Below are 72,089 nucleotides of genomic sequence, written 5' to 3'. Positions count from 1 at the left end.
ATTGTTTTGGAGCTATTTTGCTCCAAGAAGGGCATGCCATAGGCTATGAAAGTCGAAGGCTTGACCTTGTTTGAACAAGCCCTAGGCATATATGAAAAGGAACTCCTCGCAGTTCTACATGCCTTAGACTCATGGAAGCACTATTTATTGGGGACTCCTTTCATTCTGCGAACGGATCACCAAAGTCTTAAGTACTTCATGACGCAGAACAAGCTCCCCGACAAACAAATGAGGTGGAAAAATTTCCTTTCGCAATTTCATTTCAATATTGCTCACATTGCTGGCAAGCATAATCAAGTAGCCGATGCACTCTCAAGATGGCCGAGAGTGAATGCGGTTTCCATAGCAACTCACAATGATCTATCTTCTATGATAGATGAGTATGCTATTGATCCCAATTTTAGATATGTGATTTCAGCCCTTGCATTAGGGAAGAAAGAGGAACCATTTACCTTACAAGATGATTATCTTCTCTATGGAAATAGACTATGTGTTACTAGCTCACTACGTGAGAAAGTAATGTATGAATCTCATGCTCCTCCTTATGCGGGGTATTAGAGGGATTCGGTCTACCTTAAAGGGGATTGAAACATATTACTATTGGCCTACTATGAAAGCAAACATACAAGAGTATGTTTCTAAATGTGTGGCATGCCAAAAGACAAAGTTTGATAGAGGGAAGCAACCTGGATTGCTTCAACCTTTGCCAATCCCAAATTCACCATGGGAGAGCATATCCATGGATTTTATCATTGGATTGCCTAAGTCTATCCATGGGAATACGAGAATATGGAGGATAGTAGACAGGTTCAGTGAACAAGCTCATTTTATACCTGTCAAAAAGACTATCAAAGCCCATCAAATGGCAACCCTCTTCATTTCACAAATCTTCAAGTATCATGGCTTGCCAATGTCCATAGTGTCGGATAGAGATCCTAGAATGACCAATAATTTTTGGAAGGGTCTCTCTGAGAATTTAGGAACAAGGCTAAACTTCTCTTCTGCCTATCACCTGCAAACAGATGGCCAAAGTGAAATAGCTAACCTAACAATTCTCGATCTACTAAAAGCCTATGTAACGGAAGTAGATCAAAGATCCCAATGGGAGAAGTACTTACCCTTAGTGGAGTATGCCTACAATAATATTGTACATACTTCCACAGGAAAGGCACCTTTTGAGGTAATTGAGGGAAGATCAAAAAGTCCCTTGCTACTTAATGTACACGGGAAGATCTTCGCTGCAGATGAGTATAGCGGAGACCTACAAGAATCTTTCCAAAAGATTAAGGATTCTATCTCTATCTCACAGCAAAGGCAAAAGGCTACTGCTGACAAGCACCGAAGAGCCCAAGCCTTTAAAGAAAATGATTGGGTCTTATTAAAATTTCCCAGGGCTCGACTAAGGCACACGATGGGCAAGAATCCTATGGGACACCAAAAGTACTAGGCTAAGTTAGCAAAAAGGTACTATGGTCCCTTCCAGATTCTTAGGCTATTCAATGAGATGGCCTATCAACTCAAGTTGCCCAGTCATTGGCTCATACACAATGCTTTTCATGTGAGCCTATTAAAGTCTTACAAAGGAGAGCCACCTCAAGAACCTACTATTGAAGACCCACCGGAGATCGAGGACCAAGAAGAGGTGCTGCAGCCCGAGTCCATTCTCCGACATGAAGACAAGGTACTAAGAGGCGGTAAGACTATCCGCCGATATCTTATTAAGTTTAAGAATTATCCTTTTGAAGATGCTAGATGGATGCAAGGCATACAAGTAAAGGATAACCTAAACCTTGTCAATGCTTACAATGATTCCCTAGAGTAAGCAAATGTACAAATGTTAAAAATGAACAAAGTTTTTGTCTTATAAGACTCTCATTTTCTTTATTGTGAACAAAAATGAAGTAGTATGCAAACTTAGATCAAGTTTGCGGAGACGACGTCTCCCAAACACCAAGTAGAGCTTGTCACTCTACTATGGAAGATTGATAGGACTAATGTGCAGACATGCTTGCGGCAGCTTAGGCTCTCAAGCTCCAAATGGACTAGTCATCCATTCTGAAATGATGTCGCAGGGTAACATAGGGATCCTCTATCCGCTAGGAAAAAGGACTAATGTGTTGGGGTATAGGCGTTTGTGCCTTGCCCGGCCGCCCAGAGTCTGGGCGCCCACTGACTTGTATACCTTATACATAGCATAAGTGTATAGGGGGCTGCCACTCTTTGAGTCTCCCCACCCACATCGTGTGTGTGTCTCCTTCTCTCTCTCACTCTCCGTCTGTGGTGCTCCCCGATCCCCTTCAATTGGTATCAGAGCTATGGTGACCGCGAAGAGCACGACGGCTTTGACAGCTTCGAGACGATAGCTTGCTCGCTCTCGACGGTGGAGTTCGATCGTGGAGTTTCACGGAGAGAGATTTTAGCTTGAGGAGCATTGTCTTTGGAGCAATAGGAGCTTGGTGTGGTCAAGCTTGGTCGACAAGTTTACAGGCAGGTTTGAGGGCTTATTTGGGCGCTGAATTTTCAGCCATTGTTTCCTCTTTGCAGGTGTCCATGTATGGCTCAGTTTGTAGACTGATCTGGGACACGTTTGTGACTTGTTTATGCGACTGTTTAAGAGCTGAATTTTGGGGCTGTTTTGGGGCTGATTTGCAGCCATATTTGCAGACTTTTGTTGATGCGATTCGAGCCAGTTTAGGGCTGATTTGGTTGACATTTGCTACTCATTGTTGGTTGCTCTTTTGCGAGCATTATGGCTGATTTTTCATTTGACTTCCAGCGTTATGGTCTGACACAGTTTGATGGTACAGATTTTGTTGCTTGAAAGGAACATATGCTTGTTGCATTGACAGATTTGGGGCAGGATAAACCCTTGCGTGGTTTATCGGCGAAGCCCAAGTCTATGCGTGATGATGATTGGCAGGATCTTGATGAGTTAGCAATGTCTACGATTCGTTTGCATTTGGTTGAGTCTATTGACTGGCAGGTCTCGAGGGAGACTACAACTCATGCTTTATGGCAGAGTTTACATGCTATGTACGTGACATCCATGTCTACAGGGAAGTCTAGTCCCACTTCTATGTCCATGGGAGAGATTGATCCCACACGCAAGTCTCGACGGCATAGAGACTTGACATGTTGGCATTGTGGACATAGAGGGCACATTAGGCGTCGATGTTTCAGGTGTTTGAGACAACGGAGGCGACATATGCGTGATGCAGATTTGGGCATGACAGATGCTAGTGAGATCAGTACGGTGGTTACCGAGTATGATTGTGACGGCGATGTCACATTTACATCTAGCTTGTCTTCAGACGATCTTATGTCTACGGATTGCATATCGGATTGCACATTGTCTTCACATTGGTTACTAGATTCAGATGCTACTTTCCATGTCACGTCGCATCGTGAGTGGTTTAGCACGTTTTCTAGTGGGAGACTTGGTTGTGTGCACATGGTTGATGGTTGCACGTAGTACTGGTGCGAGATGGTCGAGTCTCAATCTTGTTACAACCATGCAGAGAGCGAGAGACCCAGACAGTCTCTTTTGCTTGTGGGTTGCAGGATGCTTTGCATGGAGTGCAGAGTAGTGAGCTCGTTGTCCACACAGTTGGGGCACGACTTGAGCAGTCACACAGAGAGGTGACAGAGTCAGACATGCATGCTTTGCTAGTGACTGAGCAAAGCAGAGAGTCAGTTGTGCGAGATACTTCTATGCAGGATAGACAGGTAGAGCGGTCTTGCTCTAGTGAGCCACGACAGGAGGATGTTGTGCAAGAGTCTATGTATACGGAGTTAGAGCATGAGAGCTCTAGTGAGTCACAACAGATTGAGTGGTCATGTTTGCAGTGGATGATTGCAGAGGAGGCTGAGATGTCAGCGATTATGTAGTCATTCCTTTCTATGCTCGACAGTGAGCATGGGGATATAGTTGTGCAGGATATGTCTTCCAGCAGACACCTAGAGCAGCTGGTTTGCTCTGAGGTTGCACGACAGGTTGATGCGTCTTTTGCGGACAGTCAGGAGATGCATGTGGCTGACACGCCTTGTCAGTCAGAGATGCCTATTGCCAGGGATATATATGTTGATGCATGCTTCGTAGAGCTAGCAGGGCCCGCTAGCATTGCATCGGCATTCGGTGGTCTCATGTATGAGATGTTGATCTTGAGACCGGATATCGCAGCTGCAGTGGGAGCATTTGCAGTTGGGGTTGTCAATCGTTTGTTGACTAATGATGGCATAGTGCACGAGGGAGATATGCAGGTATTGTGTACATACTTGCAGTACGTGTGCGGTATGTCTGGTGGTGTATGGACTTACACGGGAGCAGGACAGCCGAATGCACACGATCACAGCCAGCCAGTGGGCATCGGTTGAGAGCGGTTTTCTCTCACCTTTTGTAGTCTTTAGACTAGGTTCCCTTGCTTAAAGGCACAGTCGCCTTTAAGTGGGAGGTTGTTGGGGTATAGGCGTCTGTGCCTTGCCCGGTCGCCCAGAGTCTGGGCGCCCACTGACTTGTATACCTTATACATAGCATAAGTGTATAGGGGGCTGCCACTCTTTGAGTCTCCCCACCCACATCGTGTGTGTGTCTCCTTCTCTCTCTCACTCTCCGTCTGTGATGCTCCCCGATCCCCTTCATAATGAATATGCTTTATCTTCTCTACCCCATTGTCAAGGACGACTATGATTTCAAGGAAGAGGTAATGTCATAATAATCAATATCTAATTCTCCTAAATGATTTTCTCATGTTAAACTGATCATTTAATATGGGAAAGTGCTAGGGGAGAAAAAGCTAGAATATTGGTTAAGCTAGCAGACTGGCCACAGTAGGGATCCAAAGGAGGGAAAATAGGGATCCAAAAGGGGGGCCATCTCCAAAAGAGCAATGTGCACCAATGGGCTTAAAAGACCCTAAGGTTCAGCCCATTAAGGCTTCCAAAATGCTAAGGTTTCAAAATTCAAAGGTTGTGTCAAAAGGCCAAACACTAGGGAAATTGGATGCTTTGTGTGTGTCCCAAAAAGTCTTCAACCATCCCTACATAGGAGGGGGCGAGCCCTAGAAGTAGGAGATGAGAGAGAAACTCTCTCACACACACACAAGCTCCCTTTACACAAAGGGAATGAGGGACACATGTCAGCTCCCTAGCCCAGATGCCCACAAGGTGTACTCAAATCCTATTGGATGGCCTTGGAGGTGGACCAATGAGAATTAGGCTAGAGTAAGTCTAGTTTAATTAATTTAAAAACACTTAATAAAAGAACCAATAAGAATTAAGCTCTCTAGAAGACTATTGGACAGTCTCCCAAGGGGTCCAATGAGCATTCAACAGCCCAATGGCTTGCCTGATTCCTATTGGCCAGGAGACAAAGGGGTCCAATGAGAGTTTAATTGCATTAATAAATTAGCTAAAGCTCTCACAAAAGGGGAAAGGGGGACACATGTCAAAAGGCTATCGCTTATGCTGCTTAATTTCCATTGTCTAGGCCTGGGGATATCCAATAGGGCTGTAGCATGAGCAATTAGCAAGGGGGGTCGACCAATAGAGAGAGGGGGCTGATTTTTGGAGGGCATTATCACACACACACTCACACAATCTCATGTGTGAAGCAAAGAAGACTCTCTCTCCTTCTCAAGCTTTGATGGAAAGCTTACCACCTACTCCAAGCTTGTGAGAAGGGAGGCCTACACCAACAACTCTTGGCTTTGTGATGCAAATCCAACCGAGAGCCAAGCTTCAATGCATGCTCATCTCCTCTACCATGCTAATTACTAAGCTAAGCTATGCTAATATGAGTGATTATGTGAGGAGATGTACATCTTTCTCGTAAGAATACTCCTTCTTCCTCTATCTACTCTCATACCCCACTAGCTCTCACCATCTTCAAAGGTGTGTGAGGTCTTGGGTCTCAGACCGTGAGGGAATTGATGTTGTGTTTGATAAGTGTTTTGCTTAGTGCATGAAGTTTCCATCTTCATTGCACTAGCTAGTATTGAAGGAACACAAAGGATTGTATTGTAAAATGTCTCTCTTGATGGGAGAAACCATAATACAAAGCCTTTTGGAGCGGGGACCATGGCTCCATGAAAATCCAGTCCTCAATTGTTATCAATTGCTTAATTTCTCTCTCTTTTGAAGTATTGTGCATGCTATCTAACTAGGTGTTATACTTTTTGTTGCTCTCTCCACCCAAGCACTCTTGTTATTCTCATTAGGAAGCTATAATGAAATGCTCACTATGTTCATGCTATTTTTCGCTACACAGAAGTTACTAGACCATTAAATGTTACAAAAGTAATTATATGTGATATGAATGCACGTCTATGTTTAAGCAAAATGCAACTTTTAAAAAAGCACCATCTGTATTTTAATTTTGAGTTTGTACATAAAATATAAATCTTAAAATTTTTGCCAGAGTCTCCTTTGTACGGAGACCTATTTCTAAAAAAAAATCAGTATACCCTTTTCTTGGGCTCCCACATGGGGTTTTCATCACATAAGTTCTTTTTCCAAAAAAACTGTCCACCTCATCTTGGGCTCCCACGTGGGATTTAAGGATTATCTTACACATTAAAATCAAACACATTTTCAATAGAGTCAAAGTAATCTAACTTCAAAGTGGTTATATGACTTGCATATCATAGTACATAGGAAACCTGCAATCACATAGTCTAATCACATGATTACCAAAAGGCCGTGTCCACATCGATGGGTGATCATGTACAAAACAAACACAAAATCGAAACATAAAAGTAGCCTACCAAATCAACTTAAGAACCCTCAAAACCAAACTACACTCCAAGTGCTAGTATGTCATGCTTCTCATACTACACAATCAACAAAATGGCATGTCCATGTCATATGGCTGCCGTGTCAAAATGAAATGTCTGAAGAGAGTTTCCTAAACCAAATGCGCACCCAATCAACATTTCACTAGTCCACATGCCATGTCGGACAAACATCTTTCATAGGGCACATCGTCTTTTTACTCCTATCTAGGTACTGAGCACAATTCTAAGTCAATATTTTCAAAGCGTAGTCATCCCTCATCTTTGCCACTTGCATCCAGCTTAAGTATGAACCTGTAAGATTCAAAATAGTTACGCTTAGAATTAGCAAATAAATATAGCTCTTTATTGTACAAACCAATCCCATGAACTTTTGTCTTGCACATGCTTGAACCTAATTTACAAATGAAGTCAATTTACCTTGCACATACTCATTGAAGACCTTGCAGTCCTTAGCATCAAGCTGGTATTTCTTAGTCTCCAAATCATACATCAAGTTTGCAAGTGAAATTATAGACTCCAAGGATACACATTGATTGTCCACAAGATCGTATGTATAGCTCCTTGCACCCTTAGCTTTTTGATACCATACAAGATGTATCTCTACATTTGCAGGTCAGTCAAGAAGATCAATAGGACCCCTGGTCTCTTTCATAGCAGCTCCCACTTTTCTTCTCATACACACAAATCTTCTAAGATACCATGTACCTTTATCTGCACCTTCGCTAGTGCTACAGATCTTTCCTTTGCTCTTGCACCTTGTGCCATCTTTGGAAGACAAACCCTCAAATAAAACAACACTATCTGAGCCTACTACAAGAGAAGTTCCTGTTTGAAACCTGATCTTTTTATCCATTGAAGAATAAATCCCACTTTTCACCCTTGTTAGTCTGTCCTTAGACAGAGTTGGATTTTTATTTAGCTGACTCACAAGAGTACTCTTACACATTTTCTTGCCATCTATCTCTACAAAAGAACAAAACTGGCTCTGAACTTTCTCCTCTTCATCAACTATCTCATCGAACACATGGCGTAACTTACATTCTGCGACTATCAAGTCATCTTTGTCACATGTGCTCAACTCATTTGCACCTTCCTCTATCTCAAGAGAAAGGTCATCAACAACTCCATAATCCAAAATTTGGTCATCTGCATTGGCAACCATTATATCTTCAAGATATCTCTCTTGCCATGTGTCATGGCACCAAGAGATATCGTGAATGCCTAGTATTTTGCACACATCCTTCGCTTCACAAAAGCCCTCTCTTAAAGCTCGTACTATGTCCCCATCACAAGATACGGACATGTAGTCACCAAGATTGGCAAATGGAACGCCAGGTACATGATTCATTACAGTCCATATGCTTTTTTGTTTAGAGTGTGCTGCTGGAAAAACAAGCATGGATCTTGATTGAATCTCGGCGATCCTGTTTAGCACACTAGCACTGCTTAACAAATCAACTCCATCATAACTCCTCTCATTTCTAACCATACCACCAACTTTGCTAAAAAGAAATTTTCACAAGTGTCCGACCCCGTAGACAAAGGAACTTCTAGATGTGTATACTTTTCTTTGAATATCTTGATTAGAAGAACTATAAAGTGGCAAGAGAGCCGAATACCAAGGAATGTTTCTTTGCTTATGAAATTCTCCTTGAGAGTGTATATCGCTTGTTTCATGATCCAAGTGTGCCACATCGTGAGAAACCAACGTTAGATATTTCTTACAAAATGAATAACTATTGTCTTATTTTAATGGCAAACATAAAGAATGACACCTTGTCTAAACACTGAGTACCTGAAAAATAAGGAAACCTTGCCGAAAGCTTTCACTCTCTCAAATAATGAGAGAGTTGGAGACAAAAATATCAATATATGAAGCTACTATTGAAAGATACATTTCTGTTCCAAGTGTTCTTTCTTGTTGAAATTGACTTCCAATGTGCAAATCCTTCAGATGCACTTGCACCTTACGTCCTGCCAATCTTTGGGCTGATCTCCAGTTTTGCCTGTCCTTTCTCTCCACATCACCCTCTTGCAATCCATGCTCATCAACCTTAAAATGTTGATATACAAGAGCAACATGATTCAATGTAGCGATATCCTTGCCAAGGACAAGTCTTCTAGAAGCATTATCTATAGGGTTAACCCACTTTTTCCCATTATGAATGAAGTCCGAGTCATGAAATCCCAAGATATTTCCATCATAATCTATGCTCGCTGTTAGTGGCCACCCCTTCCAAGGAATAGAGAATCGAATACCCACTTGAGAAGTGTAGTCATCTCTCATGAGTTTCCTTCTTTGAGCATCCCCATCAGAAGCATGACCAATCAAAGGACCTACAATGTTTTTATGATGCCGATTCCAAAGCAATGCTACCGCATCCCATTACGCTTTGATAAAATTCAAATTAAATCGATTACTTGTCAGATGGACCACCAGGACAAGCTTTGGTAGACAATGAATAAGTGGATTTGCAATAAGAACCCATGCATAGTGAGGAATAATATTAGCGTGGAACGCCTCAACAACGTTGTTGTACGCGGCTTCACCAAAACCAACGACCACCACAAAATCTGGTACACAATTGTGTTCTTGTTTCCTTCCACAAAAGCCAACAAGTTCATCATCCCTTGCATTCCACCTGACCATCCTCTTTATAATAGTCTCATCTTTGGCAATAATAACAGGAACACTGCCCATCGGGATGTTGTTTCTACCCATTTGATGCTTGTAAACCTCAGCCACATGTTGAAAAATATCCTCCCTGACCGTTGTTTTATAACTTATGGACTTCCTTGTTGCCCTCATAGTGGCTGAAATATGAGGTCCCCCAAGGTTCAAAGAGAGAAAGTTGTGCATTCTTGTACCTCCCCACAATTTAACAGCTTCAAAGAGTGTCAGAGTATCTCTTGCCTCGGGGATCTCTTCCAATGTTTTACGAGATATCCATGAGAAATATCCACAATGCTTGCTTTTCCTCAAACAATTTTTGTGACGAAAAATTCCAGATATGTCGAGGACGCATTGATCTTTATATAACTTTGCTATGGTGTTTGGTTCACAAAACCAATTTGCCCCCCCTCTACTATCATCTAAAAATGGTTTTAGGTCAATTTTGTTTCCTCCAAATGTGAATGATTTTTTCCAAAATCCCCAACATAGTGTTGAATATATCTTTTCTTCTATTTGGAACAAAAGGAAAACAAAGAACAACAAAAGTCTTTTTTATCAAAAACTGCTTTAGAAGTGGTACAAGAAAAAGAGAGAGAGGTACTTAGAATGGCATACCTTCACCTTCATTTCTTTTTGGTGCACTCAATGACTTCCCGAAACATACTAGCAAGGACAACACACATTCATCAAGCTTGTCAACAAAGATCTACGATACTAATAAAAATGTTAATAATGCAATTTACATGAGATTGGTTTGAAAAATCCAGTGAACTCCTTCTGATGGTCATCAGGTACCGGCAACGTACTTGGACGACCAACCTTCTTTGTCCCTTCATGCGAGCTTGGAGCACTAGCTTGAATATGCACCTTTGACTTTGTGTGCTCTATCATGCATTGTTTGATACACCCTGTCTTTGGAAATAGGGGGATCCATTTTCCATCAACATTGCACTTTAAAGACTTTAGAGGTAGACTTATAGTCATCAATTGTCTCAAGCACCAATTCAAATTTTGATTTCCTCTCTTCTGCAAATGCATTGACCTCCTCCATTGCCTCAACCACCTTTTCTTTGTTTCTAGTAATAATCTGATCCTCTAGGCTTGCAGTGTGGGAGTCTGACCTTTTTGCTTCATGGATCCCCATGGATCGCATGCGACTTATGGTCTTTAAGTGTGAATTCATAAAATTGTCTATGGTATCTGGACCTCCCTGTCCATATGCGATCTCGCATTCTTTGCACCAGTTTTGAAACAGAGCCCTCCCATCTTTATCCTTTGACATTAGAGTAACCTATCAGAGTGCCCTTTGAATCGCAACTTCTCTTTGGAGTCTTCACATCTCATTCCCACTTCTTGACTTGGGAGTGTGTAGCAAGAATGCTCTTCATACGAGCTTCTCCTTCTCTCTCTTCCACAGAAGCATCGACCGAGGAACTAAAGGGACATGTCTCACTTGTTGCTGCCTAACACGTTGAGGATCCTTATTGGATGCACCGCCTAGAATCTACCCTAGGGCACTTTGTAGGGGATGCAACACAAATTTTGTACTCTATTGTCACCTCATCATTGGTCCCTTTCATATCTCCTCTTGTTTTTCACTTATTGGTAACATGCATGAGCCTCCCAAAAATCTATAGTCATTTGAAGCTAAACCACTAGAGTCAATCTCTTTTCTAATCTCCCTATATGTAGCTCCCTCTCTCCCCATAACAAAACCAAGTGTGTTTGTTTGCCCTATCCCTTCATTGAGGTTAATCACAATCTCTTTGATGTCCATACCTGAGTCTTCTTATCTGTAAAGACAAGCCGCATTCATAAACAAGAATACTTGCAAACAACTACATAATTTGTAACTACATATGCACTCACAATGTCCGTCTCTGCTACTTCAAAAAAACTTGAAAAGAAAGAAATCTTTGAGTCTTTGAAAGAAAACCTACGGCTTAAGACTTAATGTAGATTCGTTATTGAGTTGATACAACACTACCACTCAAAATTTTGAGTATAACCCAAAAAAAAGGATTGAAGGATATAAAACTCTTTGAGACTCGAGCATATAAAACACTTTAAGCATATAAAACAAAGGGTTTACAAGCTCCAATAGAGGGCGTTTTCCAAATTTCTATAGAATCTTAGCTAGATTTCGAGCTTGCCTTGAAAAAGAATCGACAAAGATTTAGTGTAATTACCGACACAAGAAATACATCTTTGATGACCAACCAAAAGAAAGTTACACTTTTGATGGCTAACATCTTGCTACAAGGCAAAAGAGTTTAACTCAATAAAAAGTTGGCATCATCTCTACCAATGGCCGCAGACATTTATTCCCATCCAAGTGCATGTGGGTTAAGTCTACATACAATTCTTCAAATGATTTTCTATTCTTTTCTTATAGAAGATACCTAGCTTTTACAATCTCTTGAATATGGTATGCTTCACTTGTTGAACAAGATGTTAGCCAATCGGTATTGTATTCCATAGACAACTCTCTACAAAACTTGACCATTTGATCAATAAGCCATGCTAATGCATAGACATCAACCTCTCTGGTATACACATGGTCATTATGTGTGTCCTTCAATAGCTCTGGAGCAATCCAAGGTTTAGGCTTATGGACTTTGCTTTGACAACAATTGAGTGACTATTGTCTCTCCGATGCACGCCTCATCGCTAATCCCCACTCAATGATGCCAACTCGAGGATCTGAATCCCTGTAAAATCCAGCATAACATTGAAAGGATACAGGTTACAATGAACAACGCCCAATTGATGGGTATAGGCCATTGTGTGTGCTAAGGCAACTATGATATTTGGTAGATTGTTCGCAAAGGCCATGACTTGAGTTAATTCTCCTTGATTTAGTTTAGTTGCCTTACCTTTACTTGAACCTGTGCCATCTTTCTCTTAAAGGTACCTTTCTCAAAAGGAAGACTGTGCATCATTTTCCAAATGCTTCCTCCATTGAAGTAAGGAAAAATGGCTATCAAAGGCTCATTGCATGTATGTGCAATACTACGCACAATCCCCTTTTGTTGAAGATCAAAGCTGACCTCATCCTTGAATGACTTCAATTTCTTTCCAGCATTCCTCAATACTGCTTCACTGCATACGTATTTTCAATTGGAAGATACGAAATACCATCAATTCTTACTTGGAAGCATGTACCAAAGGAGCCGACACCCAAGTTCTGTAAGTAGGTGATAATATCGTGTGGTATGCCAAGTGTCAAAGAACACTTCGAGTTTCTCGGAGACCTCTGCAGAGATTATAATTGGATGTCCATGTCATTCTATCTTTGACACCGTCTTCTCTTGGGCATGGTCGAATTGCTCCCTTCGTAGATTTTTAAATAACATATATTGTGTATCTATATCTTTGGCACGCTTACTCTTATCTCTTTCTGCATGCCAAGCCAAATCCCAAGCCTTGAGCTTTATCAACTGAACACCTTCGGAAAGAGCTTCATATAAATCATGGGCACACTTTTCCATGTTACCAATGATAGTATAAGCAGACTAGCGAGCTTTGTCTTTGCTTATAAGAAAGGTTTCCTTGGAGACCGCACTTATGATTGCTTTTTCAAGCATTTTGTCTATGAGTGTCTCATTTTGCACAATACTTTGCACCTGCTTCTCCAGTAATTCACTAATCACCTTGCCGAGAGTTGACCTTAGAGACTAAAGAAATGCCTTCTTCTTACCCTCTGACATAATGACTATAATGATATCCTATTAAAAAAAAGAAGCATTCAAGTCAACCTATATATATATATATATATAATTCTATTTCAAACTATTACATCAAGGCTCCTGCATTAACCAAATGTGACACATTGATATACCATATTTCACTTTGAAAGCTAGAAGAACTGAAGGTGAAAATTGATAGCTCAAGATGGCACACCCAGTCAACCCATATGACCATGTGACAAATTGAGACTATATTTGAAACTATATACAAAATAAAGACATTGTGTATGTGTGATACATAGAACCAAGGTATGCTAGACATGTCTTGGCAAGAAACTATAGCTCAAGATAACACACCCGGTCAGGCCATATGACCATGTGGGAAATTGACACTATAGAATTTGTAACTACATGTAAAAGAAACTAACGATCTTAAAATATTTAACGCTTTTTATAGTAAAAACAAGCACGACTACACATTTGGTAAGAATGGATAGCTCAAGAGACCCGGTCAAGCCATATGGATAGCTAGAAGAATTGAAGGTAAAAATTGATTGCTCAAGATGGCACATCTGATCAAGCCATATGACCATGTGACAAATTGATACTATATTTGTAGCTATATACAAAATGAAGACATTGTGTATGTGTAACACATAGACCCAAGGTATGTTAGACGTGTCTTGGCAAGAAACTATAGCTCAAGATAACACACCCGGTCAAGCCATATGACCATGTGGGAAATTGAGACTATAGAATTTGTAACTACATGTAAAAGAAACTAATGATCTTAAAATCTTTAATGCTTTTTATAGTAAAAACAAGCACAACTACACATTTGGTAAGAATGGATAGCTCAAGAGACCCGGTCAAGCCATATGGATAGCTAGAAGAATTGAAGGTAAAAATCGATAGCTCAAGATGGCACACCCCGTCAAGCCATATGACCATGTGACAAATTGAGACTATATTTGTAACTATATACAAAATGAAGACATTAGACATTGTGTATGTGTGGCACATAGACCCAAGGTATGCTAGACGTGTCTTGGCAAGAAACTATAGCTCAAGATAACACACCCAGTCAAGCCATATGACCATGTGGGAAATTGAGCCTATAGAATTTGTAGCTACATGTAAAAAAAACTAACGATCTTAAAATCTTTAACACTTTTTATAGTAAAAACAGGCACAACTACACATTTGGTAAGAATGGATAGCTCAAGAGACCCGGTCAAGCCATATGGATAGCTAGAAGAACTGAAGGTAAAAATCAATAGCTCAAGATGGCACACCCGGTCAAGCCATATGACCATGTGACAAATTGAGACTATATTTGTAACTGTATACAAAATGAAGACATTGTGTATGTGTGACACGTAGACCCAAGGTATGCTAGACGTGTCTTGGCAAGAAACTATAGCTCAAGATAACACACCCGATCAAGCCATATGACCATGTGGGAAATTGAGACTATATAATTTGTAACTACATGTAAAAGAAACTAACGATCTTAAAATCGTTAACGCTTTTTATAGTAAAAACAAGCACAACTACACATTTGGTAAGAATGGATAGCTCAAGAGACTTGGTCAAGCCGTATGGATAGCTAGAAGAACTGAAGGTAAAAATCGATAGCTCAAGATGGCACACCTAGTCAAGCCATATGACCATGTGACAAATTGAGACTATATTTGTAACTATATACAAAATGAAAACATTGTGTATGTGTGACACATCGACCCAAGGTATGCTAGACGTGTCTTGGCAAGAAACTATAGCTCAAGATAACACAACGGTATGATGTCACATGTCCAGTTTGAGATTAAGTACATTCTTTACTGAATTAATACAACACTACCACCCAAAATTGTGAGTATGGCCAAAACAATAAAGATTGCGGCGTTGTCGGGGGATATGTGTTCGCTACGTGAGCCGGGCAGGCACCGGGCCTCTGGCTGTGGGAGGTGTGAAAGAGAGATAACAAGAACAACAGATGTAATTGAATCTGGAAATCACCGTAATCATCAATTAATCGATTAATACATCTGAGTACAACTTAATCTTTAGCCAAGGCGGGCTATTAACAGCGCCGTCACTTGGGTTATCTGCTTATGAGGAGTTTAAGCTCCCCCTTTACAAAATTAACCGGGCCGTTAACGACACCGGGCTTAACAGAATGATTAATCAAACATTAGCTGATGACGGTGATGAAAATTTCCTCATGTTGCTTCATCTGCTTCAATTGCCTATGGATTCTGCAGTCTTCAATTCAGTTCACTGCCTTGATCATCAAGCTTTGATTATTGCCAAATATTGTGCAGCTTCTTACTCTAATTGCTTTACACTCACTTAATTATCGTTCTCCTGCTCTTGACCTCTTGCTTCTTTAGCTTGAGTCACTTGCTTATGCACGAGAGAGTTCCTCCTTCAACTTCTCAAGCTTATCTGAGAACGAGAGAAAGAACTCCCCTTACCACTTCTTTATGCCTCGGTTGGAGAGCGAGAGAGAGAGATCTTTCTTCAATGATTGCCTCTTGTGCCGACTCTCCCTCCTTTACCTTGTCGAGCATGAGAGCGAGAGAAAGGGAGATTTTTCTCCTTGCTCCGACCTCTTCCTCGCCCTTCGACTCCCTTCAACTCCCACGTTTCCTCCTTCCTCTTGTTTCCGTCTTCAACAACCCCTTAGCTCTCCTTGGTTTATGTTCCTTCCCTCGTTTTTCTGCAATGCCTTGGTAGCTCTCCTTTTTGCCTTTCCTTCGTTCAAGCTTCCCTCGAGCTTACCTCTCCTTGGCTTTGTGCCTTCGAGCTTCCGCCTCCTTGGCTTCATGCCCTCGAGCTTCCTTGCCCGTCTTCTTTCCTAATTGCTTGCCTCTACAAGCTTCTTCTCCTCGTTTTTCTTGCCAACAGTCATGCAAAAGAGGCCGCCCTCCCCCTAATAATAGCGTGCCCTTCTTCTAAGCAGTGGCACCGGGCGTCATTGACGTGGCGTAGGAATTGACGCTATGATGTGGCAAGCTCAGATTGCAGGCAGCATGAAAATCAGCGGGACTGGCACCGAAAGTGTTCGCCATGGGCTGCGGGGTAATTTTTGCTTCACGGGCGTGCTCGTCTGAGCCTTCTGCTGGCGGGTGCGAGCTTCCTTTGCCCCCCTCGTTGCCTGCGCTGCTCTCCCCACCATTGACTTCATTTCCCCTTTTGTTTACACACCAAATCCCTTTAATTTTCCAAGTGGGCTTAGTGGGCGGCCATTGAATATATTGGGCGGGCGGCCCTAGTGGGCACCACATTGCATACATGCCGGCCAAAGCACTGCCAAGCACAACATCGCTTTCGAGCAGTCCTTGCCAATAGTCTCTTCAGGGATTCTCTCCCCTTAGGGTCAATCCCACAATCAATGCTTTCCATGAGATCACATGAAGCTCTTCAAGCACTTTTTGTGCTCTCATAAAACAACATCACATTAGTATACACTTCGGCCAAGCATCGCCTAGCAAGTCATTTTTCTCCAGCCAGCCGTAGCCGTGTTGGCATTTCCTCGCAGTCACTGCATTCCAAAACACAATTGAGAGCCAAAATCTCCAAGATGGTACTCCGATCGAGCGGACCGAATTGGTACGGAGCTGGCCCCCTGTGAATCTTTAACGGCTGATATCTTGGCAACCGGAACTCCGATCGTTGATCTGAAAAGACCGACGCGCTCCACAAAGTGAACACTTCAAGCCCATGCATTCATTTCATCTTTGTCCCCTCAGCTACAGTTGCCCAATCCGGTACGGATCTGCAATTGACTCAAACTTCGAACTGCCATAACTTCTTCACCGTAGCTCCAATCGACGAGCCATAAAGACAGGACGTTAGAGCACTTCAAGCACTACAGTTCTAGATCATAATCTATCATCTGTGGTCACTATAAGCATACTCATTTTTGGCATCATTGAGGCATCTGTTGGCCCTTTTAAGCCGCATCTGGCATACATTAATCATTAAGTTTGGCCTGTTAACAAGCCCTCATCACTGACCATTAATCAGGTAGGCTTTCAATAAGCTTGATCTACATCTTCTTGGCATATTTCTTAGCATGGGAGCGGAGCTGCATGACATCCACCCCCTTTGAACCTACACAGCCTCCGGTCTGTGCCAACAACACTTCAATCTCCATCTTCTTTAGGTACCTTAAGCTCTTTGCCATCATCAGACTCACTTAACTGGTAAACTTACAAAAAATGAAATAAAGCTTATGCTCTATCATCAATGTTCTAGCTTAATCATTAGGTAGCTGTCCATCAAAAATCTCTGAACTATTTCTACCGTATCTTCAAAGCATCCAATTATGAAAAAGATGTTTAGTTAACCCCGCCAGACTCAAGTGCTCCAGTTAATGATGCACACGGCTTGACCATTAAGCTCTCTTTAAGGAACCCTGTCAAGCTCAAGTATGCCTTACTCTGTCTGCACACGGAATGGCCGTCAAGTCCTTTATCTCAAGTTCTGTTAGCAGAACCAACTCAAAAAAAATGAGAAGATACTTCATCAATTGTCCAAAGAAGTCAACTGGAAGCCAACCATGTTATCTTATTGAATGCATAACCAAACACTCTTCTAACTTAGCATAATCTAGAAAACAAAACCTTGCATCATGCAGCCTACTACATCAGGCATCTGGTATCCTCTGCATCTGCAACTTGCACTTTAGTAACCCCCAGGATCAAATGGGATAATAAGAAATTGTCCACACATTGGGGCTTCATAATATCCACATGAGCATACATTTCCTATATCAATCAACATCAAGCATTTTTGGTGCAAATATGCTACCCCTGGTTCAAATAGCACGCAATTACTATGTATACTGATCAATATCCATCCATATTGAATCTGCTTACGAACATCCTTAGAATCTCCTGGATCAAACACCATCGATATCACATAGCATTGATGGGCTCCGCAATATACTACAGCTTCACCTGAAGCATAGTGCAACACCCACATCCCGTAAACTGTTGGCAACTTAAGCCTGTTACCAGAAAGCATTAAAGAAATCTGACTCCCTTTTACTGCAGCCAAGACATCACTAACATAAGCATCAATAGGAATAGCATCCAAATTCAGCCACTTCTGGCACATTGTCCAAGTGAATGAAAAACCCTGTGCATTTTATCGAATATCAAGGATGATTAAGAATCATCACCCCCTCTAGCTTCATAGCTATCACGAAAAACCTTGGGAGTCTCTTGACCTGTATCATCAGACGAATTTTCACCTATTGGGATTGCAGCTTGATCATGAAAAACAGCTTTATCATGTAGATCTTCATCCATAACATCCTTGGGAAAATCACCCTTGGAAGTCTCAACATTAATCAAAACTATAGGAGTTATCTCCTCATGCAGTCCATCTACAAGCATAGATGTAAAATCCTTGTCGATAACCTGTTCACACCAATATGATCCAAGCAATTTTCATACTCCTCGATATCATCCTCTGCTTCCTCATCTGCATCCATGTTACTTAGAAATACATTATAGAGTTGTAAAGGCTCATCTGGCACTCCCTCTGAAGAGGTCTACGCATCAGAAAGCTCCTCTATACTGCCATAAACAACTCCTTCAGATCTAGACATAAATTCATGGATTATAGCTCCTTCAGAATAATCCATGTCAAGGTCAACAGCTTGTGAACCACTTACTGTACAATCTATGTCTTCACTGGAACCATTATTAGAGAGGTTTACAAACTCCACAAAAGCTGCAATCATCCGATCTTCTGGAACATTTCGGCTCTTCATCTCAGCTTCGTAACATGCAATAAAACCTTCTGGATCATATCCCTGAAAATTATAATACTGCTCCCGAACAACATCAAGTGCTAGCTCTATAGCATCATCAGTCTGCTTTTCTATCTGCATGGCTTTTGCTTCTTGCAGACATGCCTGAACTAATTCCATCATTTTTGGCAAATCTGCAACTGCCAGATTCTTATCAAATCCATTGGCACTGAAATCTTCAAGAAACTGCTTTAAATGTTATGGCATCTCCATCTTAACCTCCCACCCCGGCTCGTTTCGCGTTGGGTTCACCAAAGATGTCGGGGGATATGTGTTCGCTACGTGAGCCGGGCAGGCGCTGGGCCTCTGGCTATGGGAGGTGTGAAAGAGAGAGAACAAGAACAACTGATAACTCTGGCAATCACCGCAATCATCAATTAATCGATTAATACATGTGAGTACAACTTAATCTTTAGCCAATGCGGCCTGTTAACAGCGTCGTCACTTGGATCATCTGCTAACTAGGAGTTTAAGCTCCCGTTTTACAAGATTAACCGGGCCGTTAACGACACCGGGCTTAACAAAATGATTAATCAAACTTTAGCTAATGACGATGATGGAAATTTCTTCCTGTCGCTTTATCTGCCTCAACTGACCTTAGATTCTGTAAAATTTATCTTTCTATGTCGGTCTTTCCTTGCTTAGATAGCACTCAAGAGCTTTCTCCAGTCTCCTTTTCCTTGCTTAACTTCGTTTTCTCCTTGCCTTCTTGATCATGGTCGCTCATCTTATGCTCGATGAGAGAGAGACTTCATTTTTGCTTTGCCTTGGTTCTTAGGCGGTATCCTACTTCAAATCCTCCCTTGCCAGCTTTTCTAGCTAAGATCTCCTTCTCCTTTTTTATTAACTCCCTTCACGCCTCTTGTCGAGCTCTCTTGTGGATCCCCTTACTCTTCTTGGCCTGCTCAAGCTCTCTTGCCCTTTCAAGCTTTGACCTTGGCTTGATCAGGCTCGGCTTCAACCAAGCTCTCTTCTGTGCTCCTTCGACCAAGCTCAAAAGAGACAGAGCACTCCTTATCAAAGCTCGAGAGAGAGCCCCTTCTGTTGCTCGAGAGAGAGAGAGAAAGCCCTGAATTGCATGCCCTTACCTTGCTTTTTGTCTCCTTGCTCTCCTCTTCTCAAGCTTAAGTCCAAGGTCGAGGAAGAGAGAGAGAGCCTTTCCTTAGTGATTTTCTTCACCTCCTCCTCCCTCCAAGATTTGCTCGTTTTGTTAGCTGATGATAAGAGCAAGAGAGAGGGAGCTTTGCTTGTCAAGGATGAGAAGCTTCTCCCTTTTTCATGCCGAGGACGAGCCGAAGACAAGAGAGAGAGACAGCTTTCTTCACCTGAGGTTGCTCGCCTTGCTTGCTTCCTCCTCAAGCTCCTCGCATGTAATGGCCTCCTCTTTGCTTTGCTTGGAGTTTCCCCTCATGCAAAAGAGAGATCCCTATTAATAGTGAGCCCTCTCCCTTAGCAACGACGGCGCTGTCGTTGCTAGGGAGGCGTAAAAAACCCCCCTATGACGTGGCAGGCTCATAATTCAACCTTCTCCAAAAGCATCGCAAGCTGCACCGAATGGGAGCGCGTAGGCATTCTGGTCAAATCGCGTTTCCTGGTCGGCTTCATCGGAGCATCACCAAGCTCGCTGTGAGCTCGTCATCCTTGCGCAGTTCATTGCGCGCTGCCCTTGCTCGCCATGCTTGCTTTCCTCTTTGTTCACACACAAAACCCTTTTTTAATTTGGTGGGCGGCCGGCCATGAAGTGGCCTAGCCACTTTGTAATGGCACCACATTTGGCCAAAGCATGCCGGCCGAAGCATTGTCAACTACAAGTGAACATCAAAAACAAATCGCCAAGCACGACATCTTCCCACAACAATCATTAACTAACAATTTCTTCATAAATTTTACTGTGTATACTAGCATCTCAAATAATGCCGCATGGTTCTAAGATGCACGCATAGGTGACTGCACTTGCCGAAAGGCATTCTCTTTGCACTCGTTTGTTTATAGCTTGCATCAGATTACCAGTAATGCCAAAATTATCCAGCTCAGCACAGTGCCGGCAGCTGACACCGGCCTCAATCCATATTATCTCATGAGCCCAGACTCTTTCTGACGAGCCGTTAATTCCTTTAGACTTCTCAAACTGCGTAGAAGCATACAAACCCTAATGAGACTGTAAAATTCCTAGATGGCACACCGATCGAGCAGGCTGGACTAGTACGGAATCGGCCCCCGGTGAATCTTTAACGACCAATAACTTGGCAACCGTAAATCGGAACACCGATCTGGAAAGATCGACGCGCTCCAGAAAGTGAGCACTTCAAGCCCGTGCATTCATTTCATTGTTGTCACCTTAGTTGCAGTTGCCCAATCCGGTATGGATCTGCAATCGACTTAAACTTCAAACTGCCATAACTTCTTCATTGTAGCTCCTCGACGAGCCGTAAAGACAGGCCGATAGAGCACTTCAAGCACTACAGCTCTAGCTCATAATATCCTATCTCTGCTCACTTCAAGATTAGTCCATTTTTGGCATCATTAAGGCATCAGTTGGCCCGTTTAAGCCGCATTTGGCATACATTAATAATTAAACTTGACCTGTTATCAAGCCCTGATCACTGCTCACTAAATGTGTAGGCTTCAAAGAAGCTTAGCTTGCATTTCTCTGCTTTTTTTCTCTTCATGGCAGCGGAGCTGCACGACATCGTATTAAACTCTTTAAGACTGAAGCATATAAAATACTTTAACCATATAAAACACGAGGTTTACAAGCTCCGACACAAGGCATTTTCCAAGTTTCCAAGTACTTTTTTATTGAACACCTTTCACTATGGTAGATGGAATCGTTATTTAACAAAAAAACAAATATACATTATATATACATAGTCTACATTGTTTAGTGGAGAGTTGAACTCTTTAATGGACATTCAAAATTGAAATAATGCATTCTAATTTTCATAGGTTATCACTAACTTGCAAAATCTAGGCTAGATTTCGAGCTTGCCTTGAAAAAATTTGACAAAATGTGACAAGATTTAGTGTAACTACCTATAGATGCTTCAAACTATGATCTAAAAGCCACTTTAGGGTTGTTGGCAGACTTTTGGCATGAGAGGGTGGAGCATCCTCGGTAGAGGCTTGATGACCCCTATGTCGGAACCTGAACCTTCCGCGTGCCGGAGCTCATCGAAGGAAGCTACAACCATCGCGTAGATATTTGGAGCATGCAAGAGGCTATGAACTTAGGCAAAGAAGGGTTAAGTTAAAGACCAAGTGATCTTCAACTTATGCGCGAATAAGAGATAGGTTGGAAGAGATGCCTATAGTAAAAAAATATTGTGAATTAATCAGATCATCTTTGTCAAAGATTTATGCTACCTTGTAGTACCTGGCAAAATCTTTTCATGCCTTAGATGAGGGGTTGGTACTGGTGGAAATCGAATGAATCCTTTGTTTTTCAAGTCATGCCATGTGTATTAATACGAACTCATTACCGAGTTAAGGCAAAATCGTGTGCTTGAAATTAAGCAGTAGTCAGGAGACAACAATGTTTTGTGTCTTTATCAAGAGCCGAAAGTGATATTGCATGAGGGATTGTTGCCATATGTAGCCAGATCTGGAGTCTGCATGACTACACTTTGAAGAAATGCACCTCAAAATGCACTCGAGCTCTCCCCACAAGATAACCTAGATAGAACCCCTAACTCCTGTCTTTGATTCTCGGAGCTCTCAATCCTTACCCTCTTACAGAGTGCACCATCGTGCCCGTAAGGATGCCTTTGAGCCAGATAGCAGCACCTTGTCTTGCTAGATCTGGAAGACCTGTAACCTAGATATGTGACCTAGCACGCTTCAAAACCCTAAAAACGGCATTTGGTTGGTTACATACCAGAAACGAGCTTCTAGCCACAAGCAGGAGCAAGAAGTTTTTAGAGGAGCGAAGGCTATGCATAATGCGATCCTTACACAAGATAGCTCCATTAGTGCCTTTTGGTTGCAAGCATCTCATCCTCATCACTATAATGGGTTGTTTTTATAGGCTACATACGACAACGATGCATCCTCATCACGCAGGTAGGACAGCCTCTGAGCAACACCTTTGCTTGCTAGAATTGTAACATAAGACATGTATGCTTTGAGCAACTTTCACGCAGGAGTTTTTTGGGGGTAGCTCCGGCTCAACTTTGGAGAAAGTATGCTTTTAGCTACATGCATTAGTGATGCAAAGGCTACAGGCTTTTCAAACATCAAGCTAAACAAAGGCTTTTCTCCACAATTGTGTTATGAGGTCACATCTTTCATCAAGAATCACATTTTAGTGAATGCTTCTATAGTATTTTGAAATTGTGGTACCTATTGACTACTCGTTCTCCTTTCATAGAATTGCATTTCTCAAAAGATACCCTCTTAAGATATCTTCTTCTTGTCCTCCTACGCCTCCCTATTCATGTTCCTCACTTGTCCTCCCCTGATGCCTCCTCTTCGAACCATCTCAAGCAAGATACACTCAACAATTTTTCGAATCGCCAAGCAATATGATTGTGGAATTCTCACAACCTTGTCGCATTTGAAGGGAGCTTGATAGAATTGATCTCGGATGAAGTATGCTTTTTGGGGGAGAGAGAGAGAGAGAGAGAGAGAGAGAGAGAGAGAGAGAGAGAGAGAGAGAGAGCCACATCTGCTTGCAAAAAAATAGGTGAATTTGTTCCAACAAATGGTGGTGGCTAAAGTGAGGCACCAAATAATCTCTCTCCATTCTCTTCAAGGTTTTATTTTTCTATTGCGTCTACTACTGGCGCATCTTTAAAAGAATTTATTATTGAAGAATATTCCCCCTAACGACATCTGGCTGCAATTCTGCTTGTGCCTCCTCTGCACATGTGCTTTCTCAGAATCCTACCCTTCATCTCTAAACAACAGCAAGCAAAGCCTCTACTTGCACAATGTGTGTGTGTGTGTGTGTGTGTGTGTGTGTGTGTGTGTGTGTGTGTGTGTGTGTGTGTGTGTGAGAGAGAGAGAGAGAGAGAGAGAGAGAGAGAGAGAGAGAGAGAGAGAGAGAGAGAGAGAGAGAGAGAGAGAGATCCCTAGCTAGGGCTCATGTGCACCTCTTGTTCCTTCCCGCTTTTGTTGGAGCTCTTGCCTACACCATCTACAATTTCTACCATGGCGTTTTCACTTTCCTATGCTAGTGAGCGGCTATAAACCCCCACCCCCCCCCCCCCCCCCCCCCCCCCCCCCCCCCCCCCCCCCCCCCCCCCCCCCCCCCCACACACACACACACACACCCCTCTTTGCCCTGTGTTCCCATTTGCATCAATGCTACCAAATTGTGGGAGGTATGTGAGTGTGTCAAATGAGTGGCAAGAGAGAGTGCGAGGAGCTGCATTGAGGATTGCATGCAAAGAGATTGAGTCCCATTGGCAGTGCAAGACATAAGTTTGTACCTTTGTTTTTAAAGGCGAATCACATTTTCAAAAAATTGCATCCCCTACTGACTGTGAAAAAAATCCATAAATACCTTCAGGTAGGAGGCCCGTCAGAGGCTCTCAGGGAGGGGAGAGATGCCGCTTGCAGGGTGCTACTGCCGGTACAACCAACAAAAGGCTCGTGATGCAAGTGCTGAGAGGGTGAGAAGTATTGCATGCAGTGCGCAAGACACCAAGCAGGTGTGGCTGTAGCAGGGAGCTTGCAGAGAGCTTGGCCAGGGGGTGGGAGAGGCCCAGCACCTCGTCTACGACTCGCGGGGGAGAGAACGAGGACAGGAATAAACCTTCTGTCGCTGATGCCCAAATTCAAAGAAGCACACGACAGTGCTCGTAAAAAAACCTAGGTTTAGTGTAGTCCCACAATTTGAAATTTACCACTAAATTTTATATTTGAAGGCGAGAAAACCCAAAGAGGAAAAGCCCTATCTGCAAGCATCTCTCCCTCTCTCTCACACCATTTTCCTCTTGAATAAAAGGTCTTGAGTTCAACTCTCCTCGTCAAATAGATCTTTGAGGTCTCTAGGGATAGTTTCCTACGACGTTAAAATACTCCTCTGCTTCTTCTTCTTCTTCTTCTTCTCTCTCTCTCTCTCTCTCTCTCTCTCTCTCTCTCTCTCTCTCTCTCTCTCTCTCTCTCTCTCTCTCTCTCTCTCTCTCTCTCTCTCTCTCCTCTCTCTCTGATTGAGACTCGACATTCAATGATATATTGAATATTTCCCTTATATTTAAGGCTTTGTCACACAAACAGAGTTTGGTGTATTCCATAAAGAAAGGGGTAGTTCATGTACAAAGGGAATTTAAGGGCAATTCATGCGCATAAATCAGTAAAGAAGTGAAATGTGTGGAAGCAACAAATTCTGTACAAGGCATAGTAGGGAAAGACTTAGAGGAGTGGGATAATGCTTGCGTAAAGAAGAGAGCAAGGAGAGATTAAAGGATATTTGGTTTTCCTCATGCTCTCTTGGCAGAAGGGCTCAATTTTTCTTACTTTTGCTCTCATCTAACGGATGGCAGCATAAGAGCGCTTTCACTCATCCCAATTAAGCAAAAGTTAACTACATATTATCTTTGGTTGTAATTAAACATTGCATTCTATTTTGATGTAAAAACCTTCAAATTTTTTCAATTTACCTCTGTTGTTTCACATATGTAGGTTTTCCAAGTTTTTGGAAAAAAGTTTATTTTGAGCACTGCACAATGCTAGGATTCTGCAACAAGCGAGGATTAATTGGGCTCTCCTTCTGCCACTTCTGTCCGCCCAGATGCAATCATTGATTGGGAAAAATGTTTCTCGACTTAATATCGCGCCTCTTTAAATTTCAAAATTACTGGTTGAAAGCAAGGAGAAAAGGAGAAATTCCGTCCCAAAATAGAGAAAAATAGTGTAACAACCTTAAAAATAAATATAATTTTCTAAAATTTCCCCTTGGCAAATTCAAGAAAAGGAATTCTGTAAGTTTGGATAAATGTCTTTTCCCAAACACTAATGCAATCACTTGCCAAGAGCGTCACACACAAGGCCGCGGTCCCGAAAAAACCCCACGTCGCCCATGAACTCACTCTCTCTCTTTCTCTCTCTATCTCTCTCTAGCCTGTTGCAAGTGCTTGCGAGCATGTCTCTGTGCAAGTGCTTGTCTAGGCTATGTGTGAAGTTGTGCTCTCTCTAGTGCCCACTTTGCTAACCGTCCCAATAGCAGCCTGTGACACTATGTGTGTGCGAGCATGTCTCTGTGCAAGTACTTGTCTAGGCTATGTGTGAAGTTGTGCTCTCTCTAGTGCCCACTTTGCTAACCATCCCAATAGCAGCCTGTGACACTGTGTGTGTGTGTAAATAATGCCCTCTACTTGTACAAAGCCTCTTCACTATCTGCACTTGAGAGATGCTTGGATTAATCTTGTGATGCCCCCATATTCAAACGACAATGATAGAAAAGATTGATTTCATGCATCCCCTATGTTCAAATAGTGCAGGTAGACGATGCTTGAACACCATCATGTTGCCATGAAAGGTGGTGAAACAAATATCGAGTGAAAATCTATGTTCTCACGATGTGTCATTTCTACATTTGCACTAGCATAATAATTACCAGCTTTAACATTCTCCATCGTGTATGATGTGCTAAGCCCACTAGCCAAGTTTGAACAAATGTGGAGCTCAAAATCTCAAATTTCCTTTATATCTACTGTTTGAGAGACCTAAAACCAAAATCTGGTACCATTTTCTACCTATGCACCCAAATGAGCCCATATTTCACTCAGAGTATGTATTTGGTATATGCTTCAAGCCTGCCATGCCAAATTGGAAAAAAGTTGAAAAAATTACTCAGCTGTAAATAATCACGATTATTTACTTTTGTTGCAATTTTTTGTTTTGACTTTACAATTTTGTTCCTTACATGTTTTTATGCATCTATGCTTATTCAAAAATTGATTTGAAGCACATTGGACCAAAATTGGCAGGCATTCAGACTAAAGGACATTTCAGAGAAAAATCTGTCAAATCTGCTAACTGTGACTCTCTATTCGTTGAACAGGAGCCATGCAAGCATCAGAGAGGGCCAAGAAGAAGCTCAACCAAAAAGAAAAGTTGCAAGAGCTACTAGCATACCAACTGGACCCTGATTCAGTAAAAAATGCCAAGGCAACTTATCTTTCAAAAGAACAGCTTGAAGAGCATCACACCACAGTATTCACTGGAAGATTCAAGAGTGAAGCGGGACATCAGGTAGAGCTGCAGCTTCTACCAAAAGAAGTGTATAATGTCGCTGCAAAGCCAGAGACCAAAGAAGCCAATCAAAGGCTAGGGCTCAGAGGTTTCTATGAATGAGAGCCGTGCAGAGTGGACTTCCAAAAAGCTTACGAGCTTTTTTCCACGATCAAAGAAGATGGAACCGCTCAGATTTCTGACCCCCAAGGTAATAAAGTTGAAGTGGTAATTACCAAGGAGATAGTGGCAGAAGCACTCAGACCACCCACATAAGGAATGACAATGAGGGCAAGAGATAGGAAAACGGTTGGAACTTTCACTAAAGAAACCATCGTAGCCACATTTGCAGACCTTATTCACAAACAGGTGGAGGAGCCCGCAAGGTTATACCATCAGCATTTCCATTTCCTTGCTAAGATGCCGCCAAGATATACCACGCCCAATCATGCGGTTGCCACCACCTTTACGCAAGTCCTCAAGTCAACAACCAGGCAGCCAATTGACCACGCACAATATGTTTTGTCCACATGAAAGGGACAAAGAAGGAAGGAAGATCACATACCTGGGTGCACCAAAAGTTTTGACCAGGATTGCATACCATGCCATCGGCATGGCCGACAACCTACCACCTGCCCCAAATCAAAGCACTTGGATAGTGTCAGCTCAACCATGTCCTCGAGCTACAAGATCTTCCAAGAGATCATACAAGTCAGATGAAGAGTCTGCTAAGAGCTCGCCCGAATGGCAAAGCAGTGATAGCTCAGATAATGAAGAAAAAAGAGCACGACGGGAGGAAATGAAGAGAAAAGCTGTGGCAGCACACCAGGAGGAGCCTGAAGCCCGATTTAAAAGAGAGAAATACTCATACCAATGCAGTTGCCAACCACAAGGGAAGGACCCGAAAAAGTGGGTGCCTATTGGGCTTAAAGGACCAAGACCAAGCATCACACCAAGAAGCAGGCTGAAGACCCCACGGAATCCTTGGAATGGATGTATCAAGAAGCAAAAGCTTTAAAGCTAAAAGAAGCACAAGAAGCAGCAAGTAAAGCTAAAGAGGCGGCAAAATAGCAAAAGCAAGCAGAGGAAGCCACTGCACAAGGAGAAGAACAACATGCTCAAGGTGATGTGTCTCCCGGCATCTCTTCTCCTGTTTCCGAACACCAAGATCACCCGATGCCGAGCCCACCACCATCACCGGCAGATAGAACCACAACAAATGAGAAAAAAAAAGAGACAGATCCTGAACAGGAAAAAGCAGTTGAATCTACACAAGAACCTGAACAACAAGAAGCAGCAAAATCAGCACAACAAGCAGCTGTATCTACTCAAGAGCAACAAATAGAGAAAGAGCTAGAGACAAAAAAGGCAACCAGTCTTGCACCAGAAGAGGCAGTGCAAAGTTTGAGCACACAGGAGAACAAGAGGCCGAGGAAGCACCCTCTACCTCAACACAGCAAGAGAAGGCCAAGGCACCACCCTCTACCTCAATGGAAAAAGATCAGCAGAAGCCACAAGGGCAACAACAACAACCAGCCGTCATGATGCAGCCAAAGGACACCCAAGAATCTGCAAAAACATCAAGACAACTATCACAAAATGAAGACTGGTAGTCAAATGACGAAGTCATCCTGCAAGCTACTGAGTATGCTAAGCAAATGCAGGAGATGACAGAACGACTTCGCTCAAAGGCACTTGGCCGTAGCACAAAGGCCAAAGAGTTAGAGATGTTGATTGACGCACTCCAAGGGAAGCTCGACGACAGATTCAATGTCATCACCGATCTACAGAGGCAAGTGCAGGAGTTGAGAGCGGAAGCTGGACAACATCATCTCGGAAGAGATAAGCAACAGAAAGAAATAGAGGAACTGGGTGAGTTGCTCACAAAACTGTCAGGTGCATGCAAAGCAAAGGATGATCAACTGATGGAAGTTACAAATGAACTTCTAACTACCACCCTACCAACTCAAAAGATCCAGGTATAGTTAGATGTAGCCAATGCTTCCCTACAGTACTCAGAACAACAAATCAATGATCATGCAATATTATTGCGGCAAATACGAGAGAATCCAGTCGTTGCCTCGATCAAAGGAATAGACGAGGACTACAAGGCGGTAGAAAGGAAAAATAAAGACCTCGAGTTGGAGCTGAAATTAGAGCAGTCTCAGCGCAGAGACCTGGCCTTGATGCGGGTCCAAAGAGAAGACAAGCTGCTGAAGGAAATAGCTGAACTCAAAAGAGTCAGCCAGCTATTGAGAGAGGGAAGGCCGGAAACGCGAGGTAGGCACTTCAGAGCAACCTCAAATAGAAATCCCCTCAGTCTCATTTGTTGACATGGAGACACAGCCAGCAGTAGAGCTAAGTGGCAAAGAGGAGTTTCAAGTACCAATTATCAAAGCAGACACAATGCCAATGGTCCAGCTCTCAAAGGCTGAAGAAGATGCACTGAAGGAAGAAATTACACAAGAGGTAGATGAGAAGTGGAAGGTAGCAATGGATTGGGAGCTGAGAGTACTTCACTCCGTCAATGTCACACAACTTACTCCCAATCAAATAAATGTGTAATGGCACCAATAATCCCTGCCCTATCCTCTGATTAAAGTGGAGTTACTGCAAGTAAAAGAAAGGCTTTACACCGACATGAAAGTCGAGGGTGCAGATCAAGACCACCCAAAGTGGAGGTTGAGCTGACTGAACAAGAATCCAAGGTAATTGATTATTTTCACAAGAGCACGTGCCTCCCTGCAAAAGGATCCTACCTTCTATCATGTACCAAGAGTAAGGACCTGGATAGCACATGAGGCACTACTAAATAAGTAGCCAACTTGGCTGAATTACCCCAAATTGCGTGCTCGAGAAAAGGGACAATCGATTGAAGAATACATGGTGAAAACCCTAAAGGGCGCCATGTCATTCTTTAAAAGTCTACCAGATTTGTCATGTGCTATGCTATACAAAATTTACCGAATGCTGCTTATCTGCATCAAAGTGTTCAATGAGCCAGAGTAAGCAAGCACTCCTTGGATGTCATTCCTCGAGGGTAACAAAGGGTTGTGCTATGATCTCAGTGGCCAACCTTTCGACGAAGTCCTCTATGGCTTCTACGCCAGGTGTATGTTTCTACCTTCTCACAATATGCTGGCATTCGAGGAAGCGTTCTACACAGGATTCTTCACTTGGCGAACACAAATATTTGGGCCAGTGATCAACAACCTGACATCAAGGTTTGTAGGCTACTCAACAGTGGAGCTGAAGAACAAAGTCACCTTGCAGTTTTTGCAAGTGCCCGATAAAGAGTGAAAAATCAGATACCAAAAGGCACTCAATGTGCTTAAAGACCACCTCGCCAGCCGTCAACCCGAAGACTGCTTCAGCCCATAAAGTTGTGTCAAGGGACGACACAGGTGAGGAGGGGGGGAATGTTAGCATCAAGCTAGCACAGATACCACGGATACCAATTTTTGGAGTTCTCATTGTAAAAACACTTACTATTTGATAAATCGAGAATATTGTAACTCCTAATTTTTGGATAAACCTTGTAATTGATGAGCCATGGCTACAAGCTTCCAGCTTGTGTCAATCTGTCATTACCCATCTTTTGTAGAAAGTTATTAAAAAAGGTTTGGATAATGAAATACACAGCGTTGTCGTGCCGCTCCACTTCCACGATGGAAAAAAGAGTAAAGAGAAACAAAAAAAGTCTAGTTGAAGCTCACACATTTATTGAGCAGTGACCAAGGCTCGAGAACAAGTAAGGAGATCCAGAAAGTGTATGCTTTATGTGGTTATGAAAGCCTAAGTGTAGAGATTTTATGCTTGAAGAAAAGATTTTACATGTGAAAAGGCTCTTAGGACATATAAGGCAACTTGAGTAGAGGAAGACATGTGGGCAGTGGTAAAAAGGAAAGTTTGTGAGAGACTTCACATCTTTAAATGAGGGAGGCCGAAAAAGTCCTATCCTGGAAAATTTTTATAAAACAGGTTTCTGGACAAAACGGCCCGCTTGGAGGAGAAGGAAAAGGGTGTTTTGAGTGTTTTTGCATCTCACGCACAGAGGCTAATTCTGCACCGATTGAGAGATATTCAAGTTTTTGTGCTCTGCTGTATTAGCGGGGAGGAAGCCAAAAGCTTTGAGCACTCTAATCACAAGCCAAGCTTCCATAGCCCACTCTCATCCAATCTTCCATAGCCAATCTAATCAAAGACACCATAAGCCACTCTAATCCAAGCTTCCAAGCCACTCTAATCATGGAAGGAGTTTTAAATAATGTAAGCAGCGGTACTGTTAATGATAACCAAGCTTCAGGATCTTGTTCAAGCCATTAATTTCAAGCTTTGTCTACATTCATTGTGTCTGTTGCAACTGTCTTCCTCACACCTCTCACAGCCAGAGGCCCCACGCCTTCCCGGCTCACCTTTCAAACACAAATCCCCCGACATTCTTGGTGAACCCGACGCGAAACGAGCCAGGGTGGGAGGTAAAGATGGAGATGCCAGAAAAGTTAAAGCAGTTGATTGAAGATTTCAGTGCCAATGGATTTGATAAAAATCTAGCAGTTACAGATTTGCCAAAAATGATGGAATTGGTTCAGAAGTATCTACAAGAAGCAAAAGCCATGCAGGTAAAAAAGCAGATTGATGATGTTGTAAAGCTAGAACTTGATGCTGTTCGGGAGCAATATTATATTTTTCAGGGATATGATCCAGAAGGTTTTATTGCATGTTATGAAGCTAAGATGAAGAGCCGAAATGTTCCAGAAGATCGGATGATTGCAGCTTTTGAAGAGGCTGTAAACTCGGATTTTAAAAAGCAGGTTCAACTTCCATGGGTGATGTTTCCAAGGATCTTATGGATGAAGATTTTCAGGACAAAGCTATTATTCATTATCAACCTCAAGAGACAGGTAAAAATCTCTCTGATGATACAGGTCCAGAAAGTCCTAAGATTTTTCGTAATGGCTGTGAAGCTAGAGGGGGTGATGATGCTAAATCATCCCTGATAATGCATAAAGTGCTCAGGATTTTTCATTTCTTTGGGCAATGTGCCAAATGTGGCTGGATTTGGATACTATTCCTAATTCTTATGTCAGTGATGTCCTGGCTACCAGTAAAAGGGAGTCAGAGTTTTTTAATTCTTGTTGGTAACGACCTTAAGTTACCAGAAGTTTATGAGATGTGGCTGCTGCACTATGCTTCAGGTGAAGCTCTAGTATATTGTGGAGGCCATCAATACTATGTGATCTTAATGGTATTTGATCCAAGTGATTCGAAAGATCTTCAAAGGCAGGTTCATTATGGATGGGTATTTTTGAGTATATATTGTGGTTTCTTTCTGCTAGATCCTGGAATAGCATATTTGGAGTAGAAATTCTTGAAGTTGATTGATACAGGATGTGTGTGCTTATGTGGATATTATGCTACTCCACTATTGGGGCAGTTTCTTATTATCCCATTTGATCCTGGGAGCTATTGAAGAGCAACTTGCAGATTCAAAGATACCATTTATTTTCCTGTAGCAGGTTACCTAGCACTAGGTTTTGTTTTTTATTTATGCTATCAAGAAAAGAGTATTGGATTTTGTGGTCAGTAATCTTATATGGCTAGCTTCCAGTTGACATCTTTGGACAATTGATAAAGTATCTTCACATCTTTTGAGTTGGTTCTGCTACCAGAACTTGAAGTAAAGGACTTGACGACTATTCCGTGTGCAGACAGAGTAAGACATACTTGAGCTTGACAGGGTTCCCTAAAGCGATCTTGATGGTCAGGTCAAGTCGTGTGCATCATTAACTGGATCACTTGAGTCTGGCGGGGTTCACTAAACAAGTTTTTCATAATTGAATGCTTTGGAGACACGACATACATGGTTCAAAGATTTGCGATGGACAACTACCAAATAATTGAGCTAGACCATTGATGCTATGGTTTAAGCCTTATTTTGTTTTACATATACTTACCAGTTATGTGATCTTGATGGCAAGCCGCTTAAGGTGATTATAGCACATATAGATTGAAGACCGGTTGGCACAGATCGGAGGCTGTGCAGGTTCAGAGGGGGTGGATGTCGTGCAGCTCCGCTTCCACGATGGAAAAAAGAGTAAAGAGAAACAAAAAAAGTCTATTTGAAGCACACACATTTATTGAGCAGTGACCAAGGCTGGAGAACAAGTTAGGAGATCCAGACATTGTATGCTTTATGTGGTTATGAAGGCCTAAGCGTAGAGATTTTATGCTTGAAGAAAAGATTTTACATGTGAAAAGGCTCTTAGGACATATAAGGCAACTTGAGTAGAGGAAGACATGTGGTCAGTGGTAAAAAGGAAAGTGTGTGAGCGACTTCACATCTTTGCATGAGGGAGGCCAAAAAAGTCCTATTCTGGAAAATTTTTATAAAACAGGTTTCTGGACAAAACGGCCCGCTTGGAGGAGAAGGAAAAGGGCGTTTTGAGTGTTTTTGCATCTCACGCACAGAGGCTAATTCTGCACCGATTGAGAGATATTCAAGTTTTTGTGCTCTGCTGTATTAGCGGGGAGGAAGCCAAAAGCTTTGAGCACTCTAATCACAAGCCAAGCTTCCATAGCCCACTCATCCAATCTTCCATAGCCAATCTAATCAAAGACACCATAAACCACTTTAATCCAAGCTTCCAAGCCACTCTAATCATGGAAGGAGTTTTAAATAATGTAAGCAGCGGTACTGTTAATGATAACCAAGCTTCAGGATCTTGTTCAAGCTGTTAACTTCAAGCTTTGTCTACATTCATTGTGTCTGTTGCAACTGTCTTCCTCACACCTCTCACAGCCAGAGGCCCCGCGCCTTCCCGGCTCACCTTTCGAACACAAATCCCCCGACAACGTGAGCTAACAACGCTCACTTGTCTCCTTCTCATGCTTCCTACTCCCTCCCCGATTGTCACATTGCAGTTGTGTTTGTTGCATTGCAACCGCAGGTAAGAGCTCTACGCATTGATGTAAGCACATCACAGTAATTTGTAGCTTTTGGCGTCGTTGACCTCCGGCTTAACTTCATCATAACTAGGAATTTAAACTTCAAAATAAAAAACTAAGAATAGGAGGGGTATTGTGGCATCATTGCTAAGCATTTAGATGCATTCTGGGTCGAAAACAACTAGGTCGAAAATCCAGTGCTGTTAATAATCACGATTTTGACACTTGACCTAAAGTGGCGTTTGAGACCATAAGCATGTGTGCTTAGGTCTTATAAACATGTCCTAGAAGTTTCGTTACGTTTGGATGTCATTTGATGCTACAACGGATGTGATTTGTTTGGCGATGAGCGATTGGCTTTTAGTGATTTCAGTCACTTGAGTGTAGCTTGAGTTAGATACGAGTTGTTAGTTGTTTTTCAAGAGATTGACACCCTCTTGTAGCCTCTATGCACTAGTCGAGTCAACTTCATCCCATGGATTGACAATTTAATTGTGGTTCTCGCTAATACTGCAATAAGATAGGGTAGTGAGGTTAGACACGCGTCCCACAAGAAGCAATTGGCACAAGAGATAAGAACCAAAGCTCAATGGAAACATGAAGTACTCAAGCTCCAAGGTTTATTAAAAGAAGAACAAAAGAATGGAGAGCAATACTAGAAGTCCATTAAGGAGCTAAAATATGAATATGAAGATTTTAAAGCCATAAACTCCAATCTAGATACTCAAAATAAGAACTTAGTACAATATATTCAAAAGAAAATTGCTTAATATGAATTCACTTTCACCCCAAAGCAAGCAAGCATCGATACCTTGAAAGCAACAAATAGTGTCATAAAGTAAGTTATTTAGGACAAATATATCTACCAGTCTCTCGTCGATATTATTTATTTTGAAGGGAATATAAATTTGATTCCAGAGTATTTGGCAAGCCTAGTGAAAAACATGGAAACTGACCTGGGGGACCCTGCTAGCAAATCAGACACTAATCGAGCACCTTAAGGGAAAAAATAGACAAGTGTTAGATGAAGATGAAAAAGATCAAGAGGACAAAAGAAGATAAAGAGGATAAAGACGATGATATTATAGAACTTGATCTCATTTCTTTCCCAAAATCAAACAATGATGATAATGATGATGATGACACAGACACCTCTAGTCCTAGAGGGTTGACTAGTCCTAGAGGGTTGACTAGTCCGATAGAGTAGACTCTAGATCAAATTGAAGACCAGCCATAGTCTATTGAATACCCAAAGTCTAAAGGTTCAACTGAAAATGTTGTTAGGACATCTCCCTGCTTATAAGTGCATGAAGAAAATCAAACATGAACTCAAGACCACACTTGGAACACTACAAATTGCTAGGAAATAATTGTTTCATAGAGTGCATATTTTACTGGAGAATAATGCATCAACCAGTAGAAATAGAGCCACACTAATCATAGTAAGGGAACTAGAATAATCCCTTAAATGCTAGTTTAATTTGGTGAGAATTGCTAGAAAAATGTTGTTCGCTCAAAATGAAATAGTCATGCACTACTTTGAATCCATCTTAGGTTCACTTGTACTAATATATTCCTTGCCTATGCAAGAAGCTAAGCTACCAAAGTTCTATTGAGTTATCTATCCTATATACAAAAAACCTGTGGTCAAATGGCCTATGCCCATATTTTTTACTAGCTTTGTGATTGGCATGAGCATACTAATGCTCTATGGGTAGCTTGGACAGTGCTCAACACCAATGCAAAGAAAGACATAGTTTTTGAGCTAAAGGAAGACGTGGCCAACTTCATAGAAATGATGAGCTAGTGTGGAAAGACCAATTGGAGCAATTCATGAAGTATACAAATGACCTTCTACAATTGTCATCCAAGCATCAAAGATTCTAGAGAAGGAGCAACCAAACAAGGCTAGTCATGAGCCTCATTCAGAGAAATGGCTAAGATCTTATTCAAAGCTAAAATAAAAGTCAACAACCTAGATCCAATTGGATAGATGACCATTGTTGTAGTTGCTGGGAACAATATCTTATTTACTTTAGAGAGATGTCTCACATTGGTCCTCTCTGGACTCCACCTTGAGGATTTACAAAGTTACTATCAGTAGTAGCAGACATGGAGGTGCAAACAAGAAGTTCTTTAATGTACAACTATACAAAGTAGTCAAAACCCAATGTTGACACCTATAAATAGGACTCAATAATCTCATTTGAGTTGCTTTGCTTCTTGAGATTCTTAACTCCTATATCTTGTAATTGTAGAGCCTAGGAGAGTTTACTAGCAATCAGTAATGATTAGTTGTATCATATATACTTTGTAATTTAGAACCTAATTACTTTCTGGGTTGTCTTCAATAAGTGTCTCATAATCTAAACTTTCTATTTCAATTTTGTCCAATCATCAATCTGAAGTTTGATGTCAAGGATCTGAAGTTTGAGTTTGTCATTTAATCATTTGAGTTCACTTAAAGCTTGAGCATCTCATTAGATCATCTAGTCATTTGATCCTATTCAATTACTATGAGCCTAACATTGAAATATTTATCAAGATCTAGCTCATTCCATCTTGGCAAGCACCATGGTGAGCTAAATCTCTTGACAAAAACCACTCACCCAAGTTAGGATTTGGAGTTACTCAACCATTCATAACGCATGCATGATGCCCACCACGAGGAAGGAGAGCCACAAGAATGGTTTTGAGGACCATGATCATATCAGCACTATAGCCAAAGGGTAAATCCGGAGTCTTATGATCTTCAACTTCTTAGGGAGAGGAGACAGAAGCAAAAGCACACATAAAAACATTGACGTACATCAAGCTTCTAAACAATCAAAGCATTTGAGGAGAAGGCATTCAAAGAGGGATGAGAGACGCTCTTATTCACATAGTTCTTGACATTTTGTCACAAAAGAAAAAGCTAAGGTGTCATTACTGATGCCACTGAGTTAGGCAAACAACACAGGTACAAGCACAACTAAGGTCAATATTGATGCCACTGAGTTAGGCAAACAACACCGGACAAGCACTCTGAATCAATGACAAAACCACACAAGGATAAGGATCCCAAAACAATAATAGTGACTGATGAAGATTACCATGTAAAATACAAGCTTTGGGAGATAGACATTGATAACTATGTCAAACATAGCCAACAAGAGATGGATACTAACAAATCCATACATCAAAGGAAAATAGTTTACCATGACAAACCTAGACACCAAGAAAAGACCAACGACGTAAAAATTCTATTTTCAACATTCAAAGGTAGTAAAAGGGATGACGAGATGTTCATGTCCAAGCCTTTGAATAATATGGCAAGAGGTACCAGTTAGAAAGCCCAAGTAGAGTGAAGAGAGCCAGCCATAGGATAAGCAAAGGGTAATATGGTAGGCTAAGGGAAAGCCAAAGAAGTGGACTAGTGACATAGGCCAAAGATGCTTGAGTTCTTAGAAGCCATATCCATTTAGAAGCTTTCTCCGGTAACTTCAGTGGCCCAGACGCCTGGAGGCAAAGTTCTAAAAAACAATTGAAATCCCAAAAACTGGTCCTAGTGTGCAAAACTTTGTGATATTCCAAGAATTGGTTCTAACATGAAGAGTCCAGATTTGATGTGGAGAATGATGATAAAAGGGTTTGGAAAAAATATATATTTGGAAAGAACGATTTGACTTCCATCAAAAAATACATCATCCAAGAGGCAAAGGAGGCTAGTACATGTGTGGCATTGCGCAGATAGTTTTCCAGAAGGGAGATCATCCAACTCAAATAGCATTTTTGAGCATGATGAAATATATGTAAATGTGTGAAAAATAATGTAGAAGTTGCCTATCGAGCTAGATGACGTCAACAAGACTTTTTCCAGAGGTGGAAATGTCCATCAAGGTGCAAAGGAAAAAGGATTCGAATGCAATGGCAGTTGACTAGTTGGAGATTAAGGATGATGAGGTACTTGTAATCCAAATTGACACTAAGAAAGAAAGCAATGGGGGCCTTTATGGATAGTCATTTTGGATGGAGAGACTCGTGTCAACATCCTGGGTGAACATATCAAGCAGAATCAAGATCATAGAGATGAAGCTTGCTTCATTCTAGATTCAAATGGCAGATCAAAGAATTATACAAGTTAGTGTCCTAATTGAGAATCTCTAGACCAAAGTGAGTTCAAAGAAGTTCAAGACGATTTTTCTAGTAATGGATGTGCAGGGTGCTTATAGTAAGCTTTTGGGAAGGTCCTAGTTAAGAAGTGCAAGATTCATACATGATTAGGCTAGCCAGAAACTCACCATACAAGGGCCAACAAAAAAAACTCAAGTCAAAATGAATAATAGAAGAACATGGAAGAAAGCAATGAGGCCTGCAGAGCTATGTCAGAAGTATGGTATGAAGAAGATCAAAAGAATGATAATCTCAATGAATATATTCCCAATAGCTGAGATTGATATCAACGTAGGCCTTTTAGATCAAAGAAGGACTCAAAAGTAACAACAACAACAATATCCTAAGATTTCATTGGATAAAGTCTAGGGGAACAACTAGTTAATCTTGATGGGAGAGCTTCCGAAGGATCAAACTAGACATCGGTCATAGCTTCAACACAATACACCTAGAAGGACCAAGCTAGAGAGTGCTAACACAAAGTTCAGGCATCAAAAGAGTGAAACACAAAAAGGCGAGGTCAGTCTCTCTCTAAAAAAGATCACATCCCATTCAGTGCAAACATGTTTTATAATGGATATGTAATGAGTTCAGGCATATAAATAGTGAAACACAAAAAGGCGATGGTCAGTCACTATCTGAAAAAGATCAGATCCCATTCAATACAAACATGTCTTATAATGGATATGTAATGAGTATGTAACTGAGATACAAACAAAAAAGGAGGTAGAATCTTTAGCCAGATGGAAACGTTATCCAATTGGCTATTATTTGATGATCAAGGGGTAGAGAAGTGGAACCTTTGCACTGATTCAAATCCAAAAGCCATAAAAATCAACAAACATATAAAACCAAAGGTCAAAGAAAAAGGCAGACAACTTTTTAAAAAATAAAGAGATTCTTTTGCCTAGGAGCATACGGATTTAAAGGGAGACGACCGTGAAGAGAGTATAGGAGCATACGATTTGAAGGGAGTCAATCCTAAAGTTTACTAGCATAGAATACCACTTAAACTTGATGCCCAACAAGTAAGATTATAGAGGTATAGATAAACTCAAACTATGCAAAGAAGGTCAAGGAAGACATCAAAAACCTCCTACAACCTTCATCGCTAACATGGTATTGGCTGGGGATATCGATCGTAGGTACAAGGATACATATGAGCAGTCCACAAATATTCTCACAAAGGTCTTGCAAGTAGAGAAGTTGAGGTAATTTTGAGCTATGCTTAGAGTACAAGAGATGGCATTGAGTTTGAGGGGGAGTGTTGAGGTATCAATCTCAATACATGGTATGCTTGGATGACTTCTCCTATACATTTATCACTACCACGAGGTAGCGGATATGAGGATCATTGCCATTGCTACTATAGATAGACTTCATCAACTCGGTCTACCTACCGAGAGTGATGGCTACTTATCTCACTCACCTAGAAATTTCATTGTGCGTAGTTTCTTATTATGTTGTATCTCCCACTTATGTTGTAAACCGTATCATCATTTTTGATATTGAAAAAGAAGAAGCAATTTTAGCCTCCACCTCCATTTTGTGTGCTCTCTTGGTTGTGCACGCGCGTATGCATGCGCTTGCAAGAGCTCAAGATCATGACTGGGATGGGATTGTGCTAGCTAGGGTGGATGAAAGATAAACATTGTGCACACAAGAGAGTGTGTGTTGGCTAGATTATCAGTCAAGCAAATTAGGTTCCAAGATCAATTACCTTGGACTCATAAACACAATTTCGAGTATTTGTTAAGCCATCACAAGCTCATCATAAACAAGAGAGATGTAATGCAAAATGGAATGGGTTTGCTTATTCATGAAATGAGCTTTAAGTAGCCTTGCATCAATACATGTGGGATAATTCCACCTCTTCTCTCCTCGACTCACACTCTATTGACTCTAGGAAAAAGCTCACACCTTACAATCCTCCCCTTGAGGTTTGGACTAGGACAATACAATGAAGGTTCTTTATCCAGTAAGGATGACACATGGTATCCACATAGGATGAAAATAAAAGAGGAATCCTCCCCTCGAACTTTAAGCTACAACTTGATGAAGAAAGAGAACACTCCAATCCAGGAGCACATACAACATATATCCCCAATATAGGAGACAAACATCATAACACTCCAATCCATGAGCCACACCTCAATCCAGGAGCAAAAACAATGCTCTAATCCAAGAGCAAAATCTTGAAAAAATATTGCTTCTCTCTAATTCAAGAGCACCTTTGTCTTTTTCACTGCTTTGTCTTCAACTGCTTCATGGTCTTTGTCTTTGTATCCTCCCCTTGAACTAGTGCTTGTTTCCCCCCTTTTGTTGTGCAATCAAGGTTTATTGAGAAAAAAAGTGCAATGCAAAAATACTGACATAAAAGAACTACTAATGCGGATGCTAATGATATTGTTGCCGGTTTTCCCTTCCCTCGAAGTGAACCTTTGAATTTCCCCATGGTGCCTTGGAGCGGTCTTTGCAGTTGGAGACTCTCCATGGCCAGTGTCTAGAACTCTGTACATGAGCACATGCTCATATCCGTGATGATAGATATAAAATCAAACATTGCAAAAAAAGGTTGGTGCTCTGTCATGTGAGTAGCCTTTTGAAAACCTTATAAAGTCCACTTGTTGAAGTGCGAAGCTTTGCCTTTTGAGAAGCCTTCTTTGCTTAGCTCTTAAGGTTCGTGGGAAGTGGGGCTAATAGTCAAGAGGCGTGTGGGTATCCCGACAATGTGCGACCACCTGCACTATAAGGCGGGCCCAACATCAAGAGGAAGAGGTAACCAGCACTGCCTGAAGGAGGAGAGTGAGAGAGAGCGAGAGAGAGAGGGGGGCATGAGATATAATAGTAGCGCAGACTAGCCAAGAGGGAGCCACCAAGGGTTTAACCGGAGAAAGACAGGGTATGCAGAGCCATGGAACCCGCCACAAGCACATAACCTTTATTAACTACAAGGGTTAGGTACCATTAAGGTACCACCCTCTAGTAAATTCAAGGCATCATTTCACCTAGGGTTCAAAGCTTATCCAATGAAACCAAGAATCTAGCCAGGCAATGTCATAATAATCAATATCTAATTCTCCTAAATGATTTTCTCATATTAAATTGATCATTTAATGTGGGGAAGTGCCAAGGGAGAAAAAGCTAGAATATTGGTTAAGTTAGCAGACCGGCCACAGTAGGGATCCAAAGGAGGGAAAATAGGGATCCAAAGGGGGGGCCATCTGCAAAAGAGCCATGTGAAACAACGGGCTAAAAAGACCCTAAGGTTCAGCCCATTAAGACTTCCAAAATGCTAAGGTTCCAAAATTCAAAGGTTGTGTCCAAAGGTCAACCTTAGGGAAAATTGGATGCTTAAGTGTGTACCCAAAAAGTCTTTCTGCATCCCTACATGGGAGGGGGCGAGCCCCAAAGCTAGGGGATGAGAGAGAAAACCACACACACACACACAGGCTCCCTTTACACAAAGGGAATGAGGGACACATGTCAGCTCCCTAGGCCAGATGCCCACAAGGTGTGCCCAATTCCTATTGGAAGACCCTTGAAGTGGACCAATGAGAATTAAGCTAGAGTAAACCTAGTTTAATTAATTTAAAAACATTTAATAAAAGAAACCAATAAGAATTAAGTGTCCTAGAAGACTATTGGGCAGTCTCCCAAGGGGTCCAATGAGCATTCAGGAGCCCCATGGCTTGCCTGATTCCTATTGGCCAGGAGGCAAAGGGGTCCAATGAGAGTTTAGTTTAATTATTTAATTATCTAAAGCTCTCACAAAAGGGGAAAGGGGGACACATGTCAGAAGGCTATCACTTATGCTGCTTAATCCCTATTGGCTTGACCTGGGGAGGTCCAATGAGGCAAAAGCCAGCCTAACTTAGCAGCTAGGGCTCGCCCAAGAGAGAGGGGGGGCTGATTTTTTGCTTGGCATTGACACACACATTCTCACACTTGACCATGTGTGAAGGGAAAAATACTCTATCTCCTCCCAAGCTTTAATGGAGAGCTCATCACCTACTCCAAGCTTGTGAGATAGAAGCCTACATCAACACTCTCTTGGCATGTGGATGCAAATCCAACCAAGAGCCAAGCTTCAATGCATGCTCATCTTCTCTACCAAGCTAATTACTAAGCTAAGCTATGCTAATATGAGTGATTATGTGAGGAGATGTACTTCTTTCTCGTAAGATACTTCTTTTTCCTCTCAATCTACTCTCATACCCTGCTAGCTCTCACCATCTTCGAAGGTGTGTGAGGTCTTGGGTCTGAGAACGGGGATAATTCAAGTTGTGTTTGATTAAGTGTTTTGCTTGGTGTATGAAGCTTCCATCTTCATTGCACTAGCTAGTCTTGAAGGAACACAAAGAATTGTATTGTACAATGTCTCTCTTGATGGGAGAAACCATAATACAAAGCCTTTTGGAGGGGGGACCGGCTCCATGCAAATCCGGTCCTCAACTGTTGTCAATAGCTTAATTGCTCTCTCTTTTGAAAGTATTGTCGATGCTATCTAACTAGGTGTTATGCTTTTTGTTGCTCTCTCCACCCAAGCACTCTTGTAATTCTCATTAGGAATCAACTCTAATGAAATGCTCACTATGTTCATGCTAATTTCCGCTACACATAAGATTTTAGGCCATTAAATGTTACATTGGTATCAGAGCTCAAGGTTTCTCTTTTCTTGCTCAAGAAGGGAGGTCCTCAAGCTAGCTACAAATGGTTGGTATTATTAATTGCCTGTGAGTAAGTAGAATAGGGATTTTTCAGCCTTTCAGTGCGCCTGCCTTTGTGCAGTTAACGGGGCATCACCGTCGAGAGCTATGGTCTTAATAGTGGAGTCCTACGGGGCTTGCCTACGGCTTAACCACTATTGAGCTATTAGAAGCTTGACAGGAGCCGGTGCTGTTTTGGTGTCGAAAGACCCTCTCTTCTATTCCTTGCAATTAATGGTATTCGAGCCGCGGGTACAGTAGCTTGAGTGCTTTTTCTAAAGGGGTAAAGAGGAGTAGCAACTAGGGCTTGAAGTGCCAAAGTACACCTAAAAAGTTTACACCTAAAAGTTGTTAGAATGGCTGACAATATTAAAGAGAGTGAAATTAATGTTGATAACTTTGATTTTGCTCATGAGCAAGCTACTAATGATGCTTCAATGCTTGTTAATTATCTTGTTTCTAGGCTTCAACAAGCCATGGGCAATCCATCTCTCCAAAGTGAAGTGCAACGGCAGCTCCGTGCTCACGGGATTCTCCAAGCTCATCACCATGACGAGAGAACACCTAGGAAGCCTCCTTGTGAGACTACCAAAAGAGGTCTCTCTCCGATTCGGGAAGAAGAAGAGAATCCATATGAAGGGCTCAAGAACTTACTTCTTGATGATGCATCTCCTTCCCAAAGGAGAACTCAAGAGCCTCCACCGAAGGAACGAGAAAGAAGCGAGTCTCCCGCCACCTCGGCGGAGATGGCTCCACGAAGACGGCGGGCTAAACGCTCTCCATCACCACCAAAACGGAGAAGACTATCACACTCTTCTCCACGTCATAATTCAAAGAGGGATGATAAAAAGCAAGAGAAGAAAAAGGCGAGAAAGAGGACACCCTCTTCTCCATCTTCTTCATCCTCTTCCTCTTATGAAAGCTATGGTGAAGACGACAAAGATCAAGACAAGAAAAAGGCGAGAAAGAGGTCACCCTCTTCTCCACCTTCTTCAAATTCTTCATCTTCTGAAGAAAGTGATGGTGCAACTTTTGAACCATCAAAAAGAAGAGGCCATAGGAAATCCTATGCCGCATGGAAGAGGTCGTCCAAGCTGAAGAAATTCAAAGAGGGAGGGAAGAGCATCTCTTTCCTTACCTATGATGGCACCTTCGGTGCTACAGACAAAGTTTTGGCCTTTATCCAGCAATTCGATGCGGCGTTTGGAGATGAGGGCTTCACGGAGTCCTCTAAGCTACGCCATGTAGCTATGCACTTTCAAAAGTCCGCCAGACAATGGTGGTCTAGCCTACGAGCCAACGGTGAAGCTCCACGAACATGGAAGGCTTTAAGAGCTTCCATTATGAAGCAGTTTTTGGTCACCGATGCCAAAGACAAAGTACTCACCGAATGGCGAAGCTTAAAGCTCTCTCCCAATGAATCCATCCACAAATATGTAGACAAGTTTTGGGACCTACAACTCAAAGCCACTGTCTTCAAAAAGTTGGATTTTGGAGAGCAAAAGCAACAATTTTGTGCGGGCTTAACTGAAGAAATGGCGGAGTATGTCAACTCCCAAAGGCCACATACCATATCGGCGGTAATACACCATACTATGGTGGCCTCGCGAATCAATTTCCAAACGGGGGGTAAAAGAAATAATAAGCCCCCGGAAAACAAAGGTTCCAATGAGCCTAAGGGGAAGGACAATGTCCAAAAGTCTCCTAAGGGCAATTCCAACAAAGCTAAAGAGAAGGGAGTTTACAAAGGAAAGAATAAACTCTCTCCTGAAGAGCTTGAGCGTTATCGTAAAGATAACCGGTGTTTCAAGTGCGGCGAACAAGGGCATGCGTACCGCGCTTGTCCCCAAAAGAACAACCGCCAAGATCCTCCTAGAGCTTCTTTGGTTGAAATCCAAGAGGAGGAGATTCACCAAACTCACCACAAAGGATCTCCTCTATGCCATGCTTGGGGAAAGGTAAGAGAACATGATGCTTTTATTCTCTTTGACCCTGGTTCTACTCACAATTTTATATCTATGGAGTTAGCCACCAAGCTAGGCATACAATCCTACGAGATGGGAGATATCCTACCCGCAGACAGTGCCTTCAAGGGGCAAGAAGCTTCAGTCACTCCCTTAATCGGGAAATTGAGGCTTCATGTCCAAGGCTATGTGGACAAAGAGGATTTCTTTATCTCTCCTCTCAAGCATGAGGATGTAATCCTAGGGGCACCATGGTTTGATCGTCTGGCTGCCCATGTTAAATTTCCTGAAAGGAGAATCTCCTTTAAGTTCAGGGAAAAGGACATGTATATAGATGCTAGGGAGATGGGTAACACCATCCCCATTGTACATACACCAGCTTTCAACAAGTCAATAAAGAGCTCTATTTCCGTGTACATGATTTTTGTTAAAGATTCTCAAAATGAACCTAATGCTTTAGCAAAAGAAAATAAAAGCAACCAAAAGGAATTAGAGTTATCCAATTTTCTCAAGGGGTTTCAAGATGTCTTTATTGACGACATCCCTTGTGAGCTACCTCCTAAACGAGGTAATGACGACCATGCAATTGAACTTCTTCCAGGAAGTTCACCGCCTAACAAACCTCCTTATAGAGTTTCTCAAGCTCAACAAGAGGAGATTATGCGACAAGTGCATGAGTTAATTGAGAAGGGCATGGTTAGGCCTAGCTCATCTCCATTTTGCTCACCTGTGCTATTAGTGCAAAAGAAAGACGGCACATATCGTATGTGTGTCGACTATAGAGCACTAAATAGGATCACTATCAAGAATAGGTTTCCCGTTCCACGGGTAGAAGACCTATTTGATAAGCTACAAGGATCGACCTACTTCAGTAGGATTGACCTAAAAAGTGGCTATCATCAAATAAGGATAGTTGATCAAGACATTGTAAAGACCGCATTTCGTACTACATTTGGTCTTTACGAATACATTGTCATGCCTTTTGGCTTGACTAATGCACCAGCCACATTTAACCGCTTGATGGAGAAGCTGTTCAGACCTCATCGAACCTTCACTGGAGTGTTCTTTGATGATATTATCATCTACTCTAATTCATTAGAGGAACACAAGCAACACCTCCAGGTAATATTTCAAGTTTTAAGAGAGAGTAAACTTTATGTTAATCGAAAGAAAAGTGAATTTTTCTTGCAAGAGATTCAATATTTAGGTCACATTATCTCTCAAGATGGAATCCAAATGGATCCATCCAAGTTAGAGGTAATAAAAGGATGGCCTAAACCAAGGAATCTTCATGAACTAAGAAGCTTTATAGGTATGTGTGCATACTATAGACGCTTCATAGAAAAGTTCTCACAAATTGCGGGACCATTACATGACCTAACAAAGAAAAATGTTAGGTATACGTGGTCTGCTAAGGAGAACAATGCTTTCGAAAAGCTTAAAGAAAAGCTTATCTCTCAACCTGTGCTTACACTACCGGATCTCTCAAAACCATTTGAGGTCCAATGTGATGCTTGTGGTGATTGCCTTGGGGCTGTTTTGCTCCAAGAAGGGCACGCCATAGGCTATGAGAGTCGAAGGCTCGACCCTGTTGAGCAAGCTCTAGGCATATACGAAAAAGAACTCCTTGCAGTTCTACATGCCTTAGACTCATGGAAGCACTATTTATTGGGGACTCCTTTCATTCTGCGAACGGATCACCAAAGTCTTAAGTACTTCATGACGCAGACCAAGCTCTCCGACAAACAAATGAGGTGGGCAAATTTCCTTTCGCAATTTCATTTTCATATTGCTCACATTGCTGGCAAGCATAATCAAGTAGCCGATGCACTCTCAAGACGACCGAGAGTGAATGCGGTTTCCATAGCAACTCACAATGATCTATCTTCAATGATAGATGAGTATGCTATTGATCCCGATTTTAGAGATGTGATTTCAGCCCTTGCATTAGGGAAGAAAGAAGAACCATTTACTTTACAAGATGGTTATCTTCTCTATGGCAATAGACTATGCGTTACTAACTCACTACGTGAGAAAGTAATGTATGAATCTCATGCTCCCCCATATGCGGGGCATAGAGGGATTCAGTCTACCCTAAAGGGAATTGAAACATATTTCTATTGGCCTACCATGAAAGTGAACATACATGAGTATGTTTCCAAATGTGTGGTATGTCAAAAGACAAAATTTGATAGAGGGAAGCAACTTGGATTGCTTCAACCCTTGCCAATCCCTAATTCACCGTGGGAGAGCATATCCATGGATTTTATCTTTGGATTGCCTAAGTCTATCCATGGGAATACGGGAATATGGACGATAGTAGACAGGTTCAGTAAACAAGCTCATTTTATACCTGTCAAAAAGACTATCAAAGCCCATCAAATGGCAACCCTCTTCATTTCGCAAATTTTCAAGTACCATGGCTTGCCAATGTCCATAGTGTCGGATAGAGATCCTAGAATGACCAGTAATTTCTGGAAGGGTCTCTTTGAGAATTTAGGAACAAGGCTAAACTTCTCTTCGGCCTATCATCCACAAACTGATGGCCAAAGTGAAATAGCTAACCTAACTATTCTCGATCTACTAAAAGCCTATGTAACGGAAGTAGATCAAAGATCCCAATGGGAGAAGTACTTACCCTTAGTAGAGTATGCTTACAATAACACTGTACATACTTCTACAGGAAAAGCACCTTTCGAGGTAATTGAGGGAAGATCAAAAAGTCCCTTGCTACTTAAGGTACATGGGAAGATCTTCGCTGCAGATGAGTATAGCCGAGACCTACAAGAATCTTTCCAAAAGATTAAGGATGCTATCTCTATCTCACAGCAAAGGCAAAAGGCTGCTACTGACAAGCACAGAAGAGCCCAAGCCTTTAAAGAAAACGATTGGGTCTTGTTAAAGTTTCCCAAGGCTCGATTAAGGCACACGACGGGCAAGAATCCTACGGGCCACCAAAAGTACTATGCTAAACTAGCAAAAAGGTACTATGGTCCCTTCCAGATTCTTAGGCCAATCAATGAGATGGCCTATCAACTTAAGTTGCCCAATCATTGGCTCATACACAATGCTTTTCATGTGAGCCTCTTAAAGCCTTACAAAGGAGAGCCACCTCAAGAACCAACTATTGAAGACCCACCGGAGATCGAGGACCACGAGGAGGTGCTGCAGCCCGAGTCCATTCTCCGACATGAAGACAAGGTATTAAGAGGCGGTAAGACTATCCGACGATATCTTATTAAGTTTAAGAATTATCCTTTTGAAGATGCTAGATGGATGCAAGGCATACAATTAAAGGATAACCTAAACCTTGTCAATGCTTACAATGCTTCCCAAGAGTAAGCAAATGTACAAAATGTTAAAAAATGAACAAAAATTTTTGTCTTATAAGACTCTCTTTTTCTTTATTTGTGCACAAAAATAAAGTAGTATGCATGCTTAGATCAAGTTTGTGGAGACGACGTCTCCCAAACACCAAGTAGAGCTTGTCACTCTACTATGGAAGACTGATAGGACTAATGTGCAGACATGCTTGCGGCAGCCTCAGGCTCTCAAGCGCCAAATGGACTAGTCATCCATTATGGAATGATGTCGTAGGGTAACATAGGGATCCTCTACCCGCTAAGAAAAGGACTCATACATATGCTTTATCTTCTCTACACCATAGTCGAGGACGACTATGATTTCAAGAGAGAGGTAATGTCATAATAATCAATATCTAATTCTCCTAAATGATTTTCTCATATTAAACTGATCATTTAATGTGGGGAAGTGCCAAGGGAGAAAAAGCTAGAATATTGGTTAAGTTAGCAGACCGGCCACAGTAGGGATCCAAAGGAGGGAAAATAGGGATCCAAAGGGGGGGCCATCTGCAAAAGAGCCATGTGAAACAACGGGCTAAAAAGACCCTAAGGTTCAGCCCATTAAGACTTCCAAAATGCTAAGGTTCCAAAATTCAAAGGTTGTGTCCAAAGGTCAATCTTAGGGAAAATTGGATGCTTAAGTGTGTACCCAAAAAGTCTTTCTGCATCCCTACATGGGAGGGGGCGAGCCCCAAAGCTAGGGGATGAGAGAGAAAACCACACACACACACACAGGCTCCCTTTACACAAAGGGAATGAGGGACACATGTCAGCTCCCTAGGCCAGATGCCCACAAGGTGTGCCCAATTCCTATTGGAAGACCCTTGAAGTGGACCAATGAGAATTAAGCTAGAGTAAACCTAGTTTAATTAATTTAAAAACATTTAATAAAAGAAACCAATAAGAATTAAGTGTCCTAGAAGACTATTGGGCAGTCTCCCAAGGGGTCCAATGAGCATTCAGGAGCCCCATGGCTTGCCTGATTCCTATTGGCCAGGAGGCAAAGGGGTCCAATGAGAGTTTAGTTTAATTATTTAATTATCTAAAGCTCTCACAAAAGGGGAAAGGGGGACACATGTCAGAAGGCTATCACTTATGCTGCTTAATCCCTATTGGCTTGACCTGGGGAGGTCCAATGAGGCAAAAGCCAGCCTAACTTAGCAGCTAGGGCTCGCCCAAGAGAGAGGGGGGGCTGATTTTTTGCTTGGCATTGACACACACATTCTCACACTTGACCATGTGTGAAGGGAAAAATACTCTATCTCCTCCCAAGCTTTAATGGAGAGCTCATCACCTACTCCAAGCTTGTGAGATAGAAGCCTACATCAACACTCTCTTGGCATGTGGATGCAAATCCAACCAAGAGCCAAGCTTCAATGCATGCTCATCTTCTCTACCAAGCTAATTACTAAGCTAAGCTATGCTAATATGAGTGATTATGTGAGGAGATGTACTTCTTTCTCGTAAGATACTTCTTTTTCCTCTCAATCTACTCTCATACCCTGCTAGCTCTCACCATCTTCGAAGGTGTGTGAGGTCTTGGGTCTGAGAACGGGGATAATTCAAGTTGTGTTTGATTAAGTGTTTTGCTTGGTGTATGAAGCTTCCATCTTCATTGCACTAGCTAGTCTTGAAGGAACACAAAGAATTGTATTGTACAATGTCTCTCTTGATGGGAGAAACCATAATACAAAGCCTTTTGGAGGGGGGACCGGCTCCATGCAAATCCGGTCCTCAACTGTTGTCAATAGCTTAATTGCTCTCTCTTTTGAAAGTATTGTCGATGCTATCTAACTAGGTGTTATGCTTTTTGTTGCTCTCTCCACCCAAGCACTCTTGTAATTCTCATTAGGAATCAACTCTAATGAAATGCTCACTATGTTCATGCTAATTTCCGCTACACATAAGATTTTAGGCCATTAAATGTTACAGGCAAAACGTTCACCCCATTTTTACACCAAGGTTTAGATACCATTAGGTACCACTTAATTTTTTTAATAAAAAATTTCAAATCAATCCAAGCCGGTTATACACCAAGGGCACCCCCGACCAACAGTCCCAACAAAATATACCAAGGATAATTCAATCATGCAAGAACTAGCCATATGTGTGTGTGTGTGTGTGTGTGTGAGAGAGAGAGAGAGAGAGAGAGAGAGAGAGAGAGAGAGAGGGGGGGGGGGGGGGGGGGGGGGGGGGGGGCGGGGGACACATACAGCCATGTGACAAGTGGATGCATCTAGAGCTCGAGGATGAAAACAATGCTCTTAGGCTAACCATGCAATAAATGACCACGACAGGTCCCTTTCCTCCAATATACGCCCCTTTATGCCAACATGTACCTTATTTGAGTAGTCGCCACAAATGTGGGCTTTTGTTTCTCTCTCTCTCTCTCTCTCTCTCTCTCCACGCACTTCGATAGCACAGGCTTAATTGACTTTTTGCTTTGGTTACTCAATAAATCTAAGGTCGCTGTAGTCAAGTAGCTTCCACAGCTAGATTTATTGTCAGTATTGATGAAGCTTGCCACAATGTGGGTTTTGTTTTTATCCGAAGAATCAAAGAAAATGCTATGCAGAGAGTTTGCTTTCAATTTGTAAAATTGAAAGGAAGATAACTTTCTATTTTTAAAATAAAATGCCTCCCTGATTTGAAAGACTCTTAATACCCATACCCACAAGATGTGAGGGTTAGGGTTCGTGCATGTCTTGCTCTGAGGATGGGGTGAGACGGGGATAGGTCTCGGCTTTGAGGGTGCTCTCGGGGGAGGGAGCACTAGTTGGACAACCCTTGCTCCTCTAACAAGGATGCGGCGACCCTTTCTTTTAGGACTACAGGCTCCGTGGGGGCCTTCTGCAGTTCTGTGGGGAACATCTGCGCTCTGCTAGTAGCAGTGGGACATCGTTTCGGCTTCGGTGGAGGCCGGTTTGAGGGTGCGTGGCTCGACATGGGTACCGAGTTCGAGGCAGGCCCTCTTTGCCTTTGCTTCAGGGGATCGTGCAGCACATGCTGGTTCTTCTTGGCTATCTGGTGATGGGACGGTCGTTGTTGGGGCTTGGGACTTCGCATGCAGTTGGTGCTAGAGATGGCTGACGGCAGGAGGTGGGGTGTGGCAGGCCTCTCCGTCTTGGTGGCATCGCCACGTCCTCTCTACAGATATTAGGCTTGACCTCGAAAGCCTATTTGGCATTGTTTTTGGTGGTCTGTTGTTGGCTTTGAGCCTACCTACTCTCTTGACGGTGTTCTTAATGCCGTCGAGTTTTTATGGTTGATATGTTGGTTCTTCTGTGGCTTTATTCGTCAGCTTTCCCCTTGACATGCGGGCTTCTGGTGGCAGCAAAGTCTGCATGGTGGTACCTCATGAGGCTACTTCTGGTGATGGGGTTTCTGGGCCCTGCCCGTATGGCATGTCTAAATCCTTTGAGTTTGGTTGGCTCTCATGTCGAGGGTGGCACCCTGTTCCTCCGATGTATGGATGGTCTGCTTATGGTGGATTCTATGATGTTGTTGGTTGTGTCCGGTTTGGCTGTCTCCGTGGCTCGTGTTGAGCCACATATGTTTATGTAATTTTTTGGTTTTGCTAATATATTCACCCACATATTGTGAGTTTTGACCAAAAAAAAAATCCGCCCAAAAACTAAACCAACCCCACTCCCTCTTCTCTCTCTTCCCCACCGGTTGTGCCAGTCACGATGGTTTTTGCGGACAACACCTTGTTCAAGCTTATTATCTACTCTAACTCCTCCTGGGCATGTAGGTGAGGTGGTAGAGCGCTGGAGAGTTCGAGAGCCTAGTCACTAGGTTCAATGCCGTGTGAGCTCCATGCTGACCACCATTTTGGTCAACGGGCAGTAGCCCCTTTGGCGTGACTGGAGACCAACTGTGCCATCGTGGCAAGCACCCCGAATCTAATCAACGCCTTCACATGATGCCTACGAGCTCTTGGGCTGACTAGGCTGCACCATGGGCTTGTGAGGAGGGAGGAGTCTCTCTCTCTCTCTCTCTCTCTCTCTCTCTACGCGTGCACGCTTGAGTTGGTTGTGGCCATGTCTCATCTACGTGCGTGGGTGCTCGTTCATGTCGGCCAATCAAGAACAATTTCTTTTGCAACTCTTCATCGGAAGATTGGTTCTCCTCAATAGATAATAGAAGATGATAGAGCTAGGATTGTTGGTGGTATTGAGGCCACTTTCGTTGAAACTGTTCACCATTTTTAAACACAAATGCCTCATTTGTGAGCTCATTCGTGAATAATTTTTTGTGAGACGCTTAAAGATAGATCCCCATTGCCATAAACATTAGATTGTGGTAAAATTGGGGCAAATCTATCCCAAAATGATGATGCGAGAGAGAGAGAGAGAGAGAGAGAGAGAGAGAGAGAGAGAGATAAAGAGTTTGCGCCTCTTATACCCGGGCGATCCGCTCCAAACGAGCACTGCCCCTCTGCAACTCGGCCCTACGAATCCTTTTGCAATCGCTTCCTGTGTTGACCCACATTAAAAAATCTACTCTATCTCTTCATCTCTCTCCACCAGGTGTCCTCAGCCCTGCCCAAATAATTTCTCCCACTCCCTTTTGATATTAAAGCAACAAAGCATCTCCGTAGATGCCACTTAATGAACCCAAAAAAGACGTTTTGGTCGCCTACTCGGAATTTTTGAAATTTTAGGGGTATATTGGGAATGTTCACAAATTAGAGGGGAATTTCGGCCTAATTTTAAAAGTCATGGGATGCCCAATTTTTTTAGCCAGTTTCTCGACGCTCACATCAGCCCGGCAATCGCTCTCATTGCTTTCTCTCTCTAAGCCGACCGCCTGCAACCCATCGGGTCGTCCACTTCATCAAAACCTTATAAACCCATCGTCTGAAGTGGTGATGCAATCTGGGGCTGTCGGCTGACCACGCTATCATAGTGCGATGGATACATGTGCCTTCAAGCGTGCTCTCTTGGGATAGTTTCCTACGATGTTAAAACTTTCTCCTTCTTCTGCTCTCTCTCTCTCTCTCTCTCTCTCTCTCTCTGTGATAACACAAGCCCAAGTAGGCCTATTCCCTCTCTCTCCAAGCACATCGGCAGATAGACCCCACCTCTCTCTCGCTATTTTTATTGGCACTGTCGTAAGGCAGGGTCTATGGGGAGAAAATTTGCTAGCATGGCCATAGGGGCTTAGGCCAATGGGAAGTTGTTGGACAAGGGTGTGTTTTTTAGGTGGAGGGCATGAAAAGGATTTCTATTTTTGTTGTTAGGTTGGTATTGCTAAATTAAAAATTGGCGTCTAGAGGGTTATGTGGACTGTTGCGTGGAATGCAGTTGTCGCTTTTTACCGTTTTCCAGAACGATGAGTTTCTACGTGCACGGTGCAGGTCCTCTCTCTTCTGCGGGGAGTTATAGGTCCTTGATTATTAATGATTTGTAGGTGCTTCGACTGTCCTTTGAGAGATCAGGTGCTCTCTCTCTCTCTCTCTCTCTCTCTCTCTCTCTCTCGTGCTTGTTGGGTGGTTTGCAGCCTACAGAGTAGATTTTGGGAGTGAAGATTCATATATTTTGGTGTTGTATCTGCTTTTGCTCAGCATTCCACAACGAACGGTGCTCTTATGTCAGGCTCGACAGTCTAACTTCTAGCCCTCTTTCTCTCACACTTGCAAAGTGTGCTTGACGAAATTTATGTTTCTTCTGTCAGACAGCGGCTACCTTCCATCCTCAGCTTCCAAGTGTGATTTTTTCTATCCAGCTACTTTCTTAAAACCCCTTTTGCCCATGGAAATCTTCTTTTTGTTGGGATAATTCTGCAACAACTGGGTCTGAACCTTGGGGGAACATCAATGGCACTTTTATGGAACCTTCACAAGTTGCTCAAGGGCCATCTGAGCTTTTCTCTAAATTGATGTCTTTTTCTGCTTAGAGGCACTGGCTTCTCTCTTTGTTGCTTTTTTAATGAAAATTTTCATTTTTGGACAATAGCTTGATTATTTATTTTGCTTTTGGTTATCATCTGCTACACAGAGCTTGTTCACCTCTTAAGAGCTTATGAGGTCTCCAACTTTCATACTTTATTTAGAGCTATGAGCTCCTGATTTTTCCCTTCTTTTGAGTTTTGTTACAAAGTTTTGTAGTTTCCGCTTGTTCGTGTTCTTTTGTGTCCTCAAGTCTTTGAGAGGTGGATTTTTCTTTGTATGTTTTTAAACGCTTACCTGATTTCTTGCCTAAGAGAATGGAGTTCTCTTTATATGATTTGTTTTCAAGATCGTAACTGAACCTTTTTTATCTTGCTATAGCCAAGGGGAGTTTTAGCGTCGACAGCTACATTGGCCAAGGGGAGAAACTACATAGTACGTTCAGATGATGGTGTAGATGGAAATATGGGATATCCCTATCCAAGTGGGGCTTCCTCCATTTTTGGTGGTGCAAGAAATCTTCTTGAGGCAATTCAAGATAGCCCCTCAACATAGATGTTACAAGAAATTTAACTATGATCACTCCAACCCAGCTCCAAATACGATCTGAACAGCTTCATGCAACCAAGATCTTTGGTAGTATGCAAAGCACTTGCAAGTCTTCATGGGTATGGCACTAAAAGTGCTGTTGTGCTAGAATTATTTCAAGGTGCTTCTATAGTATGCAAAGACAAAGGTTTTTTTAATTCACTCCTTTCCAGGTTTTAACAATTGAACCCGTATTTGTTCTCATGAGGAGAGGGTATTTCACTTGACGAGTCCGGCTCCAAAGAAGTGTATAGAGACCTTGATTTTGGTCAACCCCAATATCCTAGTTTGTATGTTCTTCAAGCTATTATTCTAAATCAGGTGGGACCGTCGGCTGTAGGTAATGGTAGGGCTGGATTTGCTACTGGGGAGCACTGTTGACACTTGTAACTTCATTGCATTTTGAGGCACTTGATTCATAGCCCGAAACAGGTTAGTTTTCTTTGTAGAGTGCTTCTACTTGATTTTCATTGCCTAATATTATGATGTATACTTCAGAGATAGGATTTGGGTACAGATCTTCAGTTGGAAAGGGTTATGAAACTAGTGCAATGGGCAGTCCACATGTTTATCAAGATCTCGCACACCCATAATTGCATGTCTTGAAGGTTTCGTCAATTGTACCAAGTGAGGAAGAGCAGCCTACACTTGACCAGGTTTGATGTTGTAGATTCTCTAGTGGATGTGGAGTGGTCGAATTGTGCGCTTAGAGATGGGTCATCCTTGTCAAACATCCACAAACACTTAGCTTGTTTTTCTTCTGACGAGCTAAGAGTTTCAACCTTTGTTATGCATGGTAAGGGATGATTTGTAATGCTCCCATCAATTAGTTCTTTTTGTTTTTATTTTAATTTTCTTGCAACTAGTGAACAGACAAGGCTTGGGCAATAGACCCAAGGTTTTTGTAGGACGTTGGATGTGAACACCACAACTGCCAGCAACTTTTGCATGTAGAAAAGAGGAACAAAGCAATCTAGAGTTGGCTATTACTGAAAATCAACAAGATTTGTCTCTTGTTCTTGAAAATGTTAAAAATCAAGGGCTTGCTTCAAAATTCTTGGGTGCCAATGCTGTATATATTATACCGCTTTTATAACCCCATTATAGCATAGACAGTGCAAAGCAAAAACGGATGCTAGAAATTGGCCTTGACACTTTGGGAGCTTAATGTTGAGAGCACATCAATGGAAGATAGCAGGTTATTTGATGTGCGCAACAGTCTTTGTAGAGAGGATTGTAATAGTTCTTTCCAGAAGCACATATTTCCAATGAGCTCTATATTTCACCATCTTTGCATTGGGGAAGGCTGAGGCAATGAGCTCATGTTCAACACTTCACAACTTTTGCTTAGCTTAGAGAATTGGTATGATTGGTCACTTGATGCCACTGTTGATTCTTGGATTGACATGTATTTGGAAGTTTGTTGAGATACTTACTGGGAATTCTCTATTGCGGCTAAGATCCAGAGGATTTGAAGAGACATGTCACATATTTAAGCTTTGAAGGTTTGCTGGCTGTCAAGCATCAGAAGGTGGGCAACCCTGGTATAACTTGTTATTGTACACTCGACTGTTCAAACCTGACTAATGAAATGTGCTTGTTTTTGGTAGATGGTATGAGACAAACCTTGTTAATCAAGTCAAAATTCACACCAAAAAAGGCTGCGGCAAATTGCTACCCTGCAAGGGCCAACAAAGTTTGTACTTTTACCAACATTTCATATGTCCCAACGGTTGGCATTTTACTATTCCATATATCAAATTTTTTAAGAGTGGCATTTTGCAGTACTTGTAAAATGGCCTCTCAGAGTAAGTACATATCTGTTGACACACAAATTTTCTTGGGTCTTGCACTCTATGATTGTCCGTGTACAAGAAAATTAATTGGGGTATTTTTAACACCCTATAGCTTATCCCCCCTTTTTTGCAACTCGCATAGTTGTACAAGTGGACATTACAATGCCTCCGTGAATCTTTGTAACAACAAAAGACGACATAGACATAGAAATCAAAGTGCCACCATTTTCTTGTTGGTACTTTTTTTATTTAGCTATTGCTATTTTATTACATAGCAGGACTCAATACTATAACTAATCATCTTGTCTTGTGCAAGAAATCGCTTACACTCACCTTTCTGGCCAAGTGGTGAGTTCTTTGTTTCTCAGCCTTGTACTCTTCACATAGTGCATGGAGATGAGCCAAAGGAACTTAAATAGTTGTTATAGAGGGAACTTCGTCTTACAATCATGTAAAGACGGTAGAATGGCAGAAAAATTTGTTATGGCACAATAAAAATGTTCTCAAAAGAATTCAACCAATTAATAAAATTGAAAAACCTTGAAATTGTGGTTTAACACTAAAATCTTCATTTTCTTGGTCTGTGAATTGATTTGACAGGTAATCACACATGCACAGAAGGTATAGTAATGGAGATCGTCGCCAATTGAAACCAAAAATTGCGCTTGAGTATGACTTCGCCCGCTTTTTTGTTGATAGCTTTGACAAAGCTACTACTATTTGGCATGAGGGGAGGTAGAATTTTAGCATTCATGAGATAGTGGGTGGTGAGCAAAGGGTGTTGCAACCATAGCTATAGGGGACCAAGAAACATGTTAAGCTGCCATAAGGACATCTGATCAACCCATGGCAATCACGCTTGTGGGCCTTCTGATCTTGCATACATACAATCTCAATATAATAGTAGTAACGACACATCACGACCATCCTACTTGGACTCACTAATGCTGTTGGCATGACTGGAGGCAAAATTCATGAGATAGTGGGTGGTGAGAAAAGGGTGGTGTAGAAACCACATACAAGGAGCTAAGAAACATGTTGAGTTGTCATAATAATGGCATGATTCTCCCATTGGCAATCATTCTTGTGGGCCTTTTGATCTTGCACACAGACAATCTCAATATATAAGAGTAGTAACGACACATCACAACCATCTTACTTGGACTGGCCAATTTTTGAAGCCATAAGGTAGTCTTAATTAATTTGTTCTCAGATCTTTGTAGTTGAGCTTCATTTGTAGCAGCATACAACCTCTTCTCTCGTCTTGATCAGATAACTACAAAATGATCCATTCACACGGTGACCTATAATACTGAGCGACTCTAAAACCATCACCTCAAATAGTTGTGGCTACGATCTTGTGAAGGTAAAGCTTCACGGGTCAAACCACTAAACTTGCATAATGGTGCTACCCTCTTTCTTCTTCATCTTTAGCTCCTTCCACGGCTAGTAGGCATTACGTTGTTGTACGAGTATAGATAAAAACATACAACAATTGATGGTTGTGCTCTACTTGCAAACAAAATGCATGTTGCCAACCTATGCAATCAAGACACATGTGTGTGTGTGTGTGTGTGTGTGTGAGAGAGAGAGAGAGAGAGAGAGAGAGAGAGAGAGAGAGAGAGAGAGAGAGAGTAGGAGTGCTTGAGCGAAAGCAAACAAGAGGCTAAACTTTTCTACAAGCCCATATCCATCTTGAGGTTCCTTCAAGCAAAAAATGCCCATATCCTACCACAAATGGTTACTATGGCAATGACGAACTAGCCATTTTAGCATTCCAAAATTTAATCTCAACCACATGCACTGTATTCCAACAACACCATAGTCGCGGCGTAAAAAAAATGGCATCATGAAAAGTGCATAAGAAACGAAGGCTGAGACAGAAGTATGGTTATGACAAAGTACTACATAACACAAATTTGGCAAAATTATGCAACCCATGATTGTGTGATTGGACAATTTCAATAAGTTATGACATGGAGCTCCTTGATAGAAAGCCAACAATCAGCTCCAAAAACGATGCTTGTAACCCTAATATTGTAGGTACATGTATCTAAAGAAACTTGTACAAAACATTTTGAGATAAACACACTTGGAAAGGTTAGACACAAATGTTTTCCTTCCACTGATATTTGGCAGCAAGAGGAGAAACAAAAGTCTCAAATTGCAAAATTCCATGTACAACAAATATACTGCGTGCAGTGGGGAGTCCTACCAGCTCTGATAATTTTTCGTTGAGTAATGTTTCTAGGACATCCATCGAAATAGAGAATCTGCCAGCTCCATTTGTAAGAAAGAGTATATCTGGCTCCAATGATTCAAACCATTGCTTGAAGCTTAGCTTTGTTAGGAGAATATGAACTTGAAGCACACGACAGAAAGCCTTGAGAGGTGAATAAAGGAACTCCCTATGCATGAAAACTTAGTTCATTCCCACTTATGGTAATAAAAGGCAGTGCCCTCATCTGTTGTAGACGACCTTGTTTTACTTGGTGAGCCTAAGATGCTTTTCTCTTTTCTTGAACATGGAGTGAGCCACTTGGTACAACGATAGCCCTTGATCAAAAAGGGAATGTAAAAAAGGTAGATTATGATAAACAATGCTTGATAGACCCCACCTCTCTTCGGCTATTTTTACTTGGGTGAGCCTAAGATGCTTTTCTCTTTCTTGAACATGGAGTGATCCACTTGGAACAACAATAGCCCTTGATCAAAAAGGGAATTTAAAAAAGGCAGATTACGATAAACAATGCCTGCTTTTGGTCGATTGCCTGCAAAAAATATTAAGCAGCGGCATCCCAAAGAGAACGAACTAGGGTGCTTCGTTAGCTGCGTTCGCATTGAATTGAGATCGAACAAAATATTGGAAACTGAGAGAGAGAGAGAGAGAGAGAGAGAGAGAGAGAGAGAGAGAGAGAGAGAGAGAGAGAGAGAGAGAGAGAGAGAGAGAGAGAGAGAGAGAGAGAGAGAGAGAGAGAGAGAGAGAGAAGTTTTGTGTCCATATCAACATCTTGGGTAGAGCCACATGTCTTCAAGATGAATGTGTAGGTGGTCTCATTTCCGAGAAATAGACTAGAGCTTTCTCTTGTGGCAAATCCTGCAATCAGTGCATTGCAAGAGTCCACACTCTAGATAGGCAATTGAAAACATCCTAGAGCTTTTTGGCCCTGCTACTGTTGTGCGTATCCCACGACCAATGCATTCCAAGAGTCTACACTCCGAATAGGAAGCTCCTCGAGCACTTGCAGAGAGCCACATCCCTTCAAGATGTAAGCATAGCCTTCAAGAAAAAGTATAGGTGATTGAATTTCAAAATCTCCATAGACCTGATCTTCTACTGCACGAAAGAGACAATTCCCATCTTTAGCCATCCGCTGCACCCCCACACCTTTTTGAGCGTCTAGTTTCAACTTGAAACTCTCTCTCTCTCTCTCTCTCTCTCTCTCTCTCTCTCTCTCTCTCTCTCTCTCTCTCTCTCTCTCTCTCTCTCATTTTCTTATGGGCGAATTGCAACCTTGGAGATGAAGCTCTTTAATGATTTTACACTCCTCCACCGTTGCAAGAGGATCCACTTGCTGTTTGGATTGAGCTAGATGCAAGAGATAAGCCTCAGCTTTCATGTCGAGAGCTTGGAATTATGGCTGATGACGATGAGAGAGTGGAAAAAGGAAGACTAGCAGTAACCTTTGACCACTGCAATCCAGATTCAGTTGCAGCAAATGATGGTTGATTCATTCACATACCCTGTACATGTGAGGATGAACCAGTAAAACAACGGAGCCTCCATCAGGCTTACATGAGGGTAATGGAAAACCTTCAGCATTGCTTTGGTCTTCTTGACATGCATTTATTGACATCACAACAACCTCCAGTTGTGAATTCCCGTGCCCCACAACAGTACATTCTGCAATTGTCAGAGCATTTCCACTGCATGAGCCTACCTCAAATTGCCTGCAATAATCAAGAGACTCCTTCTCACTCTACTCTGATAAAAAAAGCATTTCTAGTAGCATTTAAGGTCTCACTAATTTCTTCATAGTTTACCACAACATTCTCCACCAATTTTTCATCTTCTGCCAAGGGATATACCTCTATCTGTTCATTTGAAGGGTCATCAAAATTTGATGGCACCGATTCCTTTGAGTCATCTTCTGTGGTTGAAGTTGGTGAAGTTGAATGTGGTGGTGGGAGAGGAGGAGGGGGCGAGGGTGGGGGAGTAGTTGTGGATGAGGAAGATGAAGTTGGTTTGACATTTGAGGAACCATGCCCTCGTTGGATTAGCACACGGATGTGTGGGATTATTAGAAAACAGCCGGTAAACAAATGAGATTATGTATGCTCATTGAAGTGAAGGCCAATACCACTCATTTATTTGTTTCCAAATGCTGAAAAAATTCTTTTGAATTGACAATCTGCAGTCAGATGATAAGGATAAACCCTCAACTTTATTGCAATTTTGCTCGAGAAGAGGCAACAAAGGTAACAAATTAACGGCATCCTTATCGTGACCTAATCCAAGACGAGCAAGCTCATAACTCTTCAAGACAGCGAACCTTTGTCAAAGTAATTTGTGGGTGATGTTGCAAGAACCAGAAAACCTAGCTTTGCTACCCACAAAGAGAGAACCAAAAAATTTGAGGAAACTTCAAATTGTGATGAGTTGAGTTAGCAAGTCAGCAAGCAAGAAAATGGCAAGAAACGCTTCAAAAAAGGAAACCCACAATCAATGTATTCCAAGAGGTGACATTCTGGACAGGAAGATCCTTAAGCACTTTTTGAATTTTCTGAAGCGCACCAAATTTGGCATACATATCGACCAAGACAGTGCCAAGCATGACATCTTTCTCAAGCGCACCACATTTGCATACATATCAATCAAGACAATGCCAAGCACGACAGCTTTTTCCACAGACTCAGACAAACAATATAATTGTGAATTTTTGTCCATATCAACATCTTGCACCACATGCCTTCAAGATGCATGCGTAGGTGATTGCATCTAGAGAGAGGGCCTCACTTCTTATCTACTAAAAACAGACTAGAGCTTTTGGCCCAGTCCCTGTGGGGCAAATCCTGCAGTCGGTGCATTCCAAGAGTCCACACTCCGGATAGGAAGCTGAAGACATCCTAGACCTTTCTGGCCCTGCTCCTATGGTGCATATGCCACGACTAGAGCATTCCAATGCTTTGCATCCGCTGAAAACAAGCTAGAGATTTCTGGCTCTGCTCTTGTTATGCACATCCCGCGTTCAGTGCATTCCAAGAGGTGATATCTTGGACATGAAGCTCCTCAAGCAGTTTTTGTGCTTTATCAAGCGCACCACATTTGGCATACATATCAACCAAGGCAGTGCCAAGCACCATATCTTTCTAGCCCTGGTCTTGTTATGCATAGAGCCACATGCATAAGTGATTGCATCTGCTGAAAATAGACTAGAGCATGCTGAAATCAGTGCATTACAAGAGTCCACACTTTGGACTCTTGACGCAGCTATTGTTGTGGACGTCCTGCAACAATCAGTGCATTCTGAGAGACGACATTCCGGACCCGAAGCTCCTCAAGCACTTTTTGTTCTTTCTAAAGCACACCACATTTAGCATACATATCAACCAAGACAATGACAAGCATGACATCTTTCGCAACCCCACCACATTTGGCATACATATCAACCAAGACAGTACCAAGCACGACATCTTTATTCAAGAGACTTGGACAAACAATATAATTGTGATTTTTTTTTCCCATATCGGCATCTTGCGCCACATGCCTTCAAGATGCATGCATAGGTGATTGCATCTATTGAAATCAGACAAGATCTTTCTCCTATGGGGAAAATCTTGCAATCAGTGCATTCCAAGAGTCCACACTGCGGATAGGAAGCTGAAATCAGCCTAGAGCTTTCTGGCTTGCTCTTGTGGTGCATATCCCGTGACCAATACTTTGCATCCGCTGAGAACAGCCTAGTGCTTTCTCTTGTAGAGAAAATCCTGCAATTGGTGCATTCCAAAAGTCCACACTCCAGATAAGAAGCACCTCAAGCACTTTTTGTCTGCCGCATGGAGCAATGGGGAAGCAGATTTTCAAACGGGGATGTATTCGGAATGCGACATTCCATCCAGGAAGCTCCTCAAGCAATTTTTTTAAATTTCTGAAGCGCACCACATTTGGCATACATATCGACAAAGTCAATGCCAAACACGACATCTTTCCCAAGCACTCTAGATTTGGCATACATATCGACCAAGACAATGCCAAGCACGACATCTTTTTTCAACAAACTCAAACAAACAATATAATTGTGAATTCTTTTGCCCATATTAGCATCTTGCACCACATGCCTTCAAGATGCATGCGTAGGTGATTGCATTTGCTAAAAATAGTCTAGATCTTTCTCCTATGGGAAAAATCTTGCAATCTCGTTATATAAATTTGAATGCACACGATGGATAAAAATGTCACCAAGTTATTGCCAAGCATGACATCTTTTCTCAACAGCCTTTGACTAATAACATCCGCCTGAATGTTTATGCCCATATCAGTATCTTGCATAGAGTTACATGCTTTCAAGGCATTGCCAAGCACAACATCTTTTCTCAATAGCGCTAACTAATAATATCAGCCTGAATGTTTATGCCCATATCAACATCTTGCATAGAGCCACATGCCTTCAAGATGCACCCGTATGTGATTGCATTAGGAGAGAGGCACTCGCTTTAAACAGCCTAGAGCTTTTTGGCCCTGCTCTTTGTTGTGCGTATCCCACCACCTGTGCATTCCAAGAGATGTCGTTCCAAGTGATCCTTACAACACGTTACAGGTGATGACATCCCAAATTAAGAGAATGCCCATCAAGAACTTCTCATGCTTTCGTGAGGGTAGACGCGTATTGCTTGCGAGGATGCACTACACGACGCTGACACTAATGGACTGATGTTGCTTGCGAGAGTCATGATTTGATTCGCTATATAAATTTGAATGCACGCAAGGCATGCAAAGCACGACATCTATTCTCAACAGCCCCTGACTAACAATATTAGCCTGAATGTTTATGCCCATATCAACATCTTGCATAGAGCCACATGCTTTCAAGGCAGTGCCAAACATGATATCTTTTCTCAATAGCTCCTGACTAACAATATCAGCCTGAATGCTTATGCCCATATCAACATCTTGCATAAGCCACAAGCCTTCAAGATGCACATGTATGTGATTGCATCAGGAGAGAGCCTCTAAACTTTGGCCCTTTTTGGAACAGGTAGCATTCGTGCCTTTAGTAACTTGGTTGGATCTAGTATAATATGGTTGAGCGATTGGCCTTTGCGTATCCCGCAACCTGTGCATTCCAAGAGACGTCGTTCCAAGTTGTTGCAGATGACATTCTCTCCAGATTCGTTATATAAATATAATGCACGTGATCGATAAAATAAGCTGGGTGCGACGTAGGCTACCACGTGGAGCAACGGGGAAGCAGATCTTCAAAAGAGGCTGCTACACTAACGAAGTAATCATGACGATGTTGCACCATCACGCTTATCCTCCAGCTACGAGAGAGAGAGAGAGAGAGAGAGAGAGAGAGAGAGAGAGAGAGAGAGAGAGAGAGAGAGAGAGAGAGAGAGAGAGAGGTTGTTTCATCGAGACCTTTCGTTTGAATCGCGAGAGGAAGAGGGATGAGAACGACGGCACGCTCAACATGGATGTCAACCAAAGGCGAACAGGAACAGGGTGGCACACGTATATTCAACTCTTCTCACTAATTCTCCTCCCGATGCCTCGCTTCTCAAACCCAAGGCTCGGACGCACACGTGAGCTGCGTAAGAGAAATCTGAAGGACGAGTTAGAGGACCAGGAAAGGAAACACATAGGCTACAGTGATGATCGCAAAAGGAGAAGAAGGATAGCGGAAAGCATGCAGTACTTGGAAAATGGAGGGCCAAGAAGAAATACAGAGGAGAAGCGGTTCATTGAAAACATTGATGTTGATGATTCAAATGTGGATCTGAAGAGTGATTCTAATGAAAATGACGACAATGATGAGCTGCCTAAGAGAAATCTGAAGGACAAGTTAGAGGACCGGGAAAGGAAACATAGAGGCTAGAGTGATGATCGCGAAAGGAGAAGAAGGAATGCGGAAAGCATGTCATACTTGGAAAATGGAGGGCCAAGGAGAAATACAGAGGAGAAGCGGTCCATTGATAGCATTGATGCTGATGATTCAGATGTGGATATGAAAAGTGATTCTGATGAAAGTGACGATGACGACGATGATGAAGCTTTACGGGCTGAGTTAGAACGGATAAACAATGAAAATGCAAAAGAAAAATTGAGAAGGAAAGACAGAAGCACGAGGAAAAATTGAAATCAAAAGAAGCCGAGCTTGTTAGAGAAAACCCCTTCTTGAATCCAAATTTCTCAATGAAGAGGAGGTGGGATGGTGATGTCGTTTCCAAGAATTAGGCACGTGGGCCGAAGGTGGTGAAGCAGTTCATTAATGAGACTATCAAGAATGATTTTCATCACGAGTTTCTCAACAAATAATGAAGCCATCTCGCTTGAACATGCCTTGCTCGAAAAAAGCACTGCGACCTCGCTCAAACAGGCCTGCTTTTTGAATATGTTTATGTGGCTAGGAGCATGATCTAGTTAGTACTCCTCTCCTTCAGTGGAGTCTCTTTGAAGTCCTTCTCGAGGGCGGCCAGATCTTAACGGGCTTCCGAGAACTCACCCTCCTGCATGCTCTCACCCATGTATGAGTGCATGAAGGCGCGCTTGGAGTGTATGAGATCAAAATTGTTGTCCATCCAGGAGCGATGCTAGTAGAGTTGGAATCATGCACATAATACACTGCACCTTGGCCAAGTCCCTGCACGACTCCATTGTGCCACATCAGTGCTCTCCAACAGGGTGTGGATGGACAAGTCGTTGTTGTAGGGCTCCACCACGGCATTGCACACCTGCAAAGAGGGGTAGACAATAAAGCCAAGTTTGGATTTTTTGCCGTAGTCCACTGACAAGCGCTCAAGGAGTAGGGAGGCAAGGCCAAGGTCTGTGCCGTCACCGACTACGTGGAAGACCAAGAATCCCTGCAGCTCAATGCAATTGTCAGCTAGCTTTTGGATATGGTCCACGCAAAGGTCCACGATTTCCTTATCAACTGGGTGCAGTAACTAGGACATTAATTAGCAAGTAATTAGGGCATTACTTAACTATGCAGGCGATGATCAATTGATAAAAGAGGCAAGAGAGGATGCTTTATTACTGGTATAGTGGCCATGGGCAAAGCTATTGGCGTCATCCTCCTTGCCGTTGATGAGCTTCTTAGGTGGAAGCGTGCTCAATGGAGGTGTCAAGAACACCCGCATCTACATACTACGAGATCCTGGGAAAAGGAGTGCTCATCTTCACAAAATCATTTGACAAGATTTGCATCCAACACCTACTTTAGTGTACGACATCGATCGGAACTTGTGGTATGTACCGCCCCTAGGGCTAGAGAAGGGATGTGTGAGCCTATGTGTTTTGAAATACGGCCAAAAGATTGAGCCAAGGAGTTGTCCTTGGCAGATACAAAGCAAGGACATATCTCCAGATGCAATCACCTACGCTTTCGTCTTGAAGGCATGTGGAACTGCCTTGGTTGACATGTTTATCCAAATTGTCGTCTCTTGAAATGCATTGATTGCGAGATTTTCCCAACAAAGACTAGCCATGAAGCTCTAACTCGTTGTTTTTAGGATGTGAAGCAAGGGCACTTCTCGCACTACGTAGGACTCCAATACATCTATGATGTAGAACATAAAGCTAGATGTGCTTCTCTTTAATCTATATCTTGCATCTTTTGTATTTGTCTTAACGCGTGTTTTGTGTCTTTCAGAGAGGACATATATTCACAACAATGGATGTTTAGATTGCACAAGCACGACTCCAGCTCAACAACATTGCAAGGTCCGTTATTTGCATCCATATGCGTTTGCTTGGTGCAACACATAAATGCTACGGGGCAAGGCACGGCTTCTGTTTTTTTTAGAGACCACATTGCCAACTCTCCACCATACTTTTGTATGGCACTTTTGCATGACGTGCGCTATATATTTAGCATTTTCACTTTGTGATGCTTCATTGCAACATGAAATGTTTAACTATTCACATTGCTTTTATGTAGCTTGACTCAAACATTGTTCTCCGGCTTGCACAATTGGATGACACCTGTACACGATTTTGAGGTCAATAATGTAGTTTAATTTTTATAGTCTGTTGATGCTTTCTATTCTTTTTGAGTTTATCAATGCTTCCTTAAGTTTATTTCAGCTACATGTTTTCCTCATTAGTACATCCTCAATCATCACATCTCTATATATCAAATACACCACACGTACTTCTTTTCTCATAGTTGGACAATTCAACATATGTACTGCAATACTCGATGCACTTTGTACATGTTTACTTTATTCCTAGGTGGTTGATGTCAATCTACATATGTCCTTATTTGGCAATGCATCTTATATAGTATAGGACAACGTTCTCCTCTGCATAACCGTTTTATAGCACGAAGACAATTCTTTATCCCAATGTTTTCCTCCTCATATATGTTTTGCACCAGGTTCTGTGATCAGTAGTCAAGACACTCCAACTATGAAAACACGTAACTCTCTCTCTCTCTCTCTCTCTCTCTCTCAAGTTCTACAAGAAATAATAGAAAATTGACTACACTTGATTCAGAGTAAGATGGGTGCCTCAAAGATGGGTCCCTGATCTAGAGACTAAATGGCTGGTGATATTACTAGGCTCAATGGCAATCTTTAAATAAACTACCAAAGTGGGTTAAGGAGTAGGGTTCAAGCATAATGATTAAATTGCAACCCTTTGCTCGACTTAATTATCCCCTTTAATATCCCTTTGTCATATAATGAGCCCTATGAGACACAACTTGCTTCTTCCCAATGGTCATCAAGTCCCAATCTAAGCCATTGTTGTTTCCTATGAATTGGTTCTACTCATTTGCTCGTGTTCCACAACAAAAGCCGAGGCGACAGCAATCACAACCAACCAAGTAACCAATTGTGCTCCAATATCTATAGAACGTGTACAAAAAATAGCACTGACTTAGTCTCACTACTCAAACAGTAGTAGAGAAAGCCGTGAAATTGGACCATTTTAGAGACAAGTATAGAGGTGATCAATCATCATCTATGTTTAATAAATACACATGCAATTCTTTTCTTAAAATTTGTCAATGCACTTTGTACTTGTTTACTTCATTGATTAGATGCTTGATGTCAATCTGTGTATGTGTTGTTATGTTCGATAGCAATGCCCACCAAGCAAGACTAGTTCGCTTTCATAGGTGCTAAAGGAAGGGTATCATGTGAAAATCCCTTTGCCTTTTCTATTAATTCATAAAATAGAAAGGGATTCTCTATTTTATGGATTAATAGAAAATCCCTTTCTATCATGTAAGGGCCCCAAGGGGCGGGGTTGGATTTTGACTGACGTCATCGCCCTTCAAATTTCCACTATTTATGAAAAAAATTGACATGTTAGTGTAGCTCACATTTTCACTCATAAAACATGAGAAAAATATCCCAAAGTAGGTCAAATGCCCATCAAAAAGCAACCATGTGGGGAACTTCCACCACTTTGATAAGTACGTGAGATTTTAAGGCTTTAGAGTCTACACACCTTTTTTTTTTTTGGCAAAACTCACAATTGCGAGTGATTGTATTATAAAGTCACCATTAGATTACAAATCAGCCTCAACCTCATGCCCAGGCTTGAGGGACAGAGGGTTACATCCAAGCTCATGCGCAGGCTTGAGGGACAGAGGGTTACATCCAAGCTTCATTACAAGTACCTACTATTGCGAACATCCTTTACAATGAAGGGCTCGATCGGATGGTGAGGGTCGCCCTAAGCCAATCATCCGAGTTATGCCTTTTACTTACTACATATATTGTTGCCTTGCTTTCTTGTACAATCTCTAAAGAAGCTAGCCACCGAGAGGTCGGTATCAAAGACTCGGCAGTTCTTGACCTTCTAAATATTACTGAAAATGTAGTATTTGACAATTTGAGTACAAACTATAAGCACAAAGCTTCGAAACTATTTGCCGCCAAGGCACAAATCTCTCTTGAAGAACCCAATCTTCCACGACCTTTGTATCCATTTGAACAACTTTCCTGCAAGGACTCTAATAATCGATCATTCCATGAAAAGGTGAGCGAAGTCTTCACTAGCCGCCCTGCACCCTGAACAATACCACTCGATTGAATCTTGACGCCCGTCATAAAGCCCCCTAAAGAACCTTCCATAGAAATATCTTCATAAACTGAGGCCATTGTGGATTCCAAATGTTCTTTGTGACCCCTACCCAACGAGCCTCCGACCATTGCATCTTCCACTGCTTGTTTAAAGGGGTGAACTAATAAATCTCATGGATTATCACCTGCTAAATGCCCTTGGTATGGGGCCGGCTACTCATAGGCCATTTCCAAGCCTCCACTCAAAAGTAGATTCACAGGTCGAATTCAAAACATTGTCCATGCCTTCATTTACCGTGTTGATAAGTAACTTCTCAATGTCATTGAGTTGAAACAGGGCAGCCACCTGGTCTAAGGATTTCCAACACTTTCTATTTCTATCCCATAAGTGGCTCAATCGTTGAAGTCCTTTATTGTTCATCCTTCTTGCAATTTCTCTCCAATAAGGGTTCAGTAAAACCCCAGTGGCTTTAGACAGCCAGAGTGACCAGTGAGAGTTGGAGTTCTGGAAGTATCTAGTTAATTCACCCCATTCAAGTCCCCATGTAGCTCTATTGCACTTTTGCACCAACTCTCCTATGATTCCACTCAGTCTTAGGCTAGCCCATCTTGGGGCTAAAAGTTTGCCATGTACCTCGATCCATTTCCACTGGCCACCTTCTGAGCAAAGTTTTCTCTTATCAATCATATTCTTAGTCATGATAGCCCAAGACTGGTCTTGATTTGTGATTGAGACCACAAACTTGGCACACAGGGACTCAACATGAACAACAGGGTTGTTACTGCCCTCATACATGTGTGTCAGTCTATTTACTTTTGTTTGTAACTAAGGATGGAACCTTTGAACCTCAAGGGTGTTTTTACACCAATGGTGGATGTTTTAAGTGGGCTAGTTTTAGGCAAGCATTTTAGTTCTTGACGATGTCTTGCAGTTCGGCAGTTAGTCTTTTCTCTTTGGCAATCATACTGTTCTCGGTACTGCTTTTGTAAGTGGTTGTGTGGATGATGATTATGCAGTAATACAATACCTTCTCTTTGTTTCCATGATGTTATTCTATATTATTGTATGCAGTAGATTAATGTAGTATGCAATATTATTGTGTACCTGTATTGAAATACTGTTAGGGTGGTTAGCCCCTAACACTTTGGCAATCCTGCAATCAGTTCGAATTCAGCCTAAGCCATATGGTAGTCAAGAATAAAGCAAGGAATTGATACGCAAGTGGACATAGACCACCTGAGGGAATTCTCCAATTGGGTAACCCCGTAGGAAGAGTCTGAGGAATATGCAGCCAAATTCTTGGAGGAGTTCTTCTCGAATCTGCTAGGGGAAATCAAAATTGCAATTGTTGATAAGGTAGCTACTTCATTTTTACCTTTTGGGGCATGCAATTTACCTTCATGTTATAGTCTGTATGAAAGATAGGTGTTGGTACAATATTTAAGACAAAAAAAAAGAAACAATGTGTGAGTGGGTCAGGACAATGGTCCAATTTACCACAACACTCATATGGCACAAGGTTTAGATTGAGGAGAGAGTTTTTGCAATGGGAAGACAGGAAGAGTAGTTGGGTAGTGATGACCAAGAAGAACTTGTAAAGGGGCTTGTTGCAGGAGAAGAAATTGTTGGGATAGGAACTATACTGCAAGAACCCGAACACAGGCTACAGGAGACCCCACCTGCAAACCAAGGAGGCCAACAGAGAACTCCTCCCACAACAGACCCACTTTTGGGACAATTGGTTAATGTACTGCTAACTCATACAATCTTAAGGGTAAGAAGACAATTGTAGTTTGTACCATCAAGAACAGGTACTTTACCTTTCAATCCACTCCCGATAAGAGTACTCAAAACACTTCCAATACCTCCAATGGCTGCACCAAATCCCAATGTGGGTGCGGCAAAGTTCAACGGAAAAAAGTCCCAAAATGCTGACAGCCACGTTGGTCAGTTTCAAACAAGGTGGCCTGCAAGTGGTTATGAGGCATTACATCTGGATGTAGTGAAGAAAGAATAATTTGCAGCAACACTGCAGGGTAAGGCCATGGATTGGTTCTTGTAGTATGGCATGGCAGCTTTTGTTGACTATAACGATTTGAGGTAGATATTTTTATTAAGGTTCAGGGAGGATAAAAAACCTGAAGACATTTTGAAGAAGTTGAGGAAATTGAAGCAGAAAGATTTGTTGGTTGAAGAAACTTGAATAGTAGGTTGGAAGGAGCAAAACAACCTTCTATGGAGAAATTGGGAGACTATTTTTGTAAGGGACTCAAAAAGGATTTCAAAAGTGCAGTGGCAAAGAGACCCTCATTAGCAAATGCACAAGATTTTACTGATTTGGTGGAAGCAGTTGCAAGAGCTGAAAGAAGATATGGAGGTAAGGCAAAACTAAAGGAGAAGAAGAAGAAAAAGATTAAGGATTTAAACTCAGAGTCACAGTCAAAAGATGAAGATTTAGATCAAGATACTGAAGAGGAAACGGATACTGAGGAGGAAGATTAGTCAGAAAAGAAGAAGAAAAAGAAGAAGAAGAAGAAGAAGCAGGAAAAGAAGAAGCAGAAGAAAGATAAGGGTAAGCAAAAGAATGAGAAGAAGCAGGGAAAGGAAGCAGTAACTGCAGATACAGTCAACAAAATTATCAAGAGAAATTACAGACAATTGGAATGAATTAGTTTGGAATGTCAGGAAAACCATATTGTCAGGTTTGTCAAAGATTTGGTCATGAATATGAAAACTGCTACTATAATCCAGATTTTAGGGGAAGAAGACCTGAGTATATTACTCAAAAAATGAGGGAGGCAGCTGCAAATGTAATAGCTCCTTAGGGGGCTAACAGGAGATATCAGGGACCTGCACCTCAAAGAAGGTTCCAGAAGCCCAATAATTGGGGATATCAAAATAGGAATCTAAATAATAAGCAACAATCACCATGCAATTATTGTGGGGTCATGGGACACATGCAAGGACCTGATTGTGAACTCTGGTGTAGACATCAAAATGATAGGGGAATCTCCATTATTAGGTACAAAAAAAACAATAATAACAATAATAACTGACCTCCAAAACAAAATCAGCCACTTCCACCACAACAACAGCAAAGACCTCCAGGTCAGGCTAATTTAGTGATTCTGGAAGATTTGACTAAAGAAGCATGGATTGAGAAAAAGGCAGAGTTTTCCAAAGAGAAACAAAAAACTGATTAGCAGGTGCAGGAGGGAAACCTTGCTCAGGAAACACCTAGGCATTACATTTGTGACTGCACGGC

The 72,089-nt window shown here is 42.0% G+C and overlaps 3 pseudogenes; 2 read left to right on the top strand and 1 right to left on the bottom strand.

The window, feature by feature from the left end:
- The first annotated feature begins 39,372 nt into the window (after positions 1-39,372).
- LOC147418065 (uncharacterized) lies at positions 39,373-56,391 on the top strand (annotated as a pseudogene).
- A 27-nt stretch (positions 56,392-56,418) lies between these two features.
- On the bottom strand, positions 56,419-63,730 carry LOC147418064 (uncharacterized; annotated as a pseudogene).
- Positions 63,731-64,236: 506 nt separating this feature from the next.
- On the top strand, positions 64,237-65,104 carry LOC147418063 (uncharacterized; annotated as a pseudogene).
- Positions 65,105-72,089: the final 6,985 nt, after the last annotated feature.

Source organism: Adiantum capillus-veneris, chromosome 30 (genome assembly GCF_014529385.1).
Source record: "Adiantum capillus-veneris isolate H3 chromosome 30, ASM1452938v2, whole genome shotgun sequence".
Classification (NCBI taxonomy): Eukaryota; Viridiplantae; Streptophyta; class Polypodiopsida; order Polypodiales; family Pteridaceae; genus Adiantum; species Adiantum capillus-veneris.
Note: the sequence above shows the minus strand (reverse complement) of the source record. Positions and strands in the feature narration are given on the sequence as shown.